The sequence below is a fragment of the Triticum aestivum genome, chromosome 1A (assembly GCF_018294505.1).
Source record: "Triticum aestivum cultivar Chinese Spring chromosome 1A, IWGSC CS RefSeq v2.1, whole genome shotgun sequence".
Taxonomy (NCBI): Eukaryota; Viridiplantae; Streptophyta; class Magnoliopsida; order Poales; family Poaceae; genus Triticum; species Triticum aestivum.
Genome location: NC_057794.1, coordinates 66971540 through 67043628, shown reverse-complemented (window position 1 = coordinate 67043628; position 72089 = coordinate 66971540). Strand labels below are relative to the sequence as shown.

Sequence of the window (72089 nt, the reverse complement as noted above, 5' to 3'; positions counted from 1 at the left end):
TAGCTAGGGTAGCTCCGTGCAGAGCATTGTTAACATAGAAATTTGCAAAATACATACGGATCTGAATTTTGGTAGACTCGTTGACTAAGCTTCTCTCACAAGCAAAACATGATCACATCTTAGTACTCTTTGGGTGTTAATCACATATAGATGTGAACTAGATTAATGACTCTAGCAAACCCTTTGAGTGTTGGTCACATGACGATGTGAACTATGGGTGTTAATCACATGGTGATGTGAACTATTGATGTTAAATCACATGGCGATGTGATCTAGATTATTGACTCTAGTGCAAGTGGAAGACTGAAGGAAATATGCCCTAGAGGCAATAATAAAGTTATTATTTATTTCCTTATATCATGATAAATGTTTATTATTCATGCTAGAATTGTATTACCGGAAACATAATACATGTGTGAATACATAGACAAACAGAGTGTCACTAGTATGCCTCTACTTGACTAGCTCGTTAATCAAAGATGGTTATGTTTTCTAACCATAGACAAAAAGTTTGGGGAACGTAGCAGAAATTCAAAATTTTCTACGCATCACCAAGATCAATCGATGGAGTAATCTAGCAACGAGGGGAAGGAGAGTGCATCTACATACCCTTGTAGATCACTAAGCGGAAGCGTTCAAGTGAACGGGGTTGATGGAGTCGTACTCGTCGTGATTCAAATCACTGGAGATCCTAGTGCCGAACGGACGGCACCTCCGCGTTGAACACACGTACAGCCCGGTGATGTCTCCTACGCTTTGATCCAGCAAGGGGAGAAGGAGAGGTTGGGGAAGACTCCATCCAGCAGCAGCACGACGGCGTGGTGGTGGTGGAGGAGCGCGGGACTCCAGCAGGGCTTCGCCAAGCACTACGAGGGACGAGGAGGGAGAGAGGTATGGCTGCGCCAACAGGGAGAGCAAATCACACGTCTTGGGCAGCCCCAAACCTCAAGTATATATAGGGGGAGGGGAGGGGCTGCGCCCCCACCTAGGGTTCCCTCCCTAGGGGTGGTGGCAGCCCCCAAATCCCATATGGGAGGCGGCCAAGGGGGAGAGAGAGGGGGGCGCACCTAGGGTGGGCCTTAGGGCCCATCTGCACCTAGGGTTTGCCCCCTTTCCTCTTGAGGACGCCTTGGGCCTTGGTGGGAGGCGCCCCAGCCCACCTAGGGGCTGGTCCCTTCCCACTATTGGCCCATGTAGGCCTCCAGGGCTGGTGGCCCCACCTGGTGGATCCCCGGACCCCTCTGGTGGTCCCGGTACACTACCGATGATGCCCGGAACACTTCCGGTGGCCAAAACCATACTTCCTATATATTAATCTTTACCTACGGACCATTCCGGAACTCCTCGTGATGTCCGGGATCTCATCCGGGACTCTGAACAACATTCAGTAACTCCGTACATACTTTCCCTATAACCCTAGCGTCATCGAACCTTAAGTGTGTAGACCCTACGGGTTCGTGAGTCATGCAGACATGGCCGAGACAACTCTCCGGTCAATAACCACCAGCGGGATCTGGATACCCATGTTGGCTCTCACATGCTCCACGATGATCTCATCGGATGAACCACGATGTCAAGGACTTAATCAATCCCGTATACAATTCCCTTTGTCTAGCGGTACGATACTTGCCCGAGATTCGATCGTCGGTATCCCGATACCTTGTTCTATCTCGTTACCGGCAAGTCTCTTTACTCGTTCCGTAACACATCATCCCGTGATCAACTCCTTGATCACATTGTGCACATTATGATGATGTCCTACCGAGTGGGCCCAGAGATACCTCTCCGTTTACACGGAGTGACAAATCCCAGTCTCGATTCGCGCCAACCCAACAGACACTTTCGGAGATACCTGTAGTGAACCTTTATAGCCACCCAGTTACGTTGTGACGTTTGGCACATCCAAAGCACTCCTACGGTATCTGGGAGCTGCACAATCTCATGGTCTAAGGAAATGATACTTGACATTAGAAAAGCTTTAGCAAACGAACTACACGATCTTGTGCTAGCCTTAGGATTGGGTCTCATCCATCACATCATTCTCCTAATGATGTGATCCCGTTATCAATGACATCCAATGTCCATGGTCAGGAAACCGTAACCATCTATTGATCAACGAGCTAGTCAACTAGAGGCTTACTAGGGACATGGTGTTGTCTATGTATCCACACATGTATCTGAGTTTCCTATCAATACAATTCTAGCATGGATAATAAACGATTATCATGAACAATGAAATATAATAATAATAACTAATTTATTATTGCCTCTAGGGCATATTTCCAACAGTCTCCCACTTGCACTAGAGTCAATAATCTAGTTCACATCGCCATGTGATTAACACTCACAGGTCACATCGCCATGTGACCAACATCCAAGAGTCTACTAGACTGAATGATCTAGTTCACATCACTATGTGATAAACACTCAAAGAGTTCTGGGTTTGATCATGTTATGCTTGTGAGAGAGGTTGTAGTCAACGGGTCTTGCCATATTCAGATCCCTATGTATTTCGCAAAACATTATATCGTAGATGCTGCTACCACGTTCCACTTGGAGCTATTCCAAATTATTGCTCCATTATACGTATCCGGTATCTCTACTCAGAGCTATCCGGATAGGTGTTAAGCTTGCATCGACGTAACTCTTTATGTCGAACTCTTTATCACCTCCATAACCGAGAAACATTTCCTTATTCCTCTAAGGATAATTTTGACTGCTATATGGTGATCCACTCCTAGATCACCTTTGTACCCTCTTGCCAGACATGTGGCAAGGCACACATCTAGTGCGGTACTCAGCATCGCATACCGTATAGGGCCTATGACAAGAGCATAGGGGACGACCTTCGTCCTTCCTCTTTCTTCTGCCGTGGTCAATCTTTGAGTCTTACTCAACTTCACACCTTACAACTCAGGTAAGAACCCCTTCTTTGACTGATCTATTTTGAACTCCTTCAAAAACATGTCAAGGTGTGCATTCTTTGAAAATATCATCAGGCGTCTTGATCTATCTCTATAGATCTTGATGCCCAATATGTAAGCAGCTTTATCCGGGCCTTCCTTTGAAAAACACTCTTCAAACAACCATTTATGCTTTCCAGAAATTCTACATTATTTCGGATCAACAATATGTCATCCACATATACTTATCAGAAATGTTGTAGTGCTCCCACTCACTTTCTTGTAAATACAAGTTTCTAGCAAACATTGTATAAACCTAAAAGCTTTGACCACTCCATCAAAGCATATATTCTGACTCCGAGATGCTTTCTCTAGTCCATAGAAGGATCGCTGGAGCCAGCATACCTTTTAGCATCCTTAGGATCAACAAAACTTTGATTGTATGACATACAACTCTTTCTTACGAAAACTGATAATAAAACTCGTTTTGACATCCATCTGTCAGATTTCATAATCGGAAAATACATCTAATGCTAACATGATTCCGACGGACTTAAGCATCGCTACGGGTGAGAAATTCTCATCGTAGTCAACTCCTTGAACTTGTGAAAAGATTCTTTCCCACAAGTCGAGCTTCATAGACGGTAACATTACCGCCCACGTCCGTCTTCTTCTTAAAGATCCATTTATCTCAATGGCTTGCCGATCATCGGGCAAGTCCACCAAAGTCCATACTTTGTTCTGATACATGGATCCTATCTCGGATTTCATGGCTTCTAACCATTTGTCAGAATACGGGCCCACCATCGCTTCTCCATAGCTCGTAGGTTCATTGTTGTCTAACAACATGATATCCAAGACAGGATTACCGTACCACTCAGGAGTAGTACATATCCTTGTCGACCTACGAGGTTTGATAACAACTTGATCCGAAGCTTCATGATCACTATCATTAACTTCCTATTCAACAGACGTAGGCGCCACAGAAAACATCTTTCTGTGTTGCATCACTTTTTGGTTGAAATAAAGGTTCGACAACCTCATCAAGTTCTATCTTCCTCCCACTCAATTCTTTCGAGAGAAACTCCTTCTCGAGAAAGGACCCGTTCTTAGCGACAAACAATTTGCCCTCGGATCTGAGATAGAAGGTATACCCAACTGTCACCTTTGGGTATCCCATGAAGATGTGTTTGTTCGCTTTGGGTTCGAGCTTCTCCGGCTGAAGCCTTAAGCATCGCAGCCCCAAACATTAAGAAACGACAATTTTGGTTTCTTGCCAAACCAATGTTCATACGACATCGTCTCAATGGACTTATATGGTGTCCTATCTAAAGTGAATGCAGCTGTCTCTAATGCATAACCTCAAAATAACAGTGGTAGATTGGTAAGAGACATCATAGATTGCACCATATCTCATAGTGTTCGATTATGACGTCCGAACACACCATTACCTTGTGCTGTTCCAGGTGGCTTCAATTGTGAAACAATTTCACAATGTCTTAAGTGATTGCCAAACTCATAACTCAGAAAATCCCCTTTTGATCGGATCGTAGGAACATGATCTTATTGTTATGATGATTCTTAACTTCACTCTGAAATCGCTTGAACTTTTCAAACGTTTCAGACTTGTGCTTCATTAAGTAGATATACCTATATCTACCCAAATCGTCAGTGAAGATGAGAAAATAGCGATATCCACCGCACGCTTCAATTCTCATTGGATCACACGCATCAGCATGCATGATTTCCAACAAGTCACTTGCCCGTTTCATTGTACCTGAAAACGGGGTCTTAGTCATCCTGCCCATGAGGCATGGCTCGCATGTGTCAAGTGATTCAAAATCAAGTGACTCCAAACATCCATCGACATGGAGTTTCTTCATGCATCTTACGCCAATATGACCTAAGCGGCAGTGCCACGAGAAAGTGGTACTATCATTATTAACTCTACATCTTTTGGCGTGAACATGTGTATTACCACGACCGAGATTCAATGAACCATTCACATAGGGTGCATGACCATGAAAGGTATCATTCATGTAAACAGAATAACCATTATTCTCTAACTTAAATGAATAACCGTTGCAATGAACATGATCTAATCATATTCATGCTCAACGTAGACACCTGATAACATTTATCTAGGTTCAATACTAATCCCGAAGGCAGATGGAGCGTGCGATGGTGATCTCATCAACTTTGGAAACACTTCCAACACACATCGTCACCTCGCCCTTAGCCAGTCTCCGTTTATTTCATAGCTTTTGCTTCAAATCACCAATAATAGCAACTGAACCGGTATCCAATACCCAGGTGCTACCAGGAGTACTAGTGAGGTACACATTAATAACACGTATATACTTTGTTGAAGTTGCCAGCCTTCTTATCTACCATGCATTTGGGGTAATTCCGCTACCAGTGACCGTTCCCCTTACAATAGAAGCACTTAGTCTCGGGTTTGGGTTCAACCTTGGGTTCCTTCACTGGAGCGGCAACTGGTTTGCTATCCATGAAGTTTCCCTTCTAGCCCTTGCCCTTCTTGAAACCAATGGTCTTGTTAAACCATCAACACTTGATGCTCCTTCTTGATTTCTACCTTTTGCGGTCTTAAGCACCGTGAACAGCTCCGGGATCAACTCCATCCCTTGCATGTCATAGTTCATCACAAAGATCTAGTAGCTTAGTGATAGTGGCTAGAGAACTCTATCAATCACTATCTTATCTGGAAGTTTAACTCCCACTTGATTTAAGTGATTGTAGCACCCAGACATTCTGAGCACATGCTCACTAGTTGAGCTATTCTCCTCCATCTTGTTGGCTAAAGAACTTGTCAGAGGTCTCACACCTCTCAACACGGGCATGAGCCTGAAATCCCAATTTGAGCTCTTGGAACATCTCATATGTCTTATGGCATTCAAAACGTCATTGGAATCCCGATTCTAAGCCATAAAGTATGGTGCACTAAACTATCAAGTAGTCATCAAGATGTGTCTGTCAGGTGTTCACAACATCCACAGACGACGTTGTACGGGTTTGCACATCGAGCGGTGCATCAAAGACATAAGCCTTCTGTGTAGCAGTGAGGACACTCCTCGGACTACGGACCCAGTCCGCATCATTGCTTACAATATCTTTCAACTTGGTCTTTCTCTAGGAACGTATTAAAACAGGGAGCTACAACGTGAGCTATTTATCTACAACATATTTGCAAAGACAATTTAGACTATGTTCATGATAATTAGGTTCATCTAATCAAATTATTTAATGAACTCCCACTCAGATAGACATCCCTCTAGTCATCTAAGTGAAACATGATCCGAATCGACTAGGCCGTGTCCGATCATCACGTGAGATGGACTAGTCATCAACGGTGAACATCTCATGTTGATCATATCTTCTATACGACTCATGTTTGACCTTTCGGTCTTCCGTGTTCCGAGGCCATGTCTGTACATGCTAGGCTCGTCAAGTCAACTAAGTGTATTGCGTGTGTAAATCTGGCTTACACCCGTTGTATTCGAACGTTAGAATCTATCACACCCGATCATCATGTGGTGCTTCGAAACAACGAATCTTCGCAACGGTGCATAGTTAGGGGGAACACTTTCTTGAAATTTTAGCGAGGGATCATCTTATTTAAGCTACCGTCGTTCTAAGCAAATAAGATGTAAAACATGATAAACATCACATGCAATCAAATAGTGACATGATATGGCCAATATCACTTTGCTCCTTTTGATCTCCATCTTCGTTGTCACCGGCATGACACCATGATCTCCATCATCATGATCTCCATCATCGTGTCTTCTTGAAGTTATCTCGTCGTCTATTACTTCTACTACTATGGCTAACGCTTTAGCAATAAAGTAAAGTAATTACATGATGTTTATGTTGACACGCAGGTCATAAATAAATAAAGACAACTCTTATGGCTCCTGCCGGTTGTCATACTCATCGACATGCAAGTCGTGATTCCTATTACAAGAACATGATCAATCTCATACATCACATATATCATTCATCACATCCTTTTGGCCATATCACATCACAAGGCATATGCTGCAAAAACAAGTTAGACGTCCTCTAATTGTTGTTGCAAGTTTTTACGTGGCTGCTATAGGTTTCTAGCAAGAACGTTTCTTACCTACGCGAGAACCACAACGTGATATGCCAATTTCTATTTACCCTTCATAAGGACCCTTTTCATCGAATCCGATCCGACTAAAGTGGGAGAGACAGACACCCGCTAGCCACCTTATGCAACTAGTGCATGTCAGTCGGTGGAACCAGTCTCACGTAAGAGTACGTGTAAGGTCGGTCCGGGCCGCTTCATCCCATGATGCCGCCGAATCAAGATAAGACTAGTAACGACAAGCAAATTGACAAAATCGACGCCCACAACAACTTGTGTTCTACTCGTGCATAGAAACTACGCATAGACCTAGCTCTGATACCACTGTTGGGGAACGTAGCAGAAATTCAAAATTTTCTATGCATCACCAAGATCAATCTATGGAGTAATCTAGCAATGAGGGGAAGGAGAGTGCATCTACATACCCTTGTAGATCGCTAAGCAGAAGCGTTCAAGTGAATGGGGTTGATGGAGTCGTACTCGTCATGATTCAAATCATCGGAGATCCTAGTGCCGAACGGACGGCACCTCCACGTTCAACACACGTACAGCCCGGTGACGTCTCCTACGCCTTGATCCAGCAAGGGGAGAAGGAGAGGTTGGAAGACTCCATCCAGCAGCAGCATGATGGCGTGGTGGTGGTGGAGGAGCGCGGGACTCCAGCAGGGCTTCGCCAAGCACTACGAGAGACGAGGAGGGAGAGAGGTATGGCTGCGCCAACAGGGAGAGCAAATCACACGTCTTGGGCAGCCCCAAACCTCAAGTATATATAGGGGGAGGGGAGGGGCTGCGCCCCCACCTAGGGTTCCTTCCCTAGGGGTGGCGGCAGCCCCCAGATCCCATCTGGGAGGCGGCCAAGGGGGAGAGAGAGGGGGGCGCACCTAGGGTGGGCCTTATGGCCCATCTGCGCCTAGGGTTTGCCCCCTCTCCTCTTGAGTACGCCTTGGGCCTTGGTGGGAGGCGCCCCAGCCCACCTAGGGGCTGGTCCCTTCCCACTATTGGCCCATGTAGGCCTCCGGGGCTGGTGGCCCCACCTGGTGGACCCCCGGACCCCTCCGGTGGTCCCGGTACACTACCGGTGATGCCCGGAACACTTCCGATGGCCAAAACCATACTTCCTATATATTAATCTTTACCTCCGGACCATTCCGGAACTCCTCGTGACGTCCGGGATCTCATCCGGGACTCCGAACAACATTCGGTAACCGCGTACATACTTTCCCTATAACCCTAGCGTCATCGAACCTTAAGTGTGTAGACCCTACGGGTTCGTGAGTCATGCAGACATGGCCGAGACAACTCTCCGGTCAATAACCAACAGCGGGATTTGGATACCCATGTTGGCTCCCACATGCTCCACGATGATCTCATCGGATGAACCACGATGTCAAGGACTTAATCAATCCCGTATACAATTCCCTTTGTCTAGCGGTACGATACTTGCCCGAGATTCGATCGTCGGTATCCCGATACCTTGTTCTATCTCGTTATTGGCAAGTCTCTTTACTCGTTCCGTAACACATCATCCCGTGATCAACTCCTTGATCACATTGTGCACATGATGATGATGTCCTACCGAGTGGGCCCAGAGATACCTCTCCGTTTACACGGAGTGACAAATCCTAGTCTCGATTCGCGCCAACCCAACAGACACTTTCGAAGATACTTGTAGTGAACCTTTCTAGCCACCCAGTTACTTGTGACATTTGGCACACCCAAAGCACTCCTACGGTATCCGGGAGCTGCACAATCTCATGGTCTAAGGAAATGATACTTGACATTAGAAAAGCTTTAGCAAACGAACTACACGATCTTGTGCTAGGCTTAGGATTGGCTCTCGTCCATCACATCATTCTCCTAATGATGTGATCCCGTTATCAACGACATCCAATGTCCATGGTCAGGAAACCGTAACCATCTATTGATCAACGAGCTAGTCAACTAGAGGCTTACTAGGGACATGGTGTTGTCTATGTATCCACACATGTATCTGATTTTCCTATCAATACAATTCTAGCATGGATAATAAACGATTATTATGAACAATGAAATATAATAATAATAATAACTAATTTATTATTGCCTCTAGGGCATATTTCCAACAGGGATCACATCATTAGGAGAATGATGTGATTGACTTGACCCATTCCGTTAGCTTAGCACTCGATCGTTTAGTATGTTACTATTGCTTTCTTCATGACTTATACATGTTCCTATGACTATGAGATTATGCAACTCCCGTTTATCGGAGGAACACTTTGTGTGCTACCAAACGTCACAACATAACTGGGTGATTATAAAGGAGCTCTACAGGTGTATCCAAAGGTACATGTTGGGTTGGCGTATTTCGAGATTAGGATTTGTCACTCCGATTGTCGGAGAGGTATCTCTGGGCCCTCTCGGTAATGCACATCACATAAGCCTTGCAAGCATTGCAACTAATGAGTTAGTTGCGAGATGATGTATTACGGAACAAGTAAAGAGACTTGCCGGTAACGAGATTGAACTAGGTATTGAGATACCGATGATCGAATCTCGCGCAAGTAACATACCGATGACAAAGGGAACAACATATGTTGTTATGCGGTCTGACCGATAAAGATCTTCGTAGAACATGTAGGAGCCAATATGAGCATCCAGGTTCCGCTATTGGTTATTGAACGGAGACGTGTCTCGGTCATGTCTACATTGTTCTCAAACCCGTAGGGTCCGCACGCTTAAGGTTTCGATGATAGTTATATTATGAGTTTATGAGTTTTGATGTACCGAAGGAGTTCGGAGTCCCGGGTGAGATCGGGGACATGACGAGGAGTCTCGAAATGGTCGAGACGTAAAGATCGATATATTGGACGACTATATTCGGACATCGGAAAGGTTTCGAGTGGTTCGGGTATTTTTCGGAGTACTAGGGAGTTACGGGAATACGGGGGAAGAAGTATATGGGCCTTATTGGGCTTTAGGGGAGAGGGAGAGGCAGGCCGCGCCCCCCCCCCCCATTGACTAGTCCGAATTGTACTAGGGGGAGGGGCGGCGCCCCCTTCTTCCTTCTCTTCCCTCTTCCCCTTCCTTGTCTCCTACTCCTACTACATGGAAGGACTCCTAGTTGGACTAGGAAAGGGGGAATCCTACTCCCGGTGGGAGTAGGACTCCCCTAGGGCGCGCCATAGAGAGGGCCGGCCCTCCCCTTCTCCACTCCTTTATATACGGGGGCAGGGGGCACCCCATAGACACACAAGTTGATCTCCAAGATCGTTCTCTTAGCCGTGTGCGGTGCCCCCCTCCACCATAGTCCTCAATAATATTGTAGCGGTGCTTAGGCGAAGCCCTGCGACGGTAGAACATCAAGATCGTCACCACACCGTCGTGTTGACGGAACTCTTCCCCGACACTTTGCTGGATCGGAGTCCGGGGATCGTCATCGAGCTGAAGTGTGCTAGAACTCAGAGGTGTCATAGTTTCGGTGCTTGATCGGTCGGGCCGTGAAGACGTACGACTACATCAACCGCGTTGTGCTAATGCTTCCGCTTTCGGTCTACGAGGGTACGTGGACAACACTCTCCCCTCTCGTTGCTATGCATCACCATGATCTTGTGTGTGCGTAGGAATTTTTTTGAAATTACTACGTTCTCCAACAATAATCACCGAAGTGTTCAAGCATATTTGAATTGTATTTCAATTGTCTACCAAAATAAGCATTAAAATCTTCTTGCTTAACCATAAATTTATCAAACTCATCTAAGCATGGGCTAGCAAACTTAGTAAATGGGATTTCAGCTTTATCATATCTATAGAGAGAATTTACCTTTACTACCTGGTCGGGTTATCAAGACCATAAGTTTCTTCAATAGGTAATGGATTAAGATCATATGTTTCTTCAACAGGCGGTATATTAAGACCATATATTTCTTCAATAGGAGGTAAATTCTTAACATCTTCAGCTTTAATACCTTTTTGTTTCATAGATTTCTTTGCATCTTGCATATCTTCAGGACTGAGAAATAGAATACCCCTCTTCTTCGGAGTTGGTTTAGGAATAGGCTCAGGAATTGGCTCCGGAGGTGTCCAATTATTTTCATTTGTCAACATATTATTTAGTAGAATTTCAGCTTCATCCGGTGTTCTTTCCTTGAGAACAGAACCAGCACAACTATCCAGGTAATCTCTGGAGGCATCGGTTAGTCCATTATAAAAGATATCAAGTATTACATTTTTCTTAAGAGGATGATCAGGCAAAGCAATAAGTAATTGGAGAAGCCTCCCCCAAGCTTGTGGGAGACTCTCTTCTTCAATTTGTACAAAATTATATATATCCCTTAAAGCAGCTTGTTTCTTATGAGCAGGGAAATATTCAGCAGAAAAGTAATAAATCATATCCTGCGGACTACGCACACAACCAGGATCAAGAGAATTAAACCATATCTTAGCATCACCCTTTAATGAGAACAAAAATATTTTAAGGATATAAAAGTAGCAAGTTCTCTCATCATTAGTGAACAGGGTAGCTATATCATTTAATTTAGTAAGATGTGCCACAACAGTTTCAGATTCATAGCCATGAAAAGGATCAGATTCAACCAAAGTAATTATATCAGGATCAATAGAAAATTCATAATCCTTATCGGTAACACAGATAGGTGAAGTAGAAAAAGCAGGGTCGGGTTTATTCTAGCATTTAGAGATTGCTTATTCCATTTAGCTAATAACCTCTTGAGTTCGTACCTATCTTTGCAAGCTAAAATAGCTAAAGAAGCTTCTTTATCAAAAATATAACCCTCGGGAATAACAGGCAAGTCTTCATCATCAATTTCATCAGTATTATCAGATTCAATATTTTCAATCTCTCTAGCCCTAGAAAGTTGTTCATCAAGAAATTCATCAAGTGGCACAGTAGTATCAAGCATAGAAGTAGTTTCATCATAAGTATCATGTATAGCAGAAGTTGCATCATCAATAACATGCGACATATCAGAACGAATAGCAGAAGCAGGTTTAGGTGTTCCAAGCTTACTTAAAACAGAAGGTGAATCAAGTGCAGAGCTAGATGGAAGTTCCTTACCTTCCCTCGTAGTTGAGGGATAAATCTTAGTTCTCGGATCTTTCAAGTTCTTCATAATGATAAGCAGATATAAATCCCAAGTGACTCAAAGAATAGAGCTATGCTTCCCGGCAACGGCACCAGAAAATAGTCTTGATAACCCACAAGTATAGGGGACCGCAACAGTTTTCGAGGCCAAAGTATTCAACCCAAATTTATTGATTCGACACAAGGGGAGCCAAAGAATAGTCTCAAGTATTAGCAGCTGAGTTGTCAATTCAACCACACCTGGAAACTTAGTATCTGCAACAAAGTATTTAGTAACAAAGTAATATGATAGTAGTGGTAATGGTAGCAAAAGGTAATTGTAGTAAAAGTAATGTTTTTGGTATTTCGTAGTGATGATAGCAATAGCAACGGGAAAGTAAATAAGCGAAGAACAATATATGGAAAGCTCGTAGGCAATGGATCGGTGATGGAGAATTATGCCGAATGCGGTTCATCATGTAACAGTCATAACCTAGGGTGACACAGAACTAGCTCCAGTTCATCAATGTAATGTAGGCATGTATTCCGAATATAGTCATATGTGCTTATGGAAAAGAACTTGCATGACATCTTTTGTCCTACCCTCCCGTGGCAGCGGGGTCCTTATGGAAAGTAAAGGATATTAAGGCCTCCTTTTAATAGAGTACCGGAACAAAGCATTAACACATAGTGAATACATGAACTCCTCAAACTACGGTCATCACCGGTAAGTATCCTGATTATTGTCACTTCGGGGTTAACGGATCATAACACATAATAGGTGACTATAGACTTGCAAGATAGGATCAAGAACTCTCATATATTGATGAAAACATAATAGGTTCAGATCTGAAATCATGGCACTCGGGCCCTAGTGACAAGCATTAAGCATAGCAAAGTCATAGCAACATCAATCTCAGAACATAGTGGATACTAGGGATCAAACCCTAACAAAACTAACTCGATTACATGATAAATCTCATCCAACCCATCACCGTCCAGCAAGCCTACGATGGAATTACTCACGCACGGCGGTGAGCATCATGAAATTGGTGATGGAGGATAGTTGATGATGACGATGGCGACGAATTCCCCTCTCCGGAGCCCCGAACGAACTCCAGATCAGCCCTCCCGAGAGGTTTTAGGGCTTGGCGGCGGCTCCGTATCGTAAAACGCGATGAATTCTTCTCTCTGATTTTTTTCTCCCCGAAACATAATATATAGAGTTGGAGTTGGAGTCGGAGGAGCTCCAGGGGGCCCACGAGGTAGGCGGCGCGCCCTAGGGGGGCAGGCGCGCCCCACCCTCGTGGACAGGTGGTGGGCCCCCTGGCCTTCATCTTTTGCAGGTATTTTTTATATTTTCTAAAAAGTTGCTCCGTGAAGTTTCAGGTCATTCCGAGAACGTTTGTTTCTGTACATAAATAACACCATGATAATTCTGCTGAAAACAACGTCAGTCTGAGTTAGTTCCATTCAAATCATGCAAGTTAGAGTCCAAAGTAAGGGCAAAAGTGTTTGGAAAAGTAGATACGACGGAGACATATCAACTCTGTCTGGTGGTTCGCGTGGGCAATGTCGACGGAGAGGTGGTACTTTGCTTGTGTGGTCTTCGCTCGACCATGTCCTGGTATGGGTTTGACTTCTCATCTGAAGCCGGGTTAGCGAGGAGTGTTCCTCACTGGACCACCTCATTCCGTACAACAATTTCCCCTTTTGTGTTGTGTTGTTGGGTAGCGACCAGACGGCCAACATTCAAGGGCTTCGCCTTGCTTGGTCAGATGAACATGGAAGTTGTTGTCCTCACGGCCTGTTGGGGTGTCTCTGCTAGGCGGTGCCCTTCGACTACAACGATGGCACACATGTGCATGGCATCGGCTCGGCTCGCATGAGCTTTCAAATGCACCCCACAACGTAGGTGCTGTCGTAGCGTTGTACAGTCTCGCTTAATTAAAGAAGCAAGAAGTTCAACTCAAAAAAACTAAAAGAAGCTAGAAGGGCAAGTTTTCTTCCATCCGTCATTTTTAGGTGTGCATCCTCTACTTAAATCAGTGGTGGCTATCATAGATATATTGATTTATTCGTAACTTGAGTAATAACCGATGCTACTACAACAATATAACACAAAAAACCAATGCTGCGGCAACTACTACACGTGGTGGCCCCACCCCATAGGTCAAGGAGCACCAGGAGAAATCCGTCTAAAGGGCTCGCGTCCGATTAGCTAGTTGGTGAGGCAATAGCTTACCAAGACAATGATCAGTCAAGAGGATGATCAGCCACACAGAGTGAAACGTGGCCCATACCACGTTTTATCGTTTGGTCATGTTAGAGATAAAACAAACTCAAAATTGAAAAATTATGCAGGTGGATAGATGAACATTACTCTTTTTCTTCCATTATTTCTGCGTTTGTTTCTTAATGTGTATCCATCTTAAACAATAGATTACTTTTCCTTGTTTATTTAGCTTCAAAAGGTGAAATGAGAGCAAGTTTCGGCAACACCGTGATTTTGTATCAGAGATGTCACGGTTAATTTTCTTTTACAGCTTATTGCTATGCCTAGATCAAGCAGTGGCGAGAACTGGATATTTTAGAGAGTAAGATTATTTTGATAGAAGATAATATTTGGGTATTGTTATTCCTATATAGAACTTTTTTGTTCCTTTTCTAACAAAGAAATATAAAGCGTTCGTGCGTAGGTCTTCGGATAGGGTTTCATTTTCACAGCGAGCTGACACCTGAACCGAACGTGGTAATAATTAGCAGGCGTGCCACCCCCAACAATTCCGCGAGCGCCCCTCTTGGAGCGGCGCTACGACGACGGCGCCGCCGCGGAGTGGAGGGCGACGAGGGACGCGTACGCGCCGCCCTTGACGGCGATCAGGGCCTCGTGCGTGCCCCGCTCCACGATCGCGCCGTCCTTCACCACCGCGATCACGTCGGCGCCCCGCACCGTCGACAGGCGGTGCGCCACCACCACCGTCGTCCGGCTCGCCGCCACCCGGTCCAGCGCGTCCTGCACCGCCCGCTCCGACTCCGCGTCCAGCGCGCTCGTCGCCTCGTCCAGCAGCAGGATCCTGGGGTCCTTGGCCACCGCCCGCGCGATCGCCACCCGCTGCTTCTGCCCTCCCGACAGCTGCGCGCCGCGCTCCCCGACCACCGTGCCGTACCCCTGCAAACAATTCAGGTATCATCGATCAATCCACGACGAGAAATTTCAAAAAAATCCAGGTATGATCGACCAATCCACGATGAGATATTATGAACATGAAATGCAGCTATGTCGATCTGTGGATGAAAGAATGAGTCCTCACCTGTTGGAGTGAGCTGATGAACTTGTGGGCGTTCGCCAGTTGCGCGGCGGATACGATGTCCGATTCCGTGGCCTCCCCTTCCTTCCCGTAGGCGATGTTTGCCCGGATCGTGTCGTTGAAGAGGGCTGGCTCTTGGCTCACCAGCCCCATCTGCTGCCTCAGCCACCTCACCTGGAACTTCTGGATGTCCACCCCGTCCAGAAGTATGTGGCCTGCGTCAGGGTCGTAGAATCGCTGCAGCAGCGATATTGCTGTCGATTTGCCGCTGCCGCTCTGCCCGACAAGCGCGACGGTCTGAGAGACAGGTTCACGGCGCAGATAGTTAGTTAGGTTCAGTTTGGCAAACTTGTGCGTTGTTAGCTGAGATAGGTTAAATCTGGGTTGTGGGTTGAGGCTGGTACCTTTCCTGACTGGATTGTCAAGCACAGGTCTTCGAAGATCTGGATATCCGGGCGGGTCGGGTATCTGAACCTCACGTGCCGAAACTCGATGTCGCCCCTTAGTGGTTCTAAATTCACCCCGGCGTCATCGCTTGGGTCAATCATCGATTTACGGTCCACGATGGCGAATATAGAAGATACGGCTGATCTTGCTCTGGAGGAATCTGAGGTGAGGGTGCTAGTGTGCGATACCCCGATTGCTGCCATTGTGAGAGCAAGAAACACCTGCAATTTAACATGCCCAAGGTACAATAATCTTTAGCAACTCCAAAGTAACAATTAACCAGACACGGCATTCTAACTGTTGTTAAGATACTAGCCACCTTCTGGTTTGAATTTATGTGGCAATGTATGATTGATCTGTGTGTATTGAAATGGAAGAGCTTGCTTATGATTGAATGCTGAAATATGTAAAGATCTCATAATGAACATACGACATACCCTGAAAACTTTGGGAAATGTTGTCTTCTTATCCTCGACAAGCCGAGCACCAGCATAGAAGCTTGCTGCGTAGACTCCAAACAGCAAAAAGAAGGAAACTCCAAAACCAATACCACTTATTATTCCTGTCCTGATTCCTGTTTGTAGCGGTCCTTCGCACTTTTTGTTGTACAAATCCATCACCTTCTCTTCAGCTGAAAATGAGGCCACTGTCCTTATGCTACTTACTGCATCATTTGCCACTTGACTTGCCTCCTCGTACATCATCTACAATCATAGTTGAGAATCAGTGACCCAACATAACAGAAGTATTTGTAACTACCTAATTCTGATCAACATAGAGATTGCACAATAGATTGAGAAATAAATAAATCCGCATTTTTATGATTTCTGGTATATACCTTTGCATCTGCACTGAATCCCTGGATAAATTTCATCTGGATCCATCCATTCAGGCCGATGAGTGGTATCAACGCCAAAATGATAAGAGATAGCTCCCAGTTTGATATGAAAGCAATTACGAGGCCAGCAACTAATGTTGCAGAGTTTTGCACAACCAGTTGAAGTGTATCACCCACGAGCCCCCTAACTTTTGCTGCGTCTGACGATAGCCTTGACCCAATTGAGCCACTTGAGTTATGTGGGTCATCAAACCATCCAATCTCCATATTGACCACCTTTTCAAAAGTCATTAGTCTGATTCTTCTGATGAGCTTGCACCCAGCCACCGAGAAAAAGTATGAGCCGACAGGGAGCGACACGAAGTACACTGCACCAAATATCAAGAACATGGATGACCAAAACGCAGCATCCTTCTTTAGCATTTCTGGGGGCTCATAGAATGCTTTGATCACATTAGACAAAAGTATTGCAAAGATCGGGAATATCACTCCACTGATAGCAGAAGCAACAGAACCAAGTATAAGCACTGGGACCTCTGGTTTGTTAAGGGATGCCAGGCGACTGAGGGGCACTTCCTGTTGTATTTCATCAGTTATGTTCTTCGAGCAGCCAACCTGAACATCAATTTCATGAGGTATGCCGAATGGCACTGAGAATGAGTGATGGCTACTGTTATCCCGAGATGACCTTTGGCTAGTTGACTGATTTACCAATGACTGTTTGCCTAACCGAATCCCAGTATCACTCTTCCTACCCAACTTGTTCTGATTGCTTGCGCCCTCAGAAGCATGACTTGTTTCCTGTAAGCGTATCAGTTGGCTGTAAGCTCCTTCTGGGTCCCTCAAAAGGTCATGGTGTGGACCTGGTGATTGTCAAATGTTTCAGCTACTGAGCATTTGCTGACATATAATATGTGTAAGAGGTACTAAACGACTATTCTGAATCACAAACACCAATGTTTCAGAATTATACCTTTTTCAACTATTGATCCTCGGCAGATGACAGCAATTGTATCAGCATTCCTTACAGTCGTCAAACGGTGTGCAACTATGACAGTGGTCCGATTTGTCATGACCCTATCAAGAGCCTCCTGCACAATCCTTTCAGACTCGGTGTCCAAAGCGCTTGTCGCTTCATCCAATAGCAGGATTCTTGGATCTTTGAGAATCGCTCTGGCAATGGCGATTCTTTGCTTTTGCCCACCAGATAGTTGTGTTCCATGTTCACCAACCGAAGTAGCGAAACCCTAAGGAATGTCACAAACATCAGAGATTCAATATATGAGGCGGAATTGTTTAAACATCTTTTTCTTTCAGTATATAGAATTGTCTAGGTCCTTAGTCTTGCTTCATCTATTTAGAACTAATTACCAGTAATGCAAATTCAAAGGTTTGTCGGTCTTCTAACCTGGGGTAATTTATCAATGAATTTGGAGGCGTTAGCAAGCTCAGCCGCAGCTCTGATTTCCTGATCTGTCGCATTGTCCTTACCATAAGCTATGTTATCTCTTATGCTAGCAGCAAACAGGGCCGGCTCCTGGCTCACTAAGCCAATTTTACTTCTGATCCACTTTAACTGCAACTCCTTGATATTCACTCCATCTATTAGAACTTCTCCGAGCTGAGGATCATAAAACCGTTCGATCAAGCTGATAACTGTTGATTTTCCACTCCCACTCTGGCCAACCAATGCAACGGTTTTGGCACTCTGTATGGCAAGGGAGAAACCTCTGAATATTTGCTCATTGGGCCTTGTTGGGTAAGAGAAGTGAACATCTCTGAACTCGATATCCCCCTGAATGTCATCTAGCATCCTACCCTCTGTGCTGTATGCATCGATTTCGGGCTCCCTGTTGATTGTTTCAAACATCTTGTATGCTGCGGCCTGTCCTCCTGCGAATGCTTTCATGCTTGGTGATGCCTGTCCTAGAGCTCTGATAAACAAAACAGAAAAGTCTCAGCTTCTCAAACTAACGGGTTCCAGTTTAACAAAAAGTAGATATATGAGCAGGGAAAATTGGTCGGTGGTACAAAAATATAGTAGTCGTAGACGATTCAGTAATACTTACTGAAATTTATCTAACGAGTAATTCTTTTCAGGGAGAAGCTGATGAAGTCAAAGAATAGTTGGTCTTCCATAAAACAATGAAAGAGTTGGTGGGAACATGATTGCAAAAACACATAAAAATTTATCAAATGTTTGTTTCGTGCTACGCTGACTGGCTATGATTGGTGTGAAGTTAAGTCAGCAATGACTTGGATATGGACTTGGTTAGCTGCTGCCAACTAAATAAGACCCTACACGCATAGTTGGGTTAGCAGTTTGCACATGAAACCCTATGTTGCGTATCACTGTCGAACACTTGCCAAAATCAGCACAAAATCCAAAAATAGATGGCTAAGATTGCCCTATCAGGCCCCCCTAAATGAAACAGCAACCTTTTGAAGGTTGTTAAACATTCCTTCTCTTTCATGATAGTTAAGACAGCAATGACTTTGATATGCGCTTGGTTAGCTGCTGCCAACTAAATAAGACCCTACACAAATAGTTGGGTTAGCAGTTTGCGCACGAAATCCAATGTTTCTTATCCTTGTCAAACACTTGCCAAAATCAGCATGAAATCCAAAATGGACGGCTAAGATTGCCTTATCAGGTCTAAATGAAACGGCAACCATTGAAGGTTGCTAAACCTAAACATTCCTTCTCTTTCCTGATAGAGTAACTGTCAATCATGAAACTGAGATTGCTGCAGCTGAATTAAAGGCGCGGAGATCACGAACTTACAGCGAGCCGGTAAGCACCGCGAAGATGACATTCATGACCTGGGCGCCGGTGTATCCCTTCTCTAGGATCAGCTTGGCTCCATACCATACCCCCAGGGAGTAGCCGCAGAACAGGAGCATCATGACGGTGCCCATGCCGATGGCAGCGACTAGGCCTTCCCGGACACCGGAACTGTAAGCGCACTTAAGCGACTTGTTGTACTTCTCCACCGCTTTCTTCTCCCCGGTGAAAGATGCAACCTGTGGTGATTTGTGTTCCACACATTCTTGTCATTGTTGCAAAAAAAATGCAATGCTCTGAATTGTAGTGTGGAACCTTACTGTTCTGATGGAGCCGACGGTCTGCTCGACGACGACCGCGGCTTCGGCGTAGGCGGCCTGCCCAAGCGACGCCATCCTGGCAACGACATTGGACATGACCGCGCCGGAGAGGACGAGCGGCGGGATGGTGGCCACCATGACGAGGGTGAGGAGCCAGCCCTGCGCGAAGGCCACGGCGAAGCCTCCAAAGAACGTCACCATCAGCTGGATGAACTTGCCGACCTTTTCCCCCATGGCGTCCTGGATGAGCACCGTGTCGCCGGACATGCGCCCGACCACCTCGCCGGTGCTGGTGTACATGTCGAAGAAGGCAATCTCCTGCCGGAGTATGGTCCTCAGGTACATGTTCCGTATCCGCGCCGCCTGCCGCTCGCCGGTGATCATCCAGCAGGTCACCTCTGAGTTCATCGGTCACAGACACAGAGAAATTATTAAACTTTGACGGGTTGCATGGCAGCGTCTGGAAGCTGAGTGATAGAGTGGCCGGAGGCACTTACGGGCGAAGGAGGCGACGGCGGAGGCGATGGCGAGGTAGACGAACTCGAGGGAGACCTGGGAGACGCGGGCCAGGACGTCGCCGCTGCCGCCGGCCGCGCCGCCGAAGGCGTCGACGAGGCCGCCAAACAGAACCGTCATGAGCGGCAGCGCGGCACCGTTGGCCACCGCGCCGACGGCGCCGACCAGCATGAGCGCCGCGTCGGCGCCGTCCGCGAACGCGAACAGCCTGTGGAACGGCACGCTCCCGCCGCCGCCCGCGCCCGGGCGCCGCTTCCCTCCTCCCCGCGCCCCGTCTGCCGGCTGCCCGGCGCCGTCCACATTGAACGCCCTGCTCGACTCCGACATGGCTCGCCTTCAAGATTCGCGGCAAAAACAGCAAAGCACGGCGTGCCTCCGGCGCACCACCATCTACTTACTACCACGCGCCGCAGCAGATCAGATCAGAGCTCCCCGCCGCCCGATCTCTCCTCCCTAGCTACCATTGGCGCTCCTCCCCTGAGGCCGGCATCAATCAGTGCGCAGATCAGAAGAGTGGAGCAGGAGGAACGGGTCACGGGAGCCAAAGGAGGAGCGGCGCGTCGAAAGGAACAAGAAGCTCAGGTCCAAAAGCACCGCCAAATGGCAGCTTTCCCCATGGCTGCCTGCCGACAGGGGTCACACACACACACCAGCACCGAAGCCAAAGGATTCGCGGCCAGCACGAAGCTGTGTGAAAGGTAGGTATGAATAATGGCGGCGATGCAGCTCGGCTCGGCTCGGCGGGAGTACGCAGGCAGATGCGCAAGTTGCGACGAATTTACTACCACTATTGTAGTGGCGCTGGCGCCTGTGGTGGAGACTGGAGTGGACTGCACCCGACTGGTGACCGCATTACTACTGCGGGATGAGTAGATGAGGATATCATATTTTTTGTCCGCGAAGTTGGCTGAGGTTATCAATGCGTGGCAAATCACAGAGCGCAGAAGACGCGGTGGTTGGATGGTTAGGAGAACACTATTGTGCTTTCAGTGGGAGCAGATATTCGCTTCGACAACAAAGGTGTCTGCGACGATTTTGTCAAGCTTAAGATGATATGCCGGTTCAATCTTTCGGGATGCTTTCAGACAAGAATGAGTGTATATGCGTATATACGACGGTACGAGTGGCGGTACGCTGCGGCGGCGAGTGGTTGCGGTTGCGTGCTAGCGAGGAGTGACCAATTCAGCATTTTGTTATGCTATCGAGACGTTCCGCGTCACTGTCTGAGCTGAGCGGCAGCACGCGAGGTGATGATGATGGGTGGAGACTCTCGAGAGCGAGCGCTGCTTTGATTTTATATGGAGGATCCCTTGCTTCCGGGTCAAGCACTAGTAGACCACTGTCCCGTCCGGCCGCCCCAATTTGATTTTCCACGCCAGTCAAACCGGTACGTGCTCGCCCTGCTTTCGTGATTTGGTGGTGCGTCATTCGATTCGCAGGCCTCTCTCCCTCGTTTTGACTAACCACAGTGGTAGCAAAGTTCGGCTCCTGCGGCTCTATCGCCCGGTGTCTTTCGAGGTTGGTGGATGAGTGCAAGGATAAACATCACGAACAGGGACGGATGAGGGGTTGATTCGCTCGGTATCCTCGTCAGAGCATCTCTAGCAGATCCCGCATCCGGAAAATAACCGCCGGTTTACTAGACGAGCTTGTTTTTTCCGCCCGAAGCAGGTACCGTGAAAACACGATATGTATCGAGTAGGGAAGTAAAGGAATGCCAGAGTGTTTGGAAATCTAGGGCAGCAACCACGGTCAAGGAGCAGGTGGAGATCATACCCAAATGTCTTGTGAGTAGTTAGCTTTAGGCGGGTGTGTTTGACCTGCACTTAATGCTGCCATTGCTTGTAGTAAGTTTCTTGTAAATTCATTCTGTTTTCTATAAATATATGGTACTACTATGCTTTGGCGTGTTTTCTAAAGCAGCGACTGTTAATATGGATCAGCGCGAGTGTTATTATCACGTTAGAGTGTTATAAAACATCACTGGCCCCATTTTCCACACTAGCCAAAGCAGCACGATTTCCATGATTAGATGCCCCTCCCACTTTGATTAAGCACGTACTATACTCTAGCTAACACAGCTAGCAAGGCGAGGTTCCTTATACTTGCCTAGTACAAGTAGTGGTTCTGCTTTTGCATGGAGTGCTCTCATTAGCACGTTATTAAGATATCAAGCATATCGCCCACCTTTTAAAGCCGCCTCGAGCTTTTCACGAACAAGTTGGCGCATGTGGTGCGGAAGCCTTCCGCGGATCCGCTCCTGCTGGGTGCGAGCCTCCTCACATAAGATGAGCCGAAAGTGGGTGAGGGCGCGAGGACAAGGCGCACTGCTCCAGGCATGTGGGCTGTTGGGAATTCAACTCACGGGCCGTTTAGGATTTTGATTGAAAAAGATTGGGAGTGTGGTAGAGATAAGACGGTAACGTGGACGTGGTGATGAGTCGCCTAACAGTCTCGCTTTCTCATGGGCGATGTGGTGGACTGGTGGTAGTTGCCTAACAGTCTTTGCCTTTTTTCTGCAGTTTTGCTAGAACTCATCTAGATGAGATATAATTTGGTCTCATTCATCTTTTATAGTTATTGGATGTGATGCTATAAGATGCGTGTGTGCTGACGTGGATGTTATATATTCTTGTTTTCCAAGCGAATGAGACCAAATTATATCTCATCTAGATGAGTTCTAGATACTCTCTTTTTTCTGGGTGTGCGACGTTTCGGTTTCGTTCCTGACTTTTCCCGGGAGTTGGTGTGGTGCTCATAGACGTGCCTGTCGACCGGCTCGGGATGAGATGTTTATCCGCATGGTGGCGACTGTTCACGCCATCGTTTCCGGTCATTTTTGTGTTATAATCCTTGAGGCTAGCTAGCTGCCAAGGGTGTCAATTCGCTGGTACTTGCAGCGTGTGGTTACCGTGGATGCATAATAACTGTAAAAGGAATTAGTGGTTTCTTAACGAAACAGAAACACGGAGATTGTATGATTCCAGTGAAGAACACAGCCGGCTGAAAGCCTGAAATAATGAGCACAACCAGGTTGCTTAATAATGGTATAAAGAATAATTAGTTAGTTTATGTGCAACAACTCTCTTTTTTGTGTGTGTGGTTTCCCGCAAAAAAAAAAACTTTTGTGCATGAAGTTTTTTTTCTGTAGAAAAAAACAGTACTGCTAGCAATCAATTACTGCGCCGTCCTTGGTCCAACCACCCTATACTAGCTGCTACGAGTAGCTGCGGCTCACTTTCTTCATTGAACAGTGGATGTACTGTTGGCGCGTCGGCCGTTCAATGAAGTAAGCGTTTGCGTCATTTGTAGATCATCCGGAGAACTGGTGTTTGTGATCATCAGGAAATGGGTTCCCATGGCGAGACCAATACTTCTTTATCAACATAGATAAAGAGAAAAATTCTCTCTACAGTATCTGCTTAGATGCCCAATGAATGATGTGATTCGACAAGTACTTCAATTTTTTATTAGTGCATGATGAAGCATATGGGCTAGTAGCATGGTTATGGCTAGTCATTTCCTCTCCTCTCTTTTCCCATTCCCTCATTTTGAGGGCGTGCGAGGGGGTGGAGTTAGGACGAGATAGAGCTACTGGTGCAACCACTCTGGCGGGTTTTGTTTGTCCCTGATTCTTTTTCCCCAGAATTGTTGAGGATGGAAAAGGTGAGACGATGCCGGCCTCTTTCTGCTTCGCAATTATTCGAGCATGCTCAAAAAACTGCATGGGGCCATGCCTCAAACTAATCAGTGGTCACTCTGGATCACAGCTGCTCCAGAGATGGATTATTAGCCAACTAAAATCCCAATGATCCTACGAATGGATTCCTAAAGCATGCATCTAGGCATATATGCCATGGTGATGAGAGCTGGTATGCATTGGAGGAGTTGAATCATTGGTTCTTATTTTACTTTTATATTCGGGTGAAATCATTCTTAGGTTGTTGATGAAAATTAGTTAAACACGCATATGAATATGATTCACGTGTACTTGTACATGTAAATAGACAATGGTTCGGCGCCGCCAAAAGCTTGTGGGTTTTGGTGCGTCTCTCCTCGTCGACTCCACAGCACCACCAATGAGCCGTGGACGACCGGGCGTCAGTGGAGACCAATCATTGAAGGTGTGGTTTAGCTTAGTGGCAGCGCTACTGCACTTGCTACTGGAGTTTCTTCTGATCAACAACCTTGAGAAGTCCGTCCGTGGTGTGCCATGGCTGCGTTCCGACTTCACATCAACTTCATGATCAACTTTTATTTTTGAGTGGTGCTTCAGGAACTGATCATGAAGTCATGGGGTTGATCACTTCATGATCAACTTTGCGAAAGCTATGGAGAGGAGTAACCATATTTGTTATGGTGCGGCCGGGCGCTGCTATGTATCCCCTGTAGCGAAACACGAGCATGGGTGTCGCTCATGCCGGTCGAATGGGCGTCGCTCCAGCTCGGTCCGTTTTGTTAAAAAAAAGTGTAATAAACAGGGAGTGTATGTGTGCACTAAAATAAATTGTTTACCTTTTTTCAAAAATATTAGTATTTTGGGTTAAAAGGAGAATTTTAAAATGTTTACAAAATTAAAAATGTTAAAAATTTGAAAAGTAATTATGAATTTGAAAATAATGTTCATGCATTCAAAATATATTTGGGAATTCAGAAAAATGTCTGTGGATTTGGAATATTGTTTGTGACTTCATAGAATATTTAAAATTTTATAAATAATATTCACAATTCAAAAATATTCATTCATTAAAATATGTTCGCAAATATGGAAAATGTTTGTGAAGTTGAATTTTTTCCGCAAACTTTCGAAAATGTTTGTGAATACATTTTTTAGAATCTGATAAAATAATGTTAATAAACTAAAAATATATTTGAAAATTTGAAAAATGTTTCCCAAGTTTATTCAAAAACTTTCCAACATGTGTGTGAATTAAAAAAATGTTCATGAATTTGAAAAATAAGTTGGAAATTCTAAAAATGTTCGTGTAGTCGAAAAAATATTTGCAAATTCAAAAATGTTCGTGAAGTTTAAAAAAGGATTGTGAATTCAAATTTCATGAATTAAAAAAATAAAAAAGGGGAAAAGAAAGGAAAACAGGAAAAAAGGAAACAAGAAAACCTATGAGGAAAAACAGAAGAAGAAAACATACGAAAGGTCTGAAACCTTCCCAAGACCATACTGCATAGCTCGTGATCGAGCTCTTCGGTGCCCTAATGGACCAGCCGAAGGCGTGATGGTAGTGGGGGAGCTCTATCCTCAAAGGGTGCAATGAGCGGCACATATTCATTACACGTGCAGATCAGATGTCATAAGCATGGTCGTCAGTAAGGGTGTGCGAGTTGACCTTCCGCAAAGGGTCTCTAAAGTGTGGCTTCCAAATCGTTAAAGTGCATGGGGTACACAACAAATTCAGCAACATGGGCTAAGCAAATGTGGAAAGAAAATTTTTGTTGCTTGTAACGCCCTAGCCATAGCCACTGGTTCCCGACAATTACGCCCGGCAAGATCTAGAGTGGCCCTGCAGATAAACACTAGTTTTTTCTATGACCTCTGTGTTCACTTGTGCACATCCAGAATCAACTTTTCGGTGGATCACCCATCCTCAAATTACCGGGCTTCTAAAAAAGGAAATATCTTATTAATATGAGCAGTCTATCATTCTTATTAAGCCAGCATGCTACACTGTTATACATCGCTTATAGCATTCCAGACTGTGGCATCGTCTGCAAGCGCGCCTAAATGGACCAGGCGCAAAGCGCCTCGTGCGTCTACCACATGCCAGATTACCAACGCACAGTTTTTGTCCTCTTTTGATTTTATTTTCATATTTTTGTTTTCTCTTTTTCTTTTTATTTTCTAGAAACATTCTAAACAATATTTGTAAAACCTATTCATATTTTACTATTTTTGGCAACAAATTCTTTGATGTTCATTTACAAAAAAAATCATCCTATATTCTAGAAAAATAGTCATCATCTTTTAAAATATGTGAAGAAATGTTCATTGTGTGTTTAAAAACTATTCATCATGTGCTTAAAAATGTTCAGCGTAAAACTATTTACTACTCCCTCCGTTCTAAAATAAGTGACTCAACTTTGTGATACCTTTAGTACAAAGTTAGTACAAACTTGAGTCACTTATTTTGGGACGCATGGAGTATTTGTTTTCAAAATGTTCATGTTCCTCACGGGTTTAAGATATTTGTTCGCTATGTCTTTAGAAAATATTGAGCGTGTGTTGAGACAATGTTTTTCGTGTCTAAATGTTCAATGTGTATTTAATTTTTTTCTTAATATTGAAAAATGTGTCTGTGTAATATTAATTTGTTTCTCACATTTATTGGAAAGATATCCAACATGTATTTATAAATTATTCATGTTATCAAAAGAAAGTCTTCTCATATAGATAATGAATACCATATAACTTTCAAAAGTGCTGTATATTTTTTTGAATATTATTTGGAAACATGTATGAAAACAATTAAGATAAAAAAATGTAAAAAATAAGGAATACAAAATAAACGTAAAACCAAAAGAACACAAAAAACTCTGTTTTGTACCAGTGGCTGCAGCACCACCAACGAGCCGTGGACGACCGGGCGTCAATGGAGACCAATCATTCAAGGTGTGGTTTAGCTTAGTGGCTGCTACTGGAGTTTCTTCTGATCAACAACCTTGAGAAGTCCGTCCCTGGTGTGCCATGGCTGCGTTCCGACTTCACATCAACCTTTATTTTTGAGTGGTACTTCAGGAACTGATCATGAAGTCATGAAGTTGATCACTTCATGATCAACTATGCGAAAGCTATGGAGAGGAGTAACCATATTTGTTATGGTGCGGCCGGGCGCTGCTATGTATCCCCTGTAGCGAAACACGAGCATGGGTGTCGCTCATGCCGGTTGAATGGGCGTCCCTCCAGTTCGCTTCGTTTTGTTAAAAGAAGTGCAATCTGTTTAATAACAGGGAGTGTATGTGTGCACTAAAATAACCTTTTCACCTTTTTTCAAAAATATTAGTATTTTGGGTTAAAAACGAGAATTTTAAATGTTTGCAAAAGTAAAAATGTTAACATAACAGTTTTAAAAGGATTCGAGAATTTGAAAAGAAATATTCATGAATTCAAAATATATTTGGAAATTCAGAAAAAATGTCTGTGAATTTGGAATATTGTTTGTGAATTCATAAATTGTTTAACATTTCATAAATAATATTAATGAATTCAAAAGTATTCGTTAACATAAATATGTTTGCAATTTGGATTTTTTTGTGAAGTTGAAATATTTTCGCAAATTTCGAAAATGTTTGTGAATTTCATTTTTTTTTCTAAATTTGATAAAATAATATTCATGAATTCAAAAAATGTTAATGAGTTACTAATGTATTTGAATTTTTCTAAATTGTTTGCAAAGTTTATTCGAAAACTTTCCAACATGTCTGTGAATTGAAAAACAATGTTCATAAATTTAAAAAACAAATCGCAAATTCTAAAAATGCTCATGTAGTTGAAAATATTTGCAAATTCAAAAAGTGTTCGTGAAGTTTAAAAAGTTTTTGTGAATTCAAATTTCATGAAGTAAGAAAAATAAAAAGGAAAAAAAGAAAAGGGAAAACAAAAAACAAAAAAGGAAACGAGAAAACCTATGAGAAAAGACAGAAGAAAAAAAAATATGAAAGGTCTGAAACCTTCCCAATATTGTACCACATAGCTCATGATCGAGCTCTTCGGTGCCCTAATGAAACAGCCCAAGGCGGGACGATGGTGGGTGAACTCTATCCTCAAAGGGTGCAATGAGCGACACATATTCATTACGTGTGCGGATCGGGTGTCGCAAGCATGGTCGTCGGTAAGGGTGTGCGAGCTGGCCTCCCGCAAAGGTTCCCTAAAGTGTGGCTTCCAAATCATTAGAGCGCATGGGGTACACAACGATTCAGTGACATGAGCTAAGCAAATGTGGAAAGAAAAATTGTGTTGCTTGTAACGCCCTAGCCATAGCCATCGGTTCCCGATAGTTACGCCTGGCGAGATCTAGAGTAGCCCCGCAGATCAACACTAGTTTTTTCTACGTCCTTTGTGCTCACTCGGGCGCATCCGGAATCAACTTCTCAGTGGTTCACCCACCCTCAAATTATTGACCTCCTAAAAAAGAAGAAATTTCTTATTGGTACGAGCAGTCTATCATTCTTATTAAGCCATCATGCCACACTGCTATACATCGCTTATAGCAATCCAGACTGTGGCATCGCCTTCAAGAGCGCCTAAATGGACCAGGCCCAGAGCGCCCCGCGCGTCTACCACGGACCAGACTACCAACGCATGGTTTTTATCCTCTTTCGATTTTCTTTTCATATTTATGTTTTCTCTTTCTCTTTCTATTTTCTAGAAACATTCTAAACAACGAAAAAACTATTTATATTTTACTAATTTTGGGAACAAATTCTTTGATGTTCATTTACAAAAAAAAAATTCATCCTATATTCTAGAAAAATAGTCGCCATCTTTTAAAACATATGAAGAAATGTTCATTGTGTGTTAAAAATATATTCATCATGTGTTTAAAAATGTTCAGCATAAAAGTATATACTATTTGTTTTCAAAAATATCATGTTCCTCATGTGTTTAAGAAACTAGATAATACCCCGCGCATTGCTGCGGTAACATATGCTCATTACTAAGATCCGTACATGAATCATCGGTTGTAAAACTATTTGATTATGGTTGAAATTCCATAAGATTGCGACATACAAACAGCCTTGTGTTGAACAATACACTCATGAATAATATAGAGATAGATAAGCTTTTAAAACATTTTAAATTTTTTCCAGTGAAATAAAAAGAATTTGTGAACCACAAAGTTACACTTAAAAATGTGTTTAATCTGAACAACACAAATCACATGGTAACACATAGTAAGGTGATATAAATAGCATAATTTGTGAGCTGTTATACATAACAGTACTGTATGTCACACAAAATTAGAGTCAACAGTGAATTTGTAATACATATAGAGTAGGAAGTGGCATTCCATATAAGGCACTTGAAATCTTGAAGAGATTATTTTTGCCTTCAGATGGTATTTTTATACCATGCTTTTCTTTTTGGCGGAGGTACTTCTTTCATCATGTTAAGATGTCGAACGGAGTAGACCTGATCAATTCATCAATAATCTGATTTTTCAAACTAAAAATGTTATCATCACAAAGGGAAACAAATAGTTCAAAAGTTGACCAGGGCAATATATCTCAACAAAAATAAGTAATAGTGACCTTCAGCACCACAAATCAAATTACAACAAACAAAGGATGTATGAAAGTGCAGTAGCAGAAGAATGGACATCCACTGAAAGACGTGAAGAAACAAAGGCTATTATACATGAGATTCAATCCCATTGATATAAGCATGGGATAGAGATTGAACTACCACTCATAAACTAACATAATTTGTGTTAAAAATGCAAAAAAAATCAATGTGAGAGAGAGAAGATAGTAAGGGAAATTGGCTGTTGGAGTGCAGATTCGGTTGGGAGAAGGAATGTTGTGGAATAAAAAAAGTAGGAAACTGCACCAAAGAAAACATGACAGGACCGGGAAATCGATAGCATTAATGCAAAGAAATATATTCGATACATAATAACATGGCATTGTATGGTATACACCAGTGGGAATAAATAAGAGAGTCCATGTCAACTGAGTAATCCATAATTAGGATTCAGGCAAGGTATAGAACCTGTTTCTACTTGTAATCTTATGTCTTTCTTCTCCTTTTATGCATTGGCAATGCTCTTGCTGTTTTCATCAAATAAGAGGAAGGGGTACATTATTACGAACATGAAAATAGTACTTGTTTTGTCATGTGAATAAAACACCAATAGGAAGCACGATCATTAATATGTGATGCCTGGACCTATAACGGAATTTTGAGAAAAAACATAGTGTAAATCTAAATCACATATGAACATATAGTTAAATAAACCAAGAAAAGGAGATCTTGCCTATGAGTGCAACACATGAAAAATAGTGATGCTACTTCCAAGTTCCAATACTGGATCACGTTGCTCGTCTTCCTCTCAGTATTTGCAAAGGTTAGACATCAATTCAAAAACAAAATGAAAATCCCAAGTTTGGCACTGAGGGATGTGTAGCATACCAGGTACTTGAAGGCTGCATTTCTTGGATTGAGTGTTGTGATTGGATATCCACATGTATGGAGAGTACCGGTTATCTGTGCATTAAAATAAAACGAAGTTGTCACTAACTGCAGATCAGCTTGGTCGCCTCTGGAGAGAGACAAAGTTGTCACTAACTGCAGGAGGGAGATGAAGTTGTCAACGATCTAATAAAAGATTAGAAAAAAGTGGATAGTAAATGGAAGAAAATAATCTTGCATCAGATAATAATAACAACAAAAGGCTACAGAACTAAGCCCAAAATACTACAAGTGGTTTGGATCAAAATAAATTATAGAAGCCCTATCTTAACTGTTGGAAAAGAACGTTGTGAGTTCTTGTGGCTTTGATATAACTGTAAAAAGTATGGATAAAAGTTCAGTAATCGTATAGAGAATTAGAGATAGTTAGTTTTCGCAAAAAAGGAAAGAAGTAGTTTAGTGTTACCCATATTCACGAATCAATCAAAATTGGACCAGCGCAAAGATCATTGCACAATCTCTGAAGCCGATTTGGTAAAGTCGATGTGGAGGCTTGAGAGTGTCAGTCCATAGATGGGTCATCTTGAGGGCGAGCATGCCTCTGCATACAAATAAACAACAACCATAGAGGGCTCATACATACTACAGTGCCAATTGGGGGGAAAAGGAACACCATGTTCTCCTCTACCTACACTTTTAGGAACGGAGACAGTAGTCAATAGGGGAGGAGATGAAAAGAATAGGTGAGGTGCATCAGCGGTCCTGCCGTCAAAGAAGAAGGGCCGGCGGCCAAAGCCATAGGAACCAACCTGTAACGGGACAATTCAATCTCGGAGAGTCGTGGGAGGCGAACCCGTGGTCATGGCGAAGCCGGAGAGCCTCGGACTGGCAATCATGCCGGAGCCGAATTGCCGTCGGAGGCGGTCGCCACACATCCACCACACCAAAAGATTGGTCTCTTTTCTAGAGGAGCCCGCCTAGGTCGGCACCGCCCGCCAGGGAGTCGGTGCTGCCGCGGTGGAGGTAGCCCAGCACGCCGTCAACCAGGACGACGAATCCATAGGGGTGTGTGGAGCTGTCGCAGAAGCCGTGCATCTCCGTTCTCCAAAGCGCCTCTCTAGATATCTCTCGCAACTGAGATCTTGGAAAAAAATTCATTTTTTTGTTCCCATGTTTAAGTCGTCCACTTGTGTTTGTGCGCCGGTTGCTTTTCATTCTGTGGTGGGGCTATGGGGGAGGTGAGAAGGGGGAAGTTGACTGGATCGGTGGTTTAATGGCACGATAAAATGAACAGACAACGCATTCAGCTGGAAACGGAATGCATGACCGGCCAATATGCATGCTATGATTTTTTTTGCTGAATATTTTTTTAGAGTGCATGATTGCTGATGTGTCAAGGCCGCTGAGGTGGATAGGCTGCATGTCAAGAGAAATATGTTAGTGGGGATAAACTATTTAGGTATTATAGATGTGTTCACCATGTGTTTAGAAAATATTGAGCGTGTGTTGATACAATGTTCTTCGTGTGTTCAAGAAAATGTTCAGTGTATTAAAAAAACATTCTTCGTATTGAAAAATGTGTTCTCTTAATATTTATTTAATCCTCACATTTATTGGAAAGATATCTCACATGTATTTATAAATTATTCATGTTATCAAAACAAAGTCTTCTCATATGGATAATGAATATTGTATAATTCTCAAAAGTGATTTATATTTTTTGAATATTATTTGGAAACATGTTTGAAAAAAGTTAGGATGAAAAAATGTAAAAAAAGGAATAACAAATAAACATAAAGCAAAAGAATGCAAAAAAAACTGAATGAAAAATTGAAAAAACTTAAACCGGACAGAAACATACTTGTGGAAAACCAAAAAACAAAAAAATCCACATGGAAACAGCAAAGGGAAATCGCTTTGTTCTTAATGGGCCGACACACGTAGAAAATCATGTACGCGACTTCTATCGCATCTCTTACAGTGGGCGGTACATAGCATTTGTGGAGAGAAAAGGCTAAATCTAACATGCCTCCACTTGGGAGCTCCGATATATCTATCTAAAACATACGGTTGACGTCATTCCAAACTAACCCTACTCATTGAGTGAAAAATCGAGAAATTGGAACTGCTCATAAAAATCATAGTTGTTCGATCCTCACGAGAAAAAATGGAATGTAAACCAAGGGTATCTCCTAACTCAAAAATTGTGTGCAGATTTGCAAATAATCATAAATTTTTCAATGGGTTATTGTAAAAATACATAAAATATATTTCCAAAGGTTCATGAATTTAAATATATGACTACATGTCTATTGATCTAAAAAGTTCATAAACTCATAAAAATCATGAACTAATTAAAAATATTCGTGAGCATAAAAAATGTTCACGAGTTTTAGAAAGTGTTCGTGAAATAAAAACAAATGACGCAACAAGAATGAGTAGAAAAGTAAAATCCAAAATAAAAAACGGCGGAACTCGCTTTTCTTAGGTGGTATCACACTTGATTATACTATATGAAAGAGTCTGCCTCAAAAGGAAAGCGACAGACACCCATTAAGAAACATTATAACCGTGCATCCTAGGAGCTCTCTCACGCTATCACTGATTTTAGCCGTTCCCTGTCATTCTTGTTCATCGGATGCGCCAGCCTGGATGTCCAAGGCCCGCTTCTCTGGGAGCAAAATTGGTAGCGTCTCGTTCATTCCTTGATGGACGGTCCACGTGTGCATCATAAAAATATGCGACGACTCTGGGTTCCGGGCGATGCTACCCTCCCCGCGGACGGGGCTTGCCTGCTCCCGTCCCGTGCTCCCATCCATGCTCCCGAAATGTTAAACTCGCATCGAACGGCTGGGCCAATTTCCCTTCCCCGCGTCCCTTTTCTGGCGCAGAAAACAAGGAATCGACCACGTATTCCGTATTTTACTCTCCGGCAGGTAATACTAGCGATTGATTCTGTATGGAAAAGGCCCGCACAAAAATCTGGAGGGAAAATGACCGCCAATCTCACTTCTGCGCGCCAAAAAGCAGGGACGCCCATCCCATAAAACAGAGGTATCTTAAATCACAGGATGAAGTAAAATTGCAATCGCAGCTGATTGCCATGAATTAATTTCTGGGAGAACATCAACTGTGCAAACATCAAGCAGACCGGGGCTCTATTGTCCCCTATGGCTTCTTCTTCAAGCACGGACTATGGGAACCATCAACAAGACAATGAATCTGAAGGACGAAAAGTAAGAAATCTGACTCGTATTCTTCTTGATCTCTTTTCGTTGTTCCTGCCCTTCTTGTTGAACTGGTTGCTTTTCCCTGTTAACAAACAAATCAACCAATCATGATTGTATAAGATCTATTCAAATCCGATTTAAACTACTGTACAACCATGTAGACACACTGGGCATAGCAGTTTTGCACAACTTAGTTTGTTAGGTGATTCATGTAATTTCGACTGTACATATGCAAGAATCTGGTATTTATTCATAGCGTACTACATGTAATAAAATTAGATGTCTAATTGTTCTTATCATTAATCTATATTAGTCTCAAAAAATTAACATTATGTCCATTTCCAATTGATTTAGATTCCGACTGTTGTAGAATAGTTTAGTTTCCATTTAGTATTCCAGTAATACGGCCTTCTAGACAAGACATGTAGTATGACCATGAGGATTAAAGAGTCACACTACAATTTTGGAATATCATTTGATTACTTGTGGCAAGGGCAACTAAAAGGTAATCTGGTTGTGAACCTTGTTTCATATATCTAACTTTCAAGCATATGCATATGAACTAATGTGAATAGTGATTCATATAGGATGTGGATGAAATTGCTCCTAGCAATGCAACAGATTACAGTAATGAAAGGGTACCAAAGCTTGGCATGCAATTTTTATCTGAAGAGGAAGCTTACTCCTTTTATAACAAGTATGCAAAAGCCATTGGTTTTAGCATCCGAAGAGGGAGTCAACATAAAGTAAATAATTTTGCTGTCATACAACAACGAACATTTACATGCTCCCGTGAAGGTATGTCCTGCTTGTATTTTATTTTGGTTATATTATTACTTTTGGATCACTAAGATACTTATTTTAATTGATAGGATTCCGCGCAGAAGATAAGAGAGAGGATTCTTTCAGTTACAGTAGGCCTGAAACACGATGTGGATGTAATTCCCATATGAAGATAAGTCTTAAAGACGCATTATATTATGTGTACGAATTTGAGGCTGCACATAATCATAATCTTGCTACTGGAGACATGGCCTTATACTTAAGATCCCAAAGGAAAGTGACGGAAGCACAAATAGCAAACGCTGAGGTCGCAAAGTCTGTAGGCATTTCAAATAAAGCAACTATTGATCTTATGGCCAAAGAAGCATGTGGACTTCCAAATCTTGGGTTTGCACCAGAAGATATGAAAAATCGTTTGTACACTAAGAGAACACTGCAAGCAAAAAAGGGTGACACAGGGGGAGTGAGGGAGTCCTGGATTAGGGGGTGTTCGGATGGCCGGACTATACCTTCAGCCGGACTCCAGGACTATGAAGATACAAGATTGAAGACTTCATCCCGTGTCCGGAAGGGACTTTCCTTGGCGTGGAAGGCAAGCTTGGCGATACGGATATTCAGATCTCCTACCATTGTAACCGACTCTATGTAACCCTAACCCTATCCGGCGTCTATATAAACCGGAGGGTTTTAGTCCGTAGGACAACATACATATCAACAATCATACCATAGGCTAGCTTCTAGGGTTTAGCCTCTATGATCTCGTGGTAGATCAACTCTTGTAATACTTGTACCATCAATATTAATCAAGCAGGACGTAGGGTTTTACCTCCATCGAGACGACACGAACCTGGGTAAAACTTCATGTCCCTGCCTCCTGTTACCATCCGGCCTAGACGCACAGTTCGGGACCCCCTACCCGAGATCCGCCAGTTTTGACACCGATATTGGTGCTTTCATTGAGAGTTCCTCTGTGTCGTCGCCGTCAGGCTCGATGGGTCCAACGATCATCAATGGCGGTGCAGTCCAGGGTGAGACCTTCCTCCCCGGACAGATCTTCGTCTTCGGCGGCTTCGCACTGTGGGCCGATTCACTTGGCCGTCTAGAGCAGATCGAAAGCTACGCCCCTGGCCGTCAGGTCAGATTTGGAAGTTTAAACTACACGACTGACATCCGCGGGGACTTGATCTTCGACGGATTCGAGCCACTGCCGAGCGCGCCACACTATCCCGACGAGCATGATCTGGCTCTGCCGCCGAACAGTGCCCTGGAGGCCGCACCCGCATCGGCTCCGATCCTTAATTCGGAGCCAACTGCGCCGATCAAGGATGGGCGGTTGGACGCCGCCTCGGGGGCTGTGATCCCCACGGTGATTGAGCCGAACACCAGCCCTGCACTCCGCGAGACTCGCGACTCCAAGGAGCCGGACTCCTCTCCGGACTCCAAACCCTCCGCGCCCCAACCAATCGAATCCGATTGGGTGCCGATCATGGAGTTTGCTGCCGCGGACATCTTTCAGCACTCGCCTTTTGGCGATATTCTGAAGACACTGAAGTCTCTCTCTTTATCAGGAGAGCCCTGGCCGGACTACGGTCAGCAAGATTGGGATGCGGATGATGAAGAAATTCAAAGCCCACCCACCACCCACTTTGTTGCCACTATCGACGATTTAACCGACATGCTCGACTTCGACTCCGAAGACATCGACGGTATGGACGCCGATGAAGGAGATGAGGAAGAACCAGCGCCTATTGGGCCCTGGAACACCACCTCGTCATATGACGTATACATGGTGGACGCGCCAAAAGATGACGACGAGGAGCGGAAGGACGCACCGAAGGCTTGTCCCCTCGAAAAGCAGTCAAATCGGCGATGCAAGCGCCGCCCCAAATCCCGCCTCGACAGAAATAGCGATCACACAGACCCAGCATTGGAGCAGGGCGAACCGCTGCCGGACAACGGTAATCTGGATAATCAAACCGAACAAACAAATCCTATCAAGGATAATGGTCCGGACGACATAACGCCGGACAGACACCTGGAGCAGCAGACTGCCCGTAAAAGGCTCGTTGCCATCGCGAGGAGTCTGAAAAAGCAGAAGCAAAGGCTCAAGGCTGCGCAAGACACACTCCACAATAGATGGAGCAAAATACTGAACACAGCTGCGAGGTATGGCGACAATCGCCCCTCCAAGAGCTACCCAAAGCGGAAGCTGCTACCCGAATTCGATGAGGAGGCCTCAGACCCCCCATAACCAAATATCAAAGCAGCCACCTGGTCGGATAGACAACCCCTCTACCAACACAGAGCGGCATACAATGCCGCTCACAATACAATACGCGACCCATGCGAGGGCTCGCACCCAAAGGACGGCGCAACAAGATCCATCTATGGACCACGCAAGCGCTCCCCAGCATACAATGCAACACAACAAACACTCGAACAACGTGGTACACCCAGCTACAGGGGTGCCGCACACCCCCTATGTTTCACCGATGAGGTGCTGGACCATGAATTTCCAGAGGGATTCAAGCCCGTAAACATAGAGGCATACGACGGAACAATAGACCCTGGGGTCTGGATTGAGGACTACATCCTTCATATCCATATGGCTCGAGGAGATGATCTCCACGCCATCAAGTACCTACCCCTCAAGCTCAAAGGGCCAGCTCGTCACTGGCTCAAAGGCCTCCCCGAAAGCTCCATTGGAAGTTGGGAAGAGCTAGAAGACGCCTTTCGGGAAAATTTTCAAGAGACTTATGTCCGACCTCCGGATGCGGACGATTTGAGTCATATAACTCAACAGCCCGGAGAGTCAGCCCAAAAGCTTTGGAACAAGTTTCTTACTAAAAAGAACCAGATTGTCGACTGTCCGGATGCCGAAGCCTTGGCAGCTTTCAAGCATAGCGTCCGTGACAAATGGCTCGCCAGACACCTCGGCCAAAATAAGCCGAGAATGATGGCCGCATTAACAAACCTCATGACCCGCTTTTGCGCGGGTGAGGACAGCTGGCTAGCCAGATGCAGCACCAGCGACCCTAGTACATCTGAAGTTAGAGATGGAAACGGGAAATCACGGCGCAACAGCAATAACAAGCGCCGAATTAAAGAAGACAGCATGAAGGGCACGACAGTAAATGCCGGATTCAAAGGCTCTCGGCCAGGTCAAAAGCCGCCCCCTAAAGGCACCAGGGATGAACTGTCCAGCCTCAACAAAATTCTGGACCAAGTATGTCAGATCCATAGTACCCCTGGTAAACCCGCTAATCATACCCACAGAGAATGTTGGGTCTTCAAGCAGTCCGGCAAGCTCAACGCTGTACATAAGGGGGAGGATACACCAAGTGAAGACGAGGACAAGCCTCCCAAACAAGACGCGGCGGAGCAAAAGAAATTTCCACCAGAAGTCAAAACAGTAAACGTGTTACACGTGATCAAGGGAAAAAACAACACGGCACTCTCAGGAACATATACCTAAGTGCCTGTCACCGCGAAGTCCTGCCACTGGTCGTCTCAAACGATCACTTTCGACCATCGCGATTACTCAGCAAGTATCCGACACGCAGGATGGGCTGCCCTGGTATTAGACCCAGTAATTGCCGGATATCACTTCACACGAGTCTTGATGGATGGCAGCAGTAGCCTAAACCTAATATATCAGGATACAATCCGCGGGATGGGGTTAGACCCAACACAAATTCGCCATAGCAATACTACCTTTAAAGGAGTAACGCCAGGCCCAGGGGCCCGTTGTACGGGCTCCCTCTCATTACAAGTTACATTCGGCTCCCCCGATAACTTCCGTCGCGAGCATTTAACTTTCCACATTGCTCCGTTTCAAAGTGGCTATCAAGCACTGCTCGGACGCGAAGCTTTTGCTCGCTTTAATGCAATACCATACTACGCCTCCCTCACACTCAAGATGCCCGGTCCACATGGCATCATTACAGTGCACGGAGATATCAAGTGCTCTCTGCGCGCCGAAGAGAGTGAGGCTGCCTTGGCAGCCGGACATTAAAGGCGTCCGGACCAGCGATCGAGTCCGACGCCGCTATTTACACCGAATAAGTGACCACACCCCTATTTGTCAATACAAGGGGCTCAACGCGCGCAGACAAGTGACAATTTCTTATCATCTTCAATTATACATGGTTTCTTTAAAAACCACCTTTTTGCATGACAACTTTCTCACTTAACTTCCTCTCTTTTACAGACGATCATCATGCTACACCCGTCCAGGATACGGCACAACGGAGACACAGGCGCAGACGTGCAGCAGGGACCCGCTCAAAGGATTCTTTTTAGATTAAGACCATGCGTAAACCTTTTTTTACTGTCTCTTGTTGATACATATCCACCGTTGTGAAGGATGCTGACGTCTTGGCATGTGGCCATGCCAGAACAATGCACGTACCTGGACACAAGGGGCTTCTTACAAAGGCCATCATTTAGGCCCACTTTATACCACAAAGACCGAATACCCTAGGGAGTGTTCGGCGTCGCGAGTTTGGCCCTATATGCATCAGCTCCGAATCATTGTCTTTGGTCAAATGTTGGGTTTGCCCAGCTCCTGTGTTTTGGTGCCTTATGTTCCGCTTTACCGGCTAAGGTAGCACCAGGAGAACTACTGCGATTGTGCCCTAGTTCATCCGGACGAGCACCTCAATAGAGAAAGCCGAAAACTGACTGTCATGATATAGCATGAGACTGGTCAACCACTCGATGACCTATGGGAATGCTAGAATTCTTCTGCCTAAACGAAGGGCCGTTTTCCGGCCAGGCATGTACGCACCCCGAGATCGGGAGAGTGCGGAGCCACCAGGGGCTATCTAGTAGCCCCACTGTCAAACTCCTATGGCTAAGTGAAAGTGTTAAAGCATTATAGTCCGGTTGCCTCGCTCGCTCCGCTATCACCTCCTTAATAGGACCAAGACGCTGGGTTAAGTGTGAACGCGTGTTTTTGCTAGCACCTCTGCATTATATGTGTGGGGGTTGAAGCCGACGACTGCAATCTTTCAGGTTATACACATGTATACAAAAACGGCCGCCCAGGAGGCATCATATTACTTTCAGGCAAAAGTATAAAAATAGCCTTATCAAACTCTATAAAAGCATTTCGCTTACAATGAGATTACATATCACTCAAACATAATATTTTTTGAGCACTGGGCCTCTATCAAACGGGCACCCTCAAGAACTTCTTCAAAGTAGTGCTCAGCAGCCTTTCGGCCTATGGCTGAATCCCGCGCTGCAACATTGGTAGCATCCATCTCCGCCCATTATGCCTTGACACGGGCAAAGGCCATCCGTGCGCCCTCTATGCACGCCGACCTCTTCATCGCATCAATGCGCGGCACCACATCAAGTAACTGCTGCACCAAGCTGAAATAGCTGTTCGGTTTTGACCCTTCCGGCCATAACTGATCCACAACAGACCTCATGGAGAGTCCGGACAACCTATTTAGTTTGGCCCATTCGGCTAATTCGTCAGTCAATGACAGCGGACGCTCGGGAGAATGGAATTGTCTCCAAAACAGCTGATCTACTTCACGGTCCGTCTGACCCTGAAAGTACTTGGCCGCATCGGCAGCGCTCGCTGCCAAATCCATATACACATCCTCTGAACTCCACAGCCGATCCAGAGGGGCATACCGTGGATCTCCGAACCTCCTCTGCAACATAAAGGATTTCCTAGCTACAATATCCCGGCTTCCCGCAGCTCCTCCTTCTTTGTCCTCATAGCAGAGCGGTGGTCTTTTCTCATCGCAGCAGCCTTCTCAAGGTCCAATGCCTTCGCCTGGTTTTCCTTTTCAAGAACCCGGCAACGGCAGCGGTGGCTTTTAATTCTTTGGCCATCTTGGACATCTTGTCTCGGCTCTCGCCATGTGCGGCCTTCTCGGCTTGCAACTCTTCGGCCGCCTTCAAAGCAGCCGCATTACCCAACCTCGCGTGTTCCTTGGCTCGGGTATGTTCTGCCTGCAAGGCTTCAACAGTGGCAGCTCCATCTGCAGTCACAACATATTAAAGATGCTGGCATCATACTGCTCTTCCTATTGTGGCGTTTATCAGATAATGACACTTACCCTGTGCCTCGTCAAGCCTTTTGTTAACAAGCTCGATGTCAGCGTCTGCCGCATCCAACTGCCGTTCTAAATGGGCAAACTCGCAAGTCCGGCTAGCTACCGGAGCTTCCATCACCTGCACATAGAGGCAGTATGGTTATTACCTGGGAATACGATCCTCTGTTCGTCGTCATTTCCGACGACAACCAGAGTCTCAGGGGCTACTATCTACACAGGGCACACCTAGTATGTGCAGGACTATCATACATTCTTTTACGTACCTCAAAGCCTGTCAGTAGACTCATAAAAGCTTCATGCAATCCGCTTTCGGCGGACGATATTCTCTCCATCACCGTATTCATCAGCATACGGTGTTCATCTGAGATGGCCGCTCGCCCCACCAACTCCCTCAGAACATCCGATCGCACACTAGTCAGTGCCGGACTCTTTTGTCTGCTCTCTTCGGGAGCCGGACACTGGGAGCTTCGGGGGTCAATGAGATTATCTTCTGGCCTCACCGGACTCGGAGAGGCCCTCCGTGATGACACTTCAGGGTCGCCTGCTTCCGGAGCGGAGGAGTCCGGAGGAGGCATTTCGCTCTCCATCATCTCTGGAAGAAGATCCCCCGAAGACGAGCTCATTTGAGAGGGGCTAAGGCCCGAACTACAAAAATATATGCGGTGGTTATCTTCTCAGAAGAAAAAGATGGCATATCTGTACTATTAAAGTATTTCGAGTCACTTACGACTCGCGGGAGAATTGATCCCCCCGCGGACTTTGTGCGGCAACAGCGCCCCCCAAGGCAGGACCCTCTGTGGGAGACTTTCTCTCCTGTTTGGAAGCTTCGGCTTCCGAATCCCCGGGCACAGTCCTTTTCCTCTTCAGGTCGTCTTCCTTCATGGAGACGCTCGCTCCCTCGGTTAGAATGGGCAGCATTGGGGGCCCGCGTCCGCCCGCATTATCCTCCACCGTATCTTCCTTCAAGGGCTCCGGGCAAGGTGCGGTCTGGAGCATCTTTTCCAATACCGGGTTTTCCAAACCCTCAGGGAGGGGGGCCGAACACCGAATCAACTTCGCCTTTGTTAGCCAGTCCTGGTCAAAAAGCAAACTCTCAAAAAAAATAACTTCGTAACAAAAGAGAGATAGTATGTTCGGCTGGAGGATACCTTACCTGTTCGGCGACGCGGTTACTACTCAGGCCCACATCCTCGGTGATTTCCGGACACTCCACCTGAGGTCCGAAGAATGACTTGTACATCTCCTCGTGCGTCAGGCCGAGAAAATCTTGAATGACACGCGGTCCCTCGGGATTGAACTCCCATAGGCGAAGAGGCCGATGTTTGCAAGGCTGGACTCGACGAACCAGCATAACTTGTATTACCGCAACCAAACTGAAATCTCCATTGAAGAGATCTCGAATGCGTCTTTGCAGTATGGGCACATCCTTGGCCGGCCCCCAACTCAGACCTCTACTGATCCATGACATCAGTTGTGGTGGAGGGCCCGAGCGGAAAACAGGGGCGGCCGCCCACTTGGCACTTCTAGGAGCCGTAATATAGAACCACTCCCTTTGCCACAATTCAGACACCTCTGGGATGGAACCTTTGGGCCATGGGGCTCCCATCATCCTGCGTATTGTGGCACCTCCACATGCTGCATGTTGCCCCTCGATCATCTTCGGCTTCACTTCAAAGGTCTTGAGCCAGAGGCCAAAGTGAGGGGTAACCCGAAGGAAGGCCTCGCACACGACAATAAATGTCGTGATATGAAGAAATGAGTCCGGAGCTAGATCATGGAAGTCTAGCCCGTAATAAAACATCACACCCCTGACAAAAGGATCCAGAGCAAGGCCTAGACCTCGGAGGAAGTGGGAGACGAACACGACGTTCTCGTTGGGTTCGGGGGTGGGAACGGCCTGCCCTCAAGGAGGCAGCCGATGCAAAATTTCGACGGTCAGATATCTAGCCTCCCTCAACTTTTTGATGTCCTCTTCCGTGACGGAGGAAGGCACCCATTGGCCTTGAAAGCTAGATCTGGACATGACTGAAGGTTCGGAGCACCTGACCTGAACTTTGGGCGTTTGAGCTCGAGGTGGGGGAAGGATTTGATTGAGCACGGGAGGGAAAAATAAAAGCCTTGTCCCCTTTATAAAGAGGGTGAATATCAAGCGTCCTCTCCGTGTCCGTTTGGACTTGCCTATAATCTAGGAGTCCTAGAAGCGGTTGGGTTACCCACGCCCGTATTGATGAGAATCCCGGAATAAGGGGACACGATCTCTGCTTTAACAAGACGTGCCAAGGAAACCGCCTCGCATAACGCGCTGAGATGGGACAGTAAAACGGTTTGAATAAAAGCTTGGCCGTGGTGTGATGTCACACTATGGAGTGCGTCAGCAGATTAGATTTGTGTAAATATTATTCTTTCTATGGCAATATGTGGAAATTTATTTTGCAGAGCCGGACACTACTTTTGTGTTCAAAATCTTCTATGAAGTACTTGGAGGAGGAACCCGCCTTGCAATGCCAAAGACAATTTGCGCGCCGGACTCGTCGTCATTGAAGCCTGGTTCAGGGGCTACTGAGGGAGTCCTGGATTAGGGGGTGTCCGGATGGCCGGACTATACCTTCAGCCGGACTCCAGGACTATGAAGATACAAGATTGAAGACTTCGTCCCGTGTCCGGAAGGGACTTTCCTTGGCGTGGAAGGCAAGCTTGGCGATACGGATATTCAGATCTCCTACCATTGTAACCGACTCTATGTAACCCTAACCCTATCCGATGTCTATATAAACTGGAGGGTTTTAGTCCATAGGACAACATACACATCAACAATCATACCATAGGCTAGCTTCTAGGGTTTAGCCTCTATGATCTCGTGGTAGATCAACTCTTGTAATACCCATACCATCAATATTAATCAAGCAGGACGTAGGGTTTTACCTCCATCGAGAGGGCCCGAACCTGGGTAAAACTTCGTGTCCCCTGCCTCCTGTTACCATCCGGCCTAGACACACAGTTCGGGACCCCCTACCCGAGATCCGCCGGTTTTGACACCGACAGGGTTGGAATACATGGAGAAGAAGGTAAAAGAAGATGCCAATTTTTTCTATTCAATTCAAATTGATGAGGATGATCTGATAACCAATATTTTTGGGGCTGACTCCAAAATGATCTCAGACTATGCATTATTTGGTGATGTTATATGCTTTGACACCACATATAGGAAACTAGATGATGGACGTCCCTTTGGTTTGATTGTTGGGGTTAATAATCACAAGAAAACTGTTGTCTTTGATGCCACACTTCTCTATGATGAAACTGCTGAAAGTTTTGGTTGGCTTTTTAGAACATTTCTAACAGCTATGTCTGGGAAATATCCAAGGACAATTCTGACCGATGAAGATGCAACAATGTCCAAGGCAATCGGTATAGTACTACCTCAGTCTCATCATAGACTTTGTGTGTGGCATATGAATCAAAATGCTTGCAAGCACCTAGCAGGAGTTGTTGAAGAATACAAGAAGTTCAATGCTGATTTTCAGCATTGTATATATGATATTGAGGAAGAAGACGATTTTGTAGATGAGTGGAATAGAATGATAGACAAGTATGGATTACGTGACAATACATGGCTGCAAAGGTTGTTTGAGAAAAGGGAGCATTGGGCTCTAGTGTATGGCAGAAATACGTTCTCGGCCCACATGAGCACTACCCAAAGAAGTGAAGGCATGAATAACGAACTAAAGCGGTACATTAGTATTAAATATGACATGCTTACTTTTTTGAGCATTTTGAGCGGCTAGTTGCGGATAAAAGATTTGTAGAGGTGAAATGTGACTTCAAGGCGTCACAAACTACTCCCAAGCTGATGGCAGAAGGTAGCTATGTTTTAAGGCAAGGCGCAACTACGTATACTCCAGCAATGTTCAAGATGTTTCAGGAGCAAGTGCTTCAGACCCTGAACTATGACACATTTCTTTGTGATGGTACTGACAAAGAGCAGAGGGTTTATATAGTAAAATTCCATGGCACACAGCGTGAGCATGTCGTCAGATTTGATCCAAGCGAAGAAAAAGTCAATTGCAGTTGCAAGAAGTTTGAATTTGCTGGAATCCTCTGCTCCCATTGCTTAAAGATACTTGATATTAATAATATCAAGCATATCCCTGAACAATATATATTGAGAAGATGGACAATTGATGCCAAAGTGCTCGAGATAACAAGCGATCGCAATCTGCATGATGATCTAAAAGCAAGAATGTCTAGCTTCTACAAGGACTTGTGTAGAATGTTTATCCACATAGCTGCTCGCGCCGTAGAGTCAGATGAAACTTGTGATATGGCTGCTAAATGCGCAGAGCAGCTAGCACGAGATGTGGAAAAACAGTTGAAAATTAGAACTGATCCAGATCCAAGTCCTAATTTGGGTAACTCCTCAGTTTCACAAGGTATATGCATACAAGTTATATACTATGCTACTAGTTGCATACAACATTTTCATACTAAGACTTACATTTAACTTTATGGTTGCAGGTACGAACATTGACTCTAGTAGAGTTTCAAAACATAACGATGGGCTTGAAATGCCAAAAGGTATGAAGGTCAAGGAGAAGACTGCATGAGGATCAGCAAGGCCCATTGGTGGCTTGGAGAAAGCAAAAACAAAGAAGAAAAAGAAGATAGATGATTCTTTCCAACTACAACCTGAAATGCCTTTCACAAATCAAATGTTTGTGTATAACCCAATGTTAATGGTATAAGAAGTCTACCCATTTAACTTTCTCTCATTTTCAAAATTCAATTATGCTAAGCTTTGCTATTAATCTTCTTAGGGTCATTTGGGAGAAAATATTGAAATGCCTTTCACAAATCAGATGTCTACACACAACCCAATGTTAATGGTATAAAAAGTCTACCCATATAACTTTCTCTCATTTTCTAACTACAATGACGCTATGCTTTGCTATTAATCTTCTTAGGGTCATTTGGGAGAAAGTATTATACCAGGATCAGCAAGGTCTGTTGGTGGCTCGGAGAAAGCAAAAATGAAGAAGAAAAAGAAGCCAGCCAATTCTTTACAACTACGTCCTGAAACGCCTTCCACAAACCAAATGCCTGGGTATCTACCATAGTAAAACCCAACCCAAATGGTAAAAGAAGTCTTCTTTTTAACTTTTTTTCATTTTCAATCTCTGTGACCTAAGCTTTGCAGTTTACTTGCGTAGGGCCACATGGGAGCTTCGGCCAATCTTGTACACCCATATTTAGCACATTACAACTCAAGTCTGCGACAATCCATTGGTACCTCTACCCCTATGATGATGTCAGGACAAAATATATTAGAACCTATGAGTATACGACCATGCTTGCAATTCTTACTTGTTCATGTGACTATCGATGGAATGCAACATTTTTTTCTACCTTTCATGCACTGTAAATATTGTCAACTCATTCACCGGTGTACTCCATCTAAAGACATGTCGCAAAACAATAATAACACCCAAGTTCTGTAGTACGACCAACATCCAATAGCATAGTTTCATGAACTATGTTGTTGTAAGAATACTTTGCATCAGGTACAAACTGTAGTACAACCAACATCCAACAGCATAGATTTTATATCTAACCTCACAAGCAGAACTGTAGTTGATCACTGTGACAACATCGGCGTTGACATTGTTGACCCACGTCTTCTGGCGTCATGCTATCTGTAAATATCACCAACATCAGATAATCAAAATTCAGTTCATTCAACCAGTAGAGAACATGATCAACATTTTGTGCTAGACAATCCCATCAGAGAGGGTCACTCACCGAGCATGGCGACCTCGGCGGGCTTGAGCAGAGTTCTCACCAATGCTTAATGAAAGAGAGGCTTATGGTAGTAGCATACGCCTGCTCAAATAGTATCATACAAATGAATGAGTTGCAGTTGATACACATCCAGACTCAAACGTGAGGCTAGCATTAGTATAGACCAAACAGTTCCATTAGTACGTCCCAAAAAACTGCAGTCAGCTCAAGGCATGTGAGATCTGTCGTCTTTCAGCTATAGAATAGTTGACCGCCTCAATTTTATGATTAGCAGCACGGCGTCCGCCTCTGCTGCTGCTTAGCTTCTACTGCTGCTATATATACTAGCAGGGAACACGCGCAAAGGCGCTGCCAGGAAGCCAAGCCGCGGCCGGTGACAGCCGCCACGGTGGCCACGGTCTAGGCGTCGGCGGCCGCCGCCACCGTTTCCTCGTCGGTGATGGACAGGCAGCGCCGCCTCAATTTGGTCTGAGAACAAATCCAATCAGCAGACAACAAATTGGAAGAAGTAAGAAACAAACTGGATCAAACAGGGAGGGGTCAAGGTCAGCAAGCAGGAGGAGCAAAACCAGGAGGCGGAGGTGGTCTTGAGATTGGAGAGGGCCGACATCTGCGAAGGGGGTGGCGCCACACCTGCTCGAGGCCATGGCCTAGGTCCGATCTGATTTAGTCTTGAGCTTGTGCAATAGCTGCCTGCTTGGTTGTGACGGAAAAGTGAGCAGCGGGGAGGGACGGGGAAGTGCGGCGATGGGAGCAGAGGGCGGTCGCTGGATTCACTCGATGCCTTCGCTCCCCGCGGACCACGGTCGGCTATCGGAGTGAGAGCAAAAGGGGAAGAAAGGGGACGAAGGGGAATACGGGGGAAGGGACGGAATACGGGAGCTCCGCGAATTGTTTCCTCATAAAAAATAGACGACAGGGAAGGGAAAAAGGGCCCCGCCGTTCGATGCGAGTTTAACGTTTTGGGAGCACGGATGGGAGCACTGGACAGGAGCAGGCAAGCCCCGTCCCCCGCCCCGCACCTCGCTCCTTAATCAATCATCCTGCCCGACCCCTCCAATCCCCTCCCCTCTCCTCCCCTCTCGATCTCGGCAAAACATTATGCGCCGTCGAGTAGTCTCCCTAGGTGATGCCCACCTCCGAGCTCCCACCCCTCTTGATGACCTCTCTCCTCTCGTGTTCCTAGGTCTCACACCTCCCCTCTTTTTCCTCTTTTCAGGGGAAAAAGGCCAAGCCATCTAAGCGGAGGCCGGAGGAATCGAGATGGATCCCTCGCCATGGTTCCATGGTTCAAGTTATTGTTGGAAGGGGATGGACGAACTTCCGACGATGGCACGAAACCCTCCACTCCCAGGTTTGGGAAATACCTTCCTGCTCCCTATCTATCGATCCATCTGGCTCGCCTCCTCGCCTTCTCTCCTCACACCCCCGGGTCGACGTCAGCACCACGGAGGCCAGGCAGCGAACAATTGGTAACCTCCACCCCACAACCAGGTGCCCCTATCTTCCCTGGAGTGCCCTGAATCCTCACCCGCTTCAAGGAGGCTCAAGTGCCACCACCCCTATTGCTCCTCCCTGTACTTGCTGAAATTCGTTGCTGATGTTCCAGAGTCGATCAAGGCACTTCTCGAAACATACTTAAAGGTAATATTAGTCCTTCTATCATCTAGGAAACACAGGTCACTGATTTTGGTATTAACTTTATTACTCAAACTGTAACTGGCAAAATGGTTACTAAGTTTATCTCTTTTAGTCAGGCTTTTATTAACACTTGTAATGACTTGCCCAATTTCTGCTGAATGTATTGTTGGATATAATAATTCAAGAAAATGATTATTCGTTGCCAAAAGTAAGGGTGGTCCTGCATTAAATTTGTCTTGTTCATCATCCTCAGTTTTTTGGATTTTCTTTATTAACTACATCTCTTGATCTTATAAGTACTTACATCATAGGGTGATACTGATACAAAGATTGAGACACTGAAAATGTATTGTTATAAGGGACTTATTGAGCAAGGAGAGACACAAGCAAGCTTTTTTTAAGAGCCGAATAAGTTATCTTCTCGACCATGGCCCCACGATGTTGCCTTTTACTGATGGAACAACTCTGGTTATTTTTGCAAGGCGTGGTGAAGTGATGAGGAAATATAATAATGTATGATTTGTTGTGATGACCATAAAAATAAAGATACCTGAGACACGTATGTTCCGTTTGCTGTAGCAATTATTGAATATTTGCATTTGTAAATTGTATGTCTGCTAGAATTGTGCACAACTTGTTAGTGTTACATGATATTAAAGGTTAGGGATGGTGAAACTATGATTGTTCGCTTAATTGATAACTATGCATCATAAAAGGGCACCAGAATGCATCCTTGCCAACATTTTGAGTGAGATTATAATACCTGTAGGTTCCCTATGTTGCTTTTGTTGCGCTACTGCACATCATTCAGTGTGCTAACAGAAGCAAATATATATGAATCTTGGGATTAAGAATTCATCGATATCTGTATGATAAGGTTATTTAGAACAATTCCTTGAGTAATGTTACCCACCGGGAGTTCCTGCAGATTTTGCTTCACCATGCATAGCTAAAATTTGCCTATTCACAAACCTTCAGCTGTCGTAGATGATGCATGGGCACTGGAGTAAATATATTAACTATAAACTAAATTGTTGATTCACTAACTACTTTTTTCCAACTATCTTCAGCAAGGATAAACTAAATATGATTCTTTTTTGAGTTTTTTAGGCAATGCTTAATCCAGAATCCATAATAGATCAATTGTTAAGGTTATACAACAACAAAGCCTTTAGTCCCAAACAAGTTGGGGTAGGCTAGAGGTGAAACCCATAAGATCTCGCAACCAACTCATGGCTCTGGCACATGGATAGCAAGCTTCCACGCACCCCTGTCCATAGCTAGCTCTTTGGTGATACTCCAATCCTTCAGGTCTCTCTTAACAGACTCCTCCCATGTCAAATTCGGTCTACCCCGCCCTCTCTTGACATTCTCCGCACGCTTTAGCCGTCCACTATGCACCGGAGCTTCTGGAGGCCTGCGCTGAATATGCCCAAACCATCTCAGACGATGTTGGACAAGCTTCTCTTCAATTGGTGCTACCCCAACTCTATCTCGTATATCATCATTCCGGACTCGATCCTTCCTCGTGTGGCCACACATCCATCTCAACATACGCATCTCCGCCACACCTAATTGTTGAACATGTCGCCTTTTAGTCGGCCAACACTCAGCGCCATACAAAACATTGCGGGTCGAACCGCCGTCCTGTAGAACTTGCCTTTTAGCTTTTGTGGCACTCTCTTGTCACAGAGAATGCCAGAAGCTTGGCACCAGTTCATCCATCCAGCTTTGATTCGATGGTTCACATCTTCATCAATACCCCCATCCTCCTGCAGCATTGACCCCAAATACCGAAAGGTGTCCTTCTGAGGTACCACCTGGCCATCAAGGCTAACCTCCTCCTCACACCTAGTAGTACTGAAACCGCACATCATGTACTCGGTTTTAGTTCTACTAAGCCTAAACCCTTTCGATTCCAAGGTTTGTCTCCATAACTCTAACTTCCTATTTACCCCCGTCCGACTATCGTCAACTAGCACCACATCATCCGCAAAGAGCATACACCATGGGTATCTCCTTGTATATCCCTTGTGACCTCATCCATCACCAATGCAAAAAGATAAGGGCTCAAAGCTGACCCCTGATGCAGTCCTATCTTAATCGGGAAGTCATCAGTGTCGACATCACTTGTTCGAACACTTGTCACAACATTATCGTACATGTCCTTGATGAGGGTAATGTACTTTGCTGGGACATTGTGTTTCTCCAAGGTCCACCACATGACATTCCGCGGTATCTTATCATAGGCCTTCTCCAAGTCAATGAACACCATATGCAAGTCCTTCTTTTGCTCCCTATATCTCTCCATAAGTTGTCGTACCAAGAAAATGGCTTCCATGGTCGACCTCCCAGGCATGAAACCAAACTGATTTTTGGTCACGCTTGTCATTCTTCTTAAGCGGTGCTCAATGACTCTCTCCCATAGCTTCATTGTATGGCTCATCAGCTTAATTCCACGATAATTAGTACAACTCTAAACATCCCCCTTGTTCTTGAAGATTGGTACTAATATACTCCGTCTCCATTCTTTTGGCATCTTGTTTGCCCGAAAAATGAGGTTGAAAAGCTTGGTTAGCCATACTATTGCTATGTCCCCGAGACCTTTCCACACCTTAATGGGGATACAATCAGGGCCCATCGCCTTGCCTCCTTTCATCCTTTTTAAAGCCTCCTTGACCTCAGACTCCTGGATTCGCCGCACAAAACGCATGCTGGTCTCATCAAAGGAGTCGTCCAGTTCAATGGTAGAACTCTCATTCTCCCCATTGAACAGCTTGTCGAAGTACTCCTACCATCTATGCTTAATCTCCTCATCCTTCACCAAGAGTTGGCCTGCTCCGTCCTTGATGCATTTGACTTGGCCAATATCCCTCGTCTTCCTCTCTCGGATCTTGGCCATCTTATAGATGTCCCTTTCACCTTCCTTCGTGCCTAACCATTGGTAGAGGTCCTCATATGCCCGACCCCTTGCTTCACCAACAGCTCGCTTTGCGGCCTTCTTCGCCATCTTGTACTTCTCTATGTTGTATGCACTCCTATCCAGGTATAGGCGTTTGAAGCAATCTTTCTTCTCTTTAATCGCCTTCTAGACATCATCATTCCACCACCAGGTATCCTTATCTTCGCTTCTCCTTCCCCTGGACACTCCAAGCTCCTCCGAGGCCACCTTACGAATGCAAGTCGCCATCTTCGTCCACACATTGTTCGCATCTCCTCCTTCCTCCCAAGGGCCCTCCTTAATGACCCTCTCCTTGAACGCTAGAGCTACCTCCCCCTTGAGCTTCCACCACTTTGTTCTAGCGACTTTGGCACGCTTATCCCGCTGGACACGAATCCGAAAGCGGAAGTCAGCAACCACCAGCTTATGCTGGGGTACAACACTCTCTCCAGGTATCACCTTATAGTCTAGGCACGCACGCCTATCTTCTCTTCTCGAGAGGATGAAATCAATCTGGCTAGAGTGTTGGCCACTACTAAAAGTCACCAGATGTGATTCTCTCTTTCTAAAGAGGGTGTTAGCTACAATCATGTTGTAGGCTAGAGCAAAGCTTAAGACATCTTCTCCTTCTTGATTCTCGATGCCATAGCCAAAGCCCCCGTGCGCCCCTTCAAAACCTGTGTTAGATGTACCCACGTGGCCACTGAGGTCTCCTCCTATGAAGAGCTTCTCACCAATCGGTACACTCCTAACCATGTCTTCCAGGCCTTCCCAGAACTCCCTCTTGGTGTTCTCATTGTGGCCTACTTGCGGGGCATACGCGCTGATAACATTGAGAACCAAGTCCTCAACTACCAGCTTGACCAGGATAATCCGGTCCCCATGTCTCTTGACGTCTACCACTCCATACTTGAGGCTCTTGTTGATCAAGATGCCTACGCCATTTCTGTTTGCAGCCGTCCCTGTGTACCACAGCTTGAAGCCGGTATCCTCCACCTCCTTCACCTTCTGTCCTCTCCATTTGGTTCCTTGGACGCAAAGGATATCAACACCTCTCCTCACCGCTGCATCAACTAGCTCCCGAAGCTTCCCTGTAAGAGACCCTACGTTCCAGCTACCTAAGCAAATCCTCCTAGGCTCGGCTAGCTTCCTTACCCTTCGCACTCGTCGAGTCAAATGCGAAGACCCTTGCCCATTTTCCACTACATCTGGGCGCCGATGTAGCGCACCACTAAGGATGCGATGACCCGATCCTCGCTCACTTGCCACCGTATCCGGATCAAGATACAGTGTGCCACCTTGGGGGTGACGGCCCGGCCCTTGCCCATTTTCCACCACACCCGGGTTCCGATGTAGCGCGTCGCTGAGAGGGTTACGCCCCAACGAAAATCTTTTGGGTTTCATCTCCATAAGAGTGGCTGAGTTTTTATGTTGGCTCGCCAAGCCTATCACAACCCTCCTCCTTTACCCGGGCTTGGGACCGGCTATGTTGAGACAACACAGGCGGAGTTTGTTAAGGTTATACTGAACCACAAATTTATTACTGGGTAGTACTATTGTCTATTAATTAATTTTTAAGTAAATTAATGCCCGCCTCTTACTAGACATTTACAAAACATTAGGCTCTTCAGAAGCTTCTTACTAAAAATGAAGGCCCTTCTGAATCTATTGCATGTATATGCTCACGTCATGTGCATGTTTTTCTTCCTCTATTTTTCAAATGCTTCAGAATCATATGCGGAAGTACTGTAGCCTGTAGACATGTAGGCGTTGAACTCATCAACTAAACGCTAATGCAAGCAGAGTTGTAAGGAAGATATATAGGTTTTGATCTGCCGAGAGGTCATGCAATGCTTCCCTAATCCCATTTAAGTTCAGATTTACCTCCAAAACATGGCATGGATTTTTGCACATGAAAGCTACATCCTCTGTACCAAAATGCAAGACTTTTGTTTTTGTTTTGCATAGGGCATAAAAACATCTTACATTTTGTTACAGAGTGTACTTTATTTCTTTAACTTCTTACAATTCAATTATAGGTAAGATATGTGCCATGCTTAATGAAGAAGCATGACAGTTTCATGGGTGAGTTTTTGTTTTCCAACCATAGACACTTTTCTTCTTGAGATAACTAGACACTCCTAGCTTATGTAAGGAATGACTTTACCTGATACGTTGTGCACATCTTTGCAGGGTCTGTTGCAAGACATAGGAAAAGAATTTAAGTCAATGTCAATCTAAGATGACGTCAGAAACCAAAGATGAAGCATTTACATATATAAACTTTGACTTTCTGAAATATAAGAATAATCATCCATGTTTTTCTTTTAGTTTGGAAATTAGTACGATGATCATTGATTAGGGATGCATACATCCATGTAATTTCAGCTTTGGAAGTTAGATTCAACAATTATGTGACATGTCTTGCAGTGTGTACTACGCCACTTAAGAAGAGCATAGATTTCATCCGGTGCCTTTAGCAGGGTTAATCTGTATATCAATGTTTCGCCAATTCATGAATTTATAACTCTTGCGGCCTACATATTTTTATTCAGGTTACCGCTATTAACTGTTAGATGTGTTATATTATTATGTCAAGTTATTTTTTAACCTTTTCATTTGGAAGTAGCCATAAGCTACAAACTGAAATGGAAATAACATGCCCTACGCTTAGGCCTTCTTTGGTTCATAGGATAGGAATTTTATAGGAATAGGAAAATCATAGGAAGTGAGATGACATGCATGTCAATTCCTATAGAGAAAGAGATGTCATTTGGTACATAGGATATGATTTTTTCCATTGAGTCTAGGCTAATGTTTTTTCCCTCCAAAACGTGAAGGATTGATTCCTATCCTATATAGGAATAGGAATCCATTCCTACAAACCAAAGGGCTTCAAAGGAATTTTTCCTTTGCAAATCCTATCCTATAAAATTCCTACAAAAATCCTACAAACCAAAGGAGGCCTTAGTATTTTTCTCTGTGTGTTGTTAGTTGCTACTTACAGACTACCAACGCTTCAAAACAAAATAAAAAAATTACATGAAAAAACTTTTTCAGACTATTTTATCCTTTCAATATATTATTTTCATCTGTGTTGCTTTTGTCTCTTTATATGTACACAAGTTCCTACCATTCTACAGTCAAAATAGACGGGCGCAGCAACGCGCGCCATCATGGTCTAGTATGTGTGATATCCGGTGTTGCTAGCAGCCATACACGATGACCTAACTCAAGCGAAATACCAACCTTTGTAATATCATGGGCTTCGACAGTTGATTCCCTCTTCTCATGATCAATATTCAATTCTTCGAACCATTCCATCTTTGTTTTGATCTTGTTGATGACCATTCTGCTTGGACCCCGATAATTTTCCACTATATGCTTCACTGTAGCCACGCAATCAGTTGCCACATGGATCTTTCGCTCATCAAGATTGCTCGACAAAGAAAGTGCTTCCTTGTAGGCCATAGCTTCAAGAATCCCTATTTTTGCCAAAAAAAAAAGCTTCAAGAATCCATGGATTTACCATATCAGAAACAACTTTGGCAGACACACCGAAATAAATTCCTTGTTCATTTCAACAAATAGCAGCAAGAGCTCTCCTATCTTCGTGCTTCAAGACTATCGTGTCCATGTGATTTATTTAGAGAACTTGCTGCCGGGGCTACCCACTTGACGGTTCGAGCACGAGTTGATCTCGAAAACGTTACTGGGTAGAAGCTATCACTTGTGCATGGGACGACACCAGCCCTAAGTCACCATGAACTTCTCGATGAAAACCAACATTGTTAGGGGTGACTGAAACTCATGTTCATTGATGGCTCTTCTCCGTGCACACCATATTGCTCATAGGGTGTCAAGAAAGTTAACATATTCCCTTTGTGCCATCGAATCTTACAACTCAGTTAACGAAAGTTGTGCATTTGGATTGTTAGAGGCTACCAAGTGCTCAACAAAATCTTCATCAATTAGGCTACAAACACATTGGGCCATATTGCAATCTATAAGGGCATATGCCTCCAGGTATCCTTCACTGCTTGACGGGTAGTACAAATGCTAGATTCCATCATGTTTCTTTCACATCTCACTAATTCACTTGGTATAGTATTTCTCCCCACACGCCATGCAAAGTTCTTCAACTTTGAGAGAAACTTAACACTCCAAATATTACACCGCTGTTTTTGGACCCCTTTTGTGTAAGATGTCGCTTCTTCGATCCAGTCCTCTCCTCCTATGCTTTTTTAGGGGACTCCATCATATGCTTGGTATCAACTAGAAGTCGATGAGAAGAACAACGAAGAGTCTGTTTCACACGTAGTGCCAGACCCAACCATCATCCATGTCAACAAGTACGCTACTTGGGCCAGCCCATATGTAATGCACACAAGATTTCTACGATTTACCTACTATTTTGAGGCAATACACGCCCAACTTTATTGATTAATATTCATACAAATACAATTGAGATCAGGAGGTTGGAGGAGCAAAAGATGTCTACCTTCAACCAAACTAAGAGTGAATTTTGCGAGGCCATGGGCCTTGATATTTATGTTCCTACCCTCGAAGATGAACGAGCAGGACTCTAACCTAGCGGTAGCTTCATTGATTTTCTTGATAATTGTTCCATGCACACCAGCAGATTTATGCAAAATGGCATTCACTATTTCCTTGCAATCAGACTCAATTTCCACCCTTGTAAGATTTAGATCTGTAGCTAGGGCATTAGCTTCTCGACACACAATTGCTTCCAAAACAGCAAGGTCACTAATTCCCTCCAACTTCAGAGCTGAAGCACCAATATAAAGCCCGTAAGCATCTCGACATCTTAAGCATCGTGGCATATAGCTGACGAAGAACCTTCAGCAGCGTACCGCGACACTGAACCATCTACTCATTGCTTTGCTACACTAGGTGGAGGAGGGATCCACCTAGCGGTCACAGCAGTCGCCACTTGTTCGCCTTGTCGGACTATTGATTGAGGTTTGCATACCTCAATCTCATCAGTCACTTCTGCTTTGGTATACCCCTGTCCTAAACACATCAACACATCAGTCACTTCTGCTTCGGTACACCCCCCTCCTAAACACATCAATAGTGAAGATCTCTTCATACCCATGCTTAATAAAGGGTATGATGATCCTTTTTGAAATAAATCACCCGGTACGGACCAACCCACTAACGAACATTTAAAACGTCGGCCCATTCGTGGACACTTAATAAAATAAAAAATAGAGGAGAAAATAGAGATGGCAAGGAAATAAATAGAGGAGAAATTGAAGAGGACAAGAATCGGACCCAGGTCACCTGATTCAAGGGTTGAGCCAGAAACCACTAGCTCACTACCGGCTCTACTATAAAAGTGTAGGGCGCAACTAACTTAAGGTAAAAGGGTCATCCATTCCACTGGGTTTTTTTTGGGGGGGGGGGGGGGGAGGGTGACGCCCCAAGACCGAAGCTTCAGATGCCTTCCAGGGTTGGCATCATGTGCATTGCATCAGGTCATCATACCATCATATCATTTAATTTTTAAACTCAACTAAATAAATTGCATAGATCGTTGATCTATTTAAATTGAGGGAAATGCACATGGTGACTTCTCTTTAAAACATATTCTAAGTCTCCTACTATTATTAAGGAGCTATATGAAAATATTCCATTAACTTTGGAATCACCATAACACACTTGCAATTTAATTCCATGCCTCTTATGCTTCAAGTTGCACCTCCAAACTTTGTCAACAATTCTTTTCCCATTTATCGAGGCTCCTCCTAAATTCTCAATATTTTTGGACCTATCATATACCCACTTCTTATTCAAACTCATTTGGATTTAAATTCAAATGAGTTCGAATCCAATCTTCACGCACACGCTCACTTCTATTTTCTTGGATCAAGCTCATTTTTGTAAGTCCGAAAAAATTATCCGCGTGTCCCACTTCTTTTCCTAACCTCCTTTTCTTTTCTTTCTTATCTTTGTTTTTTTCTTTGAATGAGAGGGAAAGAGAGCCTAACCGGCCTCTGGGGCCTCACCCAGCCTCGCAGCATGCTCTCCTCAGCCCACCAAGGCCCATTCAGCGCCGGCCCACCTAACCCCTCCAACCCTAGCCCGACCAAACCCCCCCTCTCGCTTCCCTGCTCGATCCCTCCAGCGCCGCCAGGAGTCGACCCCCTTTCCCTCCCGCGAGTGCATCTCTCCCTCCTCTCGCTCTCCTCGCAACGCACCAGGGAGAAGCCCCGCTCCCTCCTCCCCTCGCCTCTGCTCGACCCCGATCGCCTCTCCTCTCATGCGCCTCGTCCCCGGCGTCGTCCAGCCGCACCGCGCCCCAAGTGCCCCGCCTCCCACCTCCTGCAGCCATGTCCGAACCTCCATGGCGCGCCGCCCCAAGCTCCGCCCCCGTTCGCCTCAACCTCCAGGTCCGGCGACACCTCGGGGTCCGCGCCGGTGTCCAGCTGCGTCCCCGACCTGGCCTCCTCCTCGACCTCGCTTCGCTACAGCGCCACCGGTGACCTGTCGGACGGGCAGAGAGCTCCGCCACCATCTCCTGCCGCCTGCATCGTTGCCTTCCTACGCCCCGAGTGGCTCCTTACTGTGCCGCCCTCCTCCGTGACGTCGGCCTCCTCCTCGACCGCGTCCCTGCAGGTCTTCCTTGCTCCGCGCCAAGTCTGCCCGCCACGCCTCGTTACGCCTCGGCCTCAACCGAGAAGGAAGAGCAGCACTGCTGCCTGCTCGATCACCCCGCGTGTTGTCCGCGTCCAGCTCCATGCCCGAGCGAGCACGCTCCTCTTCTTGATGCCTAGCATCGCCCAAGTCTTCTATGTTGCTGTCGCTGGACACCGAGTACCAATCGTCGCATTTCCGTTTCGTCTATGTCAAGGCCGAGAGGGCGCCAGGATACCAAGTACCACGACGTCGACGACCGTCAAGTTCAACTACATTGACCGCGAACGGTGACGACCTCGAACATCTACGGACGTGTACGACTATCGTTGCCGAAGAATCGCGGGTCACAAGCGCCGAGAACAACTACCGTCGACCCTCGAAGACTCCGCGGACGTCAAGTTTCTCGCCGTGCCCCTGAACATCTACAGAAACTTGTGAGACTAAGAACGTGAACGACTACCATCGCCACGAGAACGACTACTTCCCACGACGAACCGTGAACAACCACTTCCTCTACCCTCGCCGAGTACCACTACATCCCACGACGATCGTGAACGACTACACCTCTTGACCTGAACTGCTCCGATAACGCACGCTTCGAAGGTATAACCCCGAGACGACCGCCCGTGAACGAATGCATGTGTGATGTATGAGATGCTCATGCTTGCTCCGTGCTCGAATTGTCGGTGCACGTTGCCCCTGTTTTGCCTTGTCACCATCGTTGACTCATGGGACACCCGGTATCCGGGAGTGCCCCACCATCTTTTGTACGCATCCGCACACTTCTCCTTTGCATCGGTATCTCAATCGAGTTACCGGAACCGGAACGTTGCAGTGGCACCGTTTTCGTTATCGTTGCCGTGGCACCTCCTTTTCTTTCCACCACGGTGACAAATGCTTCATAATGCTCTTGTCAACTTTTATTAAAAATTGCATAAACTTGTCCATGTCATCCGCATCATGATAACAACAATTAAAATGCTTAAATTGTTGTTTGCATTTAAATTGCTAATGCATATGGGGATTTACCGGATTTGTTGTTCGTTATATCTGGCCCCATTTAAATTGCTTAGTTAGATAGTTTCTTTTATGCTTCACCCCATGCCATGCTAACCAACATTTAATATTGTTGGGTACATAAACAAGAGAGAACTAAATAATTATTGTGGTGTCTAATTTGTAGTGTTGTTTGTTGCACTTTTGCCATGCCATGCTTCATTAAACCGGACATGCATCATACTTGTTTGCGCATCTGCCATGCTTATGTGGTGGTTGTTTACTATGTTGTTTGCTTCTTTCCGGTGTTGCTTCTTTGGGTTAGTTCCGATAACATCGCGTTTGTGAGGATTCGTTCGACTTCGTCCGTTTGTCTTCTTCATGGACTCGTTCTTCTTCCTTGCCGGATCTCAGGCAAGATGACCATACCCTCGAAATCACTTCTATCTTTGCTTGCTAGATGCTCGCTCTTTTGCTATGCCTATGCCGCGATACCTACCACTTGCTTATCATGCCTCCCATATTATTGAGCCAAGCCTCTAACCACCTTGTCCTAGCAAACCGTTGTTTGCCTATGTTACCGCTTTGCTCAACCCCTCTTATAGCGTTGTTAGTTGCAGGTGAAGATTGGAGTTTGTTCCTTGTTGGAACATGGATATTTGTTGGGATATCACAATATCTCTTATTTATATTAATGCATCTATATACTTGGTAAAGGGTGGAAGGATCGGCCTTACGCCTGGTGTTTTGTTCCACTCTTGCCGCCCTAGTTTCCTTCATATCGGTGTTATGTTCCCGGATTTTGTGTTCCTTACACGGTTGGGTTATAATGGGAACCCCTTGATAGTTTGCTTTGAATAAAACTCCTTCAGCAAGGCTCAACCTTGGTTTTACCATTCGCCACCTACCCTTTTCCCTTGGGAGTCATGCATCCCGAGGGTCATCTTTATTTTAACCCCCCCGGGCCAGTGCTTGTCTAAGTGTTGGTCCGAACTAGAGTCCTTTGCAGCGCCACCTCGGGGAAACTTGAGGGCTGGTTTTAATTGTACGGAGCGCTCATCCGGTGTTGCCCTGAGAACAAGATATGTGCAGCTCCTATCAAGATGTCGGCGCATCGGGCGGTCTTGCCGGTCTTGTTTTACCATTGTCGAAATGTCTTGTAACCAGGATGCCAGTCTGATCGGATTGTCTTGGGAGAAGGAATATCCTTCGTTGACCGTGAGAGCTTGTGATGGGTTAAGTTGGGACACCCCTGCAGGGATTTGATCTTTCGAAAGCCGTGCCCGCGGTTGTGGGCAGATGGGAATTTGTTAATGTCCGGTTGTAGAAAACCTAAAGTTTATCTTAATTAAAATGCATCAAACGTGTGTGTTACCGTGATGGTCTCTTCTCGGCGGGGTCCGGGAAGTGAACACGGTGTTGGAGTTATGTTTTGACATAGGTTGTTCTAGGATCACTTCTTGATCATAGTTCATCGACCGTGCCTTTGCCTCCTCTTCTCGCTCTCATTTGCGTATGTTAGCCACCATATATGCTAGTCGCTTGCTGCAGCTCTACCTCGTACTCTTTTATCCTACCTATAAGTTTAAATGGTTTTGATCGCGAGGGTGTGAGATTGCTGAGTCCCCGTGACTCACAGATACTTCCAAAACTAGTTTGCAGGTGCCGATGATACCGTGCAGGTGACGCAACCGAGCTCAAGGAGGAGCTCGATGAAGATCGTGTTCGTTTTGTTGTTCCGTTTCCAGTTGATCAGTAGTGGAGCCCAACTGGGACGATCGGGGATCTGTAGCATTTGTGGTAGTCTTCTTTCATTTTGGTTCCGTAGTCGGACCTTGTTTGTATCTGGATGTTGTAATGCTTTATTCATGTATTGTGTGAAGTGGCGATTGTAAGCCAATTATGTATCTTTTTCCCTTATGTATTACATGGGTTGTTGTGAAAATTACCTTACTTGCGACATTGCTTTCAATGCGGTTATGCCTCTAAGTCGTGCTTCGACACGTGAGAGATATAGCCGTATCGAGGGCGTTACGGGGAGGGGGTCGTTTTTTCTTTCTCGATTTTCGCTAGATTATTTCTTTTCTTCTTTGGTTTTGTTTGGTTCGTTCTGGTTTTAATCAGGTTTTCTCTCTCAGTTTTCACAGTTTTTTCATACATATTTTTGGTATATATTTTTATGAGATTTTTGGTATACATCTAATACATGATTAATAACTTCAAATACATGTTCAATATTTTTCCTATACAAATTTAATATTTTTAAATGCTTGATTAACCTATTTTCTTCAAATGCTTGGATTAACATTTTTCAAATACAAGTTTAACATTTTCTAATACATGATCAATATTTTTTCTGCACATTTAACATTTTTAAATGCTTGATTAACTTTTTTGAAATACTTGTTATCTTTTTCTCAAAATATTGAATTAACTTTTTTAAATACATGTTCAACTTTTTCACACACATTATATATTTTTGTACACATGAGAGGCATTTTCTCTTTACACATTTAACATTTTTCAAATGCTTAGTCAAGTTTTTTGAATATTTTTATGTATTATATTCATTTAGAATATTTGGAAGCATAAATGAAAGTAAAAACAAATTAAAAATGAAAACAAAAACATGAAAAAACGAGGTTGTACCCCCCCCCCCCCCCCTTGCGTATGTTTGGGCCGACCCATCTAGTGTCCGGCTTAACACGAGGCTTCAATAGTACGTCTCACTATTAGCGAGAAATAGACGCACCCCCGATACGCACCATGTGTTCATACTGCCCATACATGGCACGGCGTATGTGAGATACCCAAACCCTATTTGGCGGCTTCAGCATTTTTTATCTTTCTGTTTAATCTTCAAAAAATGAGCGCCATAGGAGATTCAAACTCCAACTCTAAAGATTTGTTCGTGTCTTCTTAAACTGGGTTTTAATCGCGGCCAAACAAATCAATCCATAGGATTTTTTTTCAAAATCCTAAATATTTTTATAAATTTGATGAACTTTTTTCAAATCGGCGATTGCTTCAGCTGGCGCAACAGGCGCCCGACGGGATCGATGCCATCGCCTAGTTGGGCCAAGGCCTAAGCATTTTCTCTCTTTCATAAGTTTTTGTTTTACCTCTATTTTCGTTAATTTATTTATCACCTTTTTAAAACTTATTTTTTTTAAAACCTGTTCAAATATTTGTAATATTGTTTCGAATACCAAACAATATTCTGGTTTTCAAATATTGTTAGCAATTTTAAAAAATGTTCCCATTTTCGAATTTGTGTTGACAAATTTAGGAAATGTTTGTGTTTCATAATAAAGTCGATAATTTTTTTACGTTTACAATTTTTCATCAGCTGTTGGGAATTGTTAATAATTTTGTAAAAAAATGTTCACGTTTATAAAATTTTCATACACAATTTAAAATTTCAAAATTGTTGAAATTTTTGAAGGAATGATTATGACACAAGAAAATGTTCATTTGATTGATAATGACAGAAATCGCAGATATCAGAAACATTAGAATTATTGAAAAATACATGCTCACGGATGCACTAGTGTGGCCTAGTCTGGCACACTCCTCTTAACTGGTGGTCTTTTGGGCTATGGATTAACGACCCCAACATTTGCAAGAAGGTGGGCATGCACATGATACACATCCATACCAGGTGTGAGAGATTTCTAACGTCGTATATACGTTGCGACACGTCCAGCCATTTATCGGTCGTTTTGACTAAGAAAACTCTAGAAAATGATAAATTTGTCAAAAAAAACTTGACATGATGCCTTTAATTTGTCATAGAAGGACATGGAAAAAATAGGCCCATTCAAGGACGTCGAGAAACAACATGCTCTCACACGGAGCCTTCTGGCCTACCTGAACACCCTCCGTCTAATATGGTCTATTTTTGGACATCTTTAAAATGACCTCAAATTTTGTAAGCAGGTGGGCATGCCTATGGTAGGCATCAATGTCAGGTTGAACGATTTTCGACACCGTTTACAAGTTGCAACGTCTCAGGCCATTTATCGGCCTTTTTGACCAAGAAAACTCTAGAAAATGCAAAATTTATCGAAAAAAATGTCATGATGCTTTCAATTGGTCGTAAAAGGTCATGGGAAAAAAATTAGGGTCACTTCAATGATGTCAAGAAACAACGTGCTCTCAGACGGGGCCTTCTAGACTACCTGAACACCCTTCGTATAATATTGTCTATTTGTGGACATCTTTGAAATGACCCCAACTTTTTTAAGTAGGTGGACATGCCCATGATAGACATCCATGCTAGATTAGAATGATTTCCAACACCATATGCAAGTTGCGACACGTCAAAACATTTGTTGGTCTTTTTGACCGAGAAGACTTCAAAAAATGCAAAATTTGGTCGAAAATCAAACAACTTCGCATGGTGCGAAATTGGTCATACAAGGCGACAAAAATATTGTGTCACTACAAGGATGTCGAGAAACGACATGCCCTCAGACCGAGCCTTCTGACCTTCCCGATCACCCTCCGTTCATCAAGGTCTACTTTTGGACATGCTTGAAATGATCCTAACTTTTGCAACCAGGTCACCATGCCTATGGCAGACATCCTTGTCAGGTTTGAACGATTTCCGACACCGTATCCATGTCAGGTTTGAAAGATTTCAGACACCATGCAGGTTTGACCATGGATATGGTTGAAAATCTAGAAACTACAAAATTTGTGAAAAACCAAAACAACTTGCCAGGATGCCCTCAATGAGTCATACAATACCAAAAAAAGAGTCATTTAACGCATGCCGAGAAACAATGGGTGTACCCGGACACCGTACATTAAACATGTTTATTCTTTGGACATTCTTGAAATGGCCCAAGTTTTGCAAGCAGGTGGGCATGCCCGTTGTAGGCGTCCATGCTAGGTTTAAAGAAACTTTTTATTTAAAATCATAATTTAAAATGGTAACTACAATTATTTTTCTAAGTATTTAATAACATACTAATAAATACAAAACGCCAAAACTGAAAACAATAAATGTTTTTAAATAATGTTATTAATTTTTGAATGAATAAAGAATTTAAAATCATAATATAAAACATTTACTTAAAATTGTTGTTTTTATATTCCAAATAATATTTATTTTTGCGAATAGGTTTAAAAAAGAATAATAAAGTGCACAAAAGAGAAAATGAATTAACGAAAAAGAGCATAAAAAGAAAATAAATAGGAAAAAAATATTAGGCCTTGGCCCAACAGGTTTCCTTTTTTAAACTTGTCCAGAAACTAAAAATATATACGGGAATATTCAAATATGTTTGTGTTTTCTAAAGAATTCTACACAAATACAATTTTTTTTGAGAAAATTCACAAATATTTTGTATTTTTAAGATTTTTTTGAAATTCCAAATTTGTTTGTATTTTTCAAAAGTTGGTCATCTTCAAAATTTTGTTCGCTTTTTAAAAAAGTGTTCATGTTTTGAAATTTTGAGCAAATTTTAAAGTCACATTGTTTTTTGAAATTTCTGTACACTTTTTTGAAATTTGGATATTTGTATATTTTCTAACAAAATATGAAAAAGGTGAACTTTTTGAAATTCCAAACAAATTCCTGTGTTTGGCGCCATCTATCTGGGGAACTCCTAGTCAACGCTTTGAGTGTCGGTTAGGAAGTTGGCGCACGCGCGCAAGGGCTGTGGTCCAATATTGCGCCAGCTCGCTCGTCTGCTCGCCAGATTCACAGGCTCGCTCGCTTTCAAAAAAGTTGAGAAGTTGGAAAAACAGTTCACGAATTCAAAACTTGTTCATGAGTTAATTTTAAAAAGTTCGTGAATCGGAAAAGTCTGCGACTTTGAAAATTGTTACGACTTCAAATTTTAAGATCATAAATTTGGAAAAAAGTTCACGAGTTTGATTTTTTAAGGAATTTCAAAATTTTCCATGAGTTAAATTTTTATGAAGACAAAAAAAGTTCATGAGTTCGTAAATTGTTCACAAATTAGGAAAAGTTTGAGGATTTGACCAATGTTTCATGAATTTTTTAAAAAATTCACAAATTCAAAAAAAAAGGCGTTAAAAATAAAAAGGAAAAAAATAGAGCGGAAACCATGCATGAAAAAACCAAAACAAAAATTTGTCCGAAAAACCTCGTAGAACCTGAATCGGAAATGTACACAAGAAGAAGAAAAAGAAGCAGAACTAAACACAACAAGCCTTCTATTCCATCTGGTTACGGTCAGGATTAAAGTAGATGGTTACATGTTCAAATCCTAAATGGCGCAATATTTTTGAGTCTCAAAAGAAGGGAAAAAATGTAAATGAGCAAAAGGGAAAAAATGTGAATGGGCCGAGCGCAGGACAGAGCCTACTCCTCTGTATGTACCCACAATACATATACATATGTAAGTGGATACGATTTGCCAAAGATCAATATTGCCCTTCATACGTTTTGTGAGGGGGGGGGGGGGGGGGAGGGTACCGAAGCCGGGCTCCTCATCAATATACCTCAAGATAAAATGGTGAGTGGCCTGAGGACTCTGAAAACTTTGCTCATAAATAGCTTTTCTCCTAGCATGCCATAATGCCCACATGGTAACCAAGATACCGACAAAAACCTCATGTGGTAGCTCATCCATCAGACTAAAGATCCACCTCTTGGCATCCGGTTCATTAGTGTTCATAAGTACATCGACAAGCTCCCGACCCCCGAGTGCCCATACACAACGTGACAATATTACATTCAAGGAGTGAGTGCCTCCACGAGTCATTGCTTCCGCATAATCTGCAGCTACTAGCTTGAGGAATTTTTAGATGATGTAAAACATCCGCTGTAGGAAGTGACTGTTGTGCTAGTCTTCAAAGAAAGAATTTTATTTTTGCAGGCACATATACCTTCCACATATTTGTCAACTCCTTGTGTTTTTTTTTTCTGAACCAGAAGTTCCTGCCCTTTCCCTGAGCCAAGCTTCAGGACGAAGTTTTGTTGCCACCAACATTCTGTATGCAGACAGGACCGTAAATATTCCCTTCTTCTCCCAACTCCAAGACCAGGAATCATCGACCTACTATTCTTTGCAATGAGCGAATATTCTTGCTCTGCCGCATTCATCTCATATATAGCAAAAATTCGTAGATAGGGTTCCACTTTATATTTGTCAGTGGCCGGGCCCACTGTTGTGCCAAATGTGCAGCCCGCACAGAGCCCATAATTTTGAGGGGCCCCAAATTTTATATGTAGGCCTAATATTTCTTTATAAAAAAATTACAGATCAAGGTCGCACTGGGCCGTGAGGCGTTGGAGCTGGGCCTATGTGGCTATGTCTTGAGACCATCAAGCGCTGCGCTACGCTACCCTACAGGCTACAGATTGTGAGTAAGATGGAAAAACATACCGTTCCTAGAAAATGATCGTAAGATGGAAACAGATCGTCCGTAAAGGAAAACGAGATCTTTGTACTACGCTACAGGCTACGATCGAGAATCGGGATCGTCTCGAACTCTCGATCAGGCCCTGTTCTCGATCGCGAAACCGTCGCGTCGGCGATCCGGTGATACTACTGGAAACGGGATCCACGGATCGTCTCGTCGCCTTCGCCTCATCAGGCTTTCCTGTTCCTGACTTCCTCTCCCATATTTCATACTCGTTGGCTCGTTGCATCATTGGATCGATCCGTAACCGACTCCAGCCTCCAGGTGCTTAGCGAGTCCTTTTTTTATTAACTTCGGTTCCTACTCATAATTCCTAATTTCAAAATTAATTTTTTACAGGGATCATTACTTCGTCTCTTCATTAGAGCGGCATGACTGTTTTCCCAATGTAAGTATTGCATATAGAGTTCTGTTGATCATTCCTGTGACAGTTGCATCGGCAAAAGAAGTTTTTCTAAGTTGAAGCTATTGAAGTCCTATATGCATACTACTATGACACAACAAAGACTCAATGATTTGGCCACAATAGCACTTGAGAGTGAAGTGTTGGAGGATATCATTGAATATTTCATTTCAAAGAATACTAAAAGAATGAAGCTTTTCAAATAAATAGCACCCGGGAGTTTAATAGGTATGATTTTTATACGTGCAATTGTTATGTAATACATTATATTATATATATTATAAAAAAATTCTGCTTTATATATATGCATTATAATTGCTTGTTAGTTTATTTTTTTAATGAGATAGGGCCTCATTTTTTAGTTTCGCACAGGGTCCCGAATTTTGTCCGCCCGGCCTGTTTGTCACACGGCTCAAAATCCTAGAGACGTCTTGGACGCAAGTTTATGCAGCTTTCTTTCGCGAGCTATATCTGGCCATTTCCGAAGAAGAAAAATCAACTTAATATATACTAGCAAACATGCCGTGCGTTGCAACGGGAGAAGAAAAATTATCATGAGCCCCAATAAGCATTGCTCAAGACTGTCCTTGTTGCTTACCCTTGTTCCCACCTAAGCTGATGGTGCATGTGATAAATTTATGTGAATCAAGCTAGATGGCTCACCATCAAAGGTAGGGACCACATGGATGTTGACGTCCCGGATCAAATGGCCTCAAACATCTCATCCATCGAAGGCATTTCCTCGGTCGGCGTCTACGTCCCGTCGAGCAACCGCGTCTCCCTCGACCTTACCCGATCTGTCGTGACCAGTCGCCACGGGAGGAGCATCCGTCGACGGGCTTGAGAGCTTGTATGACGACTGGCGCATCATCCAATTACAATAGGTGCAATGGCATGTGAAAGGCGGCATTGCGCTCTTTGGTGTGTCGCTTGAATGACGTGAACGACGACTTCTGTCGCCTTGTGCTTGCCATTGCGGTGGTGGGGTTTGGTTGGCGTCATGTTATAATAGGCTGTAGAAGGGGCTTGGGCTCTTTTAGACTTCATTACAATTTTGTTTTTATTTAATCTATTGTTTTAGAGTTTGTTTTTAATTCTATTGCCCAATAGCAGATTAAGTTTGTATGGATTGAGATAAAAGAAGTTTGTATGGATTGAGCAATGATGATGTGAATGCATGTGCTAGCTCAACCTTTTTTCTTTTATATTACCAAGCAGTGTGGTTAGCTGGTTAGTTCACTCAAAAAAAATCCACACACATACACAGAATGACAAGATTCAGAGAGATTTCACATGGTGGTGCAATGAAAAAAAATGTGAGGCGGAGACATAGAGTAGTGCTGGTGGCTGATCAGTCAGAATTTTTGTTGGCTGATGGACACCTGACTTTGCCCACCGCTGGTCTCAGCTGCATCCAAATCAAAATAAAATAAAACCCCAGCCTAGCCAAGGCCCAACCTGGCTCAACCACAGCCACACACACGCACGCGAGGGGATAAGCCCCAGGCCACACACGCATGCGAGGGGATAAGCCCCACGCCGCTCCTCTCCAACCTGTGGCCGAGACCCCGTTTGCCTCCATCGATTCCCTTCTCCTCTCTCCTCTCGCTTGCAAGAACCCCGTCGCCGTCGGCCAGCTCTCCCTTCCCCGGCGCCCCCTCTCTCTAGTCTCTACACCCGCAAGCGTGCTCCGCCTCCCCGCTCGCTGGGATCTCTCCCCTCCCCAGCTCGACCGCGCCTCCAAGCCGAGTGCCTCCAGCTGCAGCTCGTCGGCCACGCTCTCCGACTGTTGCGCCTTCCCTCCCGGCCAGCATCCGGGTCTCCATCTCAGGCCGTGATGCACACCGCCACGCGCGAGCTGGAGTAGTAGGGAGGTTGCGCCGTGATATCTGAATCCGCCGCATTCCTGCCTCACCTGCCGTCGGGAGGACGACGGAGAGGAGCGCCAGTTCGTCCACCGCGTGGGCCACGCAGCTGCCTCAGCCCAGCTCAGCCGCGAAGCCGTCGTTCGCCATCTCTCTGCCCTGCTCGAGTGAAGGTTCTGCAGGTCTTTGGTGAGCGTGGGCCGGCGAGGTTTTAAGATCCCTGATTTCTATTTTCTCTCTTTTTGTTTCCTTCGTCGCACCGCCCTCGCGTGGCGCGCGCCTTGCCCCAAGAGAGCACGGCGGCCGCCTGCACCGCGGCGCCTCGGCCCGCCAAGGCCAGCGCCGAGGACGACAAGGCCCGCAGGAAGGCCAAGGGCATCGCCAAGCAGCAGGAGGACTTGCGGGCTAGGCTCGCCTGCCTCAAGCGCACCAGCGAGCTCGTCCCTGTGCCGGCCAAGGCCATGTTTAGCGACTTCCTGTCCTCTGTGCTCTCCAACGCCCGCCGCGACGCCTCACCCCGTTCCTGGGCTCGGGCGGTGCGGACGCCCGCCGCGACGCATCACCACTTTCTTGGGTTCTGCCGCGTGGACGCCAGCGGCAAGCGGCAGCACGTGCCGGGAGGTGGAGGATGGCAATGGATAAGGATTAAGGAGCACGGATGGAATTGTAACTAATGCAGGGTTTTGTTTGCAAAAATGAAACGTTATCTTCAGAAAACACTTAAAATAGGACTGCGGCTTAAATTCTTAGAAACCGAGGGACTTTTTTGTAAAAGTGCCGATGAAGTACGACCATAAGCAATCGCTGCTTTATTAGTAGGTAGAGATGCATGCACGTGTCCGCAAACTCCCGCAGAAAAAGGGAAGTTCAGTTGGAGCCTTGGCGAGAAAGTTGCGGGATAGTATCGCGCTTATTGATAATCTCATACTAGCATTTGCTGGTAGGTTATCTCGAGAGCCCTGGGTACGGACCTTATATATGCATGCATGGGATCTTTAACAATATTTCGCCCATCTGGCCATCTCCCTGGGTACGGACTTTATATATGCATGCATGGGACCTTAATTAGTATGTTTTGGACATCTCAAACGCCAACCTTTAAATTGCCCGCATACATCCGAACTACGAAAGCCATCCAACATAGACTTGTATCAGTCTGCATAGTGGTTCAGACGTGTTTTCTCCTGTAAATCGGAGACATACGTGGGGCGGGGAGGGGGTGGGGGTTTGCAGGCATCCGGATCGCTGCCACGCCCGCATCTGACTGCCCTGGCCCACCCAAACCTCCTCTCTTGTCCGCGTGTGCTTCCCTCCCGAAATGGTCAGCGCCGCTCTAGAGCGTCAGTGCCGCATTCATGCTCGGCCAGAGTGGACGCAACCGCTTACTGGCGCCGGCATTGAAGCGGCGCGTCGGCCGAGAGAGCACCGTCTGCGCCGCTTCCCGGTGCAGGCGACTGCTCCATGTTCAAATGACACGATGGCCGTCCATCCATCCGCCTGCCGCCTGCATTAATGACACGGGGTTGTCGAGGCAGCTACTCCAGCGCCACCTGTCTGTCCCTCTGTCGTCCACCATTGCAATACCAACTGGAGCAGCGACCATTACCGCAGTCATCTGCCTCCGATCCCTTTCTCCTCTCCGCACTACTCCCACCATGGCTTCCTCGCGCGCCAAAGATCTCGGGAGGGTGTCACACTAGAGCAGAAGGAGATGGCTGCCATTGTTGTCGTCTGGCGGGCTGGCTGCCAACCGAAGGACGACGACAAGTCAGCGCCACTCACCTCGCTCGCGCCACCATCGCCGGTGCATTGCACCATGACCATTGACGAGACCCGTGTCCACTATATGGACATGGTGTGGGAGCAGCGGGAGGAGCAGTTCAGGGAGGCGCAGGCCGATGTCACATCCCTAGTTCTGGCCTGTCCTATGCTTGCTTCCATCTGAGCATCATGTTTAAATTTTTGAAACCTGAACTGAGGAAGTCAGAAGCCTCAAAACCCTAAATAAAAGAAGGGCAAAAACCCTAAAATCTCATTCATTGTTCCAAAATGTTCTTCTTAGATGTTTAATATTTTTGGCAAGGGTTTTGATCCAAACCAAAAATAATGAACATTTTAAAAGGATTTATTTTGGGACTTTGAATTTAAATCAATACTATTTTGAATTTGAACTTATATCCAAATATTACTGAATATATGTTCAAATAACTGAAACATTTTTATGTGCTTTGGTATAATTCCATTGTGCTAAATAAAATGTTCAGGGGAATTTTGTCACTGTCTTTGAATTTGTTTTATTTCAAAACAGTGGCAAAAGATTAAATAAAAACAAAACAGAAGAAAAAAATAAAAAGAGCAAAGCCTACCTGGCGCTCACCTGGTAGCCAGCCGGCCCAGCTCCTCCAGCGGCCCAGCCCGCCACCGCTACCCCCCCTGTCGCCTTCCTCCTTTGCCAGGAGGACGGGCACGCGCCCGGCGCACGCGGCCACGCGCCCCGGCCACCTCCTCCCTGCCTGGCTGCCTCCTCCTTCCCTGGTCCCTCCCGCGACGCCACGCAGCCCCTGGCTCTCTCTCACTCTCTCCCTCGCCTCATCCTCTCCTCTGCTCTCTCTCCCTCTCTGCCCGAGCGGAGCTCGTCGCCACCGACGCCGTTCGCCGCGGCCACAACCACCCCCTCGCTCCCTCTCCACACCCTTGAGCTCCGTCCCGACCCCATGGAGCTGCACACCGACGCACGCGACCAGAGGAGGCCCCAGTCGACCGGAGCGTCGTCGTCTTCATCTCCGGTGCCCGGAGATCGCCGCCGTAAATTCGTGTCGTCCAGAGCTTCCCCGACCTCGTCGTCGACTCTGCTAGTCCCTACGTGAGCCACTCTTCCTTTTCCCCCTGGAATCCCCGTCGTTCCCCTCCCCTAGCTAGCTTCCCCACCTCGGCCGAGAGCTTCTCGCCGCCGGCCATGGCGTGGCCGTGGCCACAGCCACCGCAGCTCGCTCCCGAGCCCACCATCGTGCTCAGCACGATCGCATGAACCCGTAGACACCCACAACGCCTCCTGCCGTGCTCCCTAACACCGACCCCGAGCTCGCCCGAGCTCCGGCCGCCGCCGAGGTCGACGCCGTGCTCAACTCCGGCCACCTCGCGGCCTCCCGCCCGTTCCTTTGGATGCGGAGGAGCAAGAGCTTCTCCCTAGTGCCCTCAGCGCGCCAAACCACCGCTCGTAGCGCCAAACCCGCCACCACCCGAACTCCGGCCGCCGCTCACGAGCTCACCGTCGTCGGTACCGGCCATCACCGGCACGGCCACCACCACCGTTCGATGCGCACGAGTCCCAGCTCGCCTAGAACCCAACCGCACCCTAAACTGTGCCCTGTAGCGCGAACCCGATGCGTTTCCGCCGCTCCGTTGGTCGTCGCCGGCGAAACTCCGGCGGGAGCTGACGTGGCTCCGTCATTAGGAGCTAACCCAGCTGGTTAATCAACCTACAGACACTGACAGTGGGCCCCACCCCTGGTCAAACCCTAGCCAGCGCTGGGTTTGACCGGAATTAGTTCCTGTGTCACTGACGTGTGGCCCCCACACGTCAGGTTTGACCTGGACCCGCCCTGTTGACCTGATGACGTCAGGGTGAGGTCATGCTGACGCAATATTCCTTTTCTGGAATTTAGTTTATTTTATAATATTCAGGAAATTCCAGAAAATAGCTAAAACTTCAATAAATCATAGAAAATTAACCGTAACTCCAAATTAAATAATTTATATATGAAAAATTATCAGAAAAATTCAAGGAATCCATCTGTACCATTTTCATGCATGTTAGAACAACTTATAGCTGCTG

The 72089-nt window shown here is 45.0% G+C and overlaps 1 protein-coding gene across 1 annotated transcript; it reads right to left on the bottom strand.

The window, feature by feature from the left end:
• Window positions 1-14685: 14685 nt before the first annotated feature.
• Window positions 14686-21240, bottom strand: LOC123190482 (ABC transporter B family member 21). The gene is made up of 10 exons (XM_044603133.1): window positions 20296-21240; window positions 19799-20196; window positions 19479-19717; window positions 18102-18627; window positions 17667-17940; window positions 16694-17556; window positions 16293-16559; window positions 15813-16076; window positions 15412-15705; window positions 14686-15269 (listed from the first exon to the last, which is right to left on the bottom strand). The coding sequence occupies exons 1-10, from the start codon at window positions 20639-20641 to the stop codon at window positions 14910-14912; spliced, it is 3831 nt and encodes a 1276-aa protein (XP_044459068.1). The 5' UTR covers window positions 20642-21240; the 3' UTR covers window positions 14686-14909.
• Window positions 21241-72089: the final 50849 nt, after the last annotated feature.

Excerpts from the sequence above, each read along its gene's own strand:
- LOC123190482 (XM_044603133.1), bottom strand. The coding sequence starts at position 20,641 with ATGTCGGAGTCGAGCAGGGCGTTCAATGTGGACGGCGCCGGGCAGCCG. Across the intron at positions 18,628-19,478 it reads GCGGTGCTTACCGGCTCGCT|AGCTCTAGGACAGGCATCAC; the intron begins GTAAGTTCGTGA and ends TTTGTTTATCAG. Across the intron at positions 17,941-18,101 it reads TCATTGATAAATTACCCCAG|GGTTTCGCTACTTCGGTTGG; the intron begins GTTAGAAGACCG and ends GACATTCCTTAG.